This window comes from Adiantum capillus-veneris, chromosome 14 (genome assembly GCF_014529385.1).
Source record: "Adiantum capillus-veneris isolate H3 chromosome 14, ASM1452938v2, whole genome shotgun sequence".
Classification (NCBI taxonomy): Eukaryota; Viridiplantae; Streptophyta; class Polypodiopsida; order Polypodiales; family Pteridaceae; genus Adiantum; species Adiantum capillus-veneris.
In genome coordinates this window covers 147,483,284-147,555,372 of record NC_140944.1, presented here as the reverse complement: position 1 = coordinate 147,555,372, position 72,089 = coordinate 147,483,284, and positions in this window count along the sequence as shown.

The following is a 72,089-nucleotide window of genomic DNA, read 5'->3' as shown; positions in this document are numbered from 1 at the left end:
ACAATGGAGACTAGAACCAATACCACAAAGGGAAAGACCGACAAAGAAAACCGTAACATGGAACCAAATGAAAACCGAATAAGAGAAAACCATAAAGAGCCTCTGAAAACACCACAAGTGTTTCCAAATCCAATCCAAGACCCCCAAGATAAACCGCAGAGGCAAAAAGGGAAGAATTGTAACAAGAAGATTGGGACGTACCCAAACCCAGTAGACGAGATTGAGCAGGTGAAACATCTAAGAGGTTTAGTGGAGGAGACTCAAAGGAAACTAGAACCAAAACCCATGCATGTCAAAATTCATGACACAATGTTTCCCACGCAAGTTCATCCACCCCACATGAACCATAGACCGTTATCCATATCTAGTATCATCCAAGAAGGGAGTGAGGACGAGACATCAGAAAGTGAGCATACACCTTTCTTGTTGGAAAGGATGTTTAACGAAGGAATACCTGATCCCATTGAGGAATATGAGATTCCATCCTCACCAGTTCCTAGTCAAGGACCTACACCCTGCAAAATGCCAATGAATGTTGCCAAACTAGTGGACTTCATGTCTTCTGAGGTCCGAACCACGATCATAGCAAAGCTGTATGGAGATCCTGAGTTATTCCTTGCACTTCGAGCATTCCTTAACGGAGAGCTACGAACGGGATTACCGCAGTTTGCGCAACCAAATAGGCCTGACTCGATTATGATTGATGAGGAAAATCATGTGCAATCACTTGACTTAGATGGACACGAGTCTGTGATCGAGGTACCCATTAACGAATTAGGGCAGTATTTTGAAGGCGACGAGTCTAATGCGACCCTACCCATCACTACCAAGGGATTAACTATAAAGGGAATTCTTGATGGTGGTGCGGGAGTTAGCATCGTTACAAAAGATTGTTGGGAATCCATGGGAAAACCCCGCCTCAGTGTTACTAACATTGTGGTAAAGATGGCAAATGGTACCACAGCCAAACCTATGGGGATGCTCAAGGATCTTAAGATCAAAGTTCTAGGACACAAGGTACGACACACGTTCATTGTAATGGATTTCTCTAAACACCTTATGTCATATGAAATGATTTTAGGACGACCATTCATGAGGGAAGCACAAATGGTTCATGATTGGTCTAAAAATCATGTCTATTTGCAATTCCAAGACTCTGTCCTTAGAGTGGATTTGGTGACTGGTAAGGTACACCCCTTAGGGAGTAAAACCATTATTGATCATTGCTCTGACACCACAGTTCACTCGGCCCCACTACAATATTGTTACACTTGTAAGAAGGATACAGACATTGGCCAAGATTCTCCTTATATGGATATCCTACCTGGGATGACTGAGTCGGACAATGTGGATTGGGTCCACCTAGCAGCAACCATAGACACTTGGGGAAATAGGGGGACGACCTGGGTAACACCTGAGGGGGATGAAATGCCTATACCCTTAAATATGCTACAAGCAATGCATATCGCTTCCGACAAGACTCATCCTAATGTAACGAAGAAAACATACAAGTGGGTCCCTAAAGCTTCTTTAGTGACCATAACTAGTGCTAAAAAAATAGAAGCCTCGTAAGAAACGTACCACTCGCTCCAAGAAAAGTAAGAAAATGTTGGGATGGATCCCTAAACGACTATTGGAAGCCCAAGGCTACTATCAAGGAAATGATCAAATCTGGGTGCCAAAACGTAGATTGTGCTCTTACCTATCACCTGACCCAAGTGAGCCCAATCCCGTAGCTCCAAAACGAATCAATGATCGTGGAAAGAAAAAAATCACAGAATGCTACACACCCGCTCCCGAGCTAGTTTGGGTGCCAAAGAAAGAACGATTTGTTCCACCTAGCTCAGGAAGGGGGGAGTCCCATGAAGCTTCTAGCTCCTCATGTAATACATGCATAGAGGTAAAAGCTTCTACACAGCCTCCATCTATAGTAGTGGACCTCCATGAAGCTACAAAAGAATCCACACCTCCCAATGTTCAAGAATCACCTGATGAACCACTTCAAGTTCGATCCTGGGAGAGTACCTTACCACCCTTGCAACTTGACGAGGCACCTAGGGTAATAGAACACTACTGGCAAAAATCCTCACCTATTACCAACTGGAACAATTGGTTTCAAAGGGTGACAAGCTCATTTCAAACGGTATGATCTACCCAAGGAAGGGGGGAGTGTTTGTGGACATCCATCATTCACTTGCTTCCCTCTTAACCTTTCTCCCTGACCTCTATATCTCCCAATCTTAGGGAATGTACATATAAAGCTTTATACTCACAAAAAAAAAAAGAGCAAGAGCAATTAGCAAATGAGTATGCACATTAAAAGTCAAAACATTGACTCAGACCTACCCATGTCACATCTGGTACAGTGAAACAGAAACCTATGCCATAAAACACCTTTGATCCTCATCACTTGAGTGATGGAGGGTAGGTAAGATTAGTACGATAGGAGTGTTTCTGTTTTAGAGTTGAGTGATTAGCAAAGTTCTCTTTTCCCACTAATGTGCCTCCTGGAGGTATTCCTTTTGTTTCCTAGTGTGTACAGGAGCGTGTTGCTATTGATAGGATTTGGACCTTCATGGAACCTTTCTCTCGTTCACACTTCAAATCAAGCGCGACCATCAACACAAACAGGTGTTTTATGACCATTAGCATTGCCCTTATCTTTTTGCATCTATGATTGTCTACTTTGATTGTGATTGGTAGCATAATATTCAGCGCATTGGCTTAGTATCAAACATTTAATTCAATGTAATGTTTTGTCATAATCAGTTGTCTAGGTTTAAAAATCAAGCAGTCCGACTAAGCTAGTTTGACCAAGCTAGGTATTAGAAATTTTCTCTTAATACCATGGGGAATGCCTTCCTAATAAGCAATGGTTACTTAGGTTCTTAATCCGATTTAGGCAGCATTGTGTGAAATGTACTAGGGCTTTCTAGTGGGCTTGACCGTATTGACCTTTAGCTTAAGTATTATAAAGGGAGTTTACTAATGTGATGAGCCTGGGGAGGGTAACAGTGTTATATGACCCCCCAAAGTTACAAAATTAAAATGTTGAAAATGAACAAACAAAAAATTAAAGTGCCACAATGTAAAATTTTAAGCTAGAAGAGAAATCCCTGCTTAAATTGGTACTTCACTCACATGTATCGCCTATGGTACTAGAGCCCTAGAGGTTCCCAGTGTGGGCGCTTTTCCTTGAAAAGCAAAAAACCCAAGGCATACAAAATAAGCACACACATCATAATTGAATCAATGTGAAAAAACTTTGGGGGGTCAACGAAAAAGTAATCAGTCAGGCGATGATTTCATGAGAAATTCCTTTTATGGTAGCTTAACTACAAGGTCTTCTAGATATAGCCTCTAGTCAGCCCTCGAACATGAATACTTGGCTCTTGCGATTAAACAACTTAATCGACCACAGAAAATTAAGAAGCTTACCCATGGTATTAATATTCGATCTCTAGTGCCTTTCGACCGTCAAATTAGCGACCCCAGACTTGTTTAATTTTTTACCTTTACATCTGTTTATGCATTTGATTATATTGCAATTCAATGTTTATTGCTGACAAATTGTCTAAAATTCTGTTACCAATCACTTTGTCTGTCTAAAATTGCATATGATTTTTAATTGTATATGAGAATGCAATTACTGTGGCAATGTTGTTTGATTTTGCAGTGATTGAAGAAGACTACGCACATCCATGTCGACTGCTCTCCCATCTCGACGAACCAGCTTCAACTCAATAGCTTCCGAGGACGGAATCTACATCAGGAAGGGGGGCATGTTAACCCTCACGGCACACGAACACCCTATCGCCTACGACGGACACCGTAACCGTATTATTTATTTAAGTAGAGTCAGGCACCGGGCTTGTCGGTCCAATAGGGAAAGGTAGAGTGATCGCCGATGACAGGTGCACTCTAACTGGGACATTCAAGGGATTAGTTGGCTAAGCATGGGTGCCCAAGTGTGAATGGGGTGAGCTCATATAAAAGCCAACTAAACCTAAAATTCACTCATTCTCTCATTTGTGCAATAGAAGAGTGCTCTTGCTCCATCTCCATCTCCATCTTCTTCTTCTTCACCTCCTTGTGTGTGTGTGTGTGTGTGTGTGTGTGTGTGTGTGTGTGTGTGTGTGTGTGTGTGTGTGTGTGTGTGTGTGTGTGTGTGTGTGTGTGTGTGTGTGTGTGTGTGTGTGAGAGAGAGAGAGAGAGAGGGAGAGTGTGTGTGCGATCAAGCATTACGAAGGCACGACGGCGGCGAAGCGGTTGAGCGCGGCACGAGTGCAGCTTCTTCTTCATCGCGGCGAGGAATCCACCACGAAGGCGAGCGTAGAGCAGTGAGTGACACACCCTTTGCTCTCTTGAGCTTGCTAGTTTAGGCTTGTTGTGTGCTTGGAGCCATTTGTGGCTCGCACATGGTGTATTGGCAAGTCCCTTGCTTCGACAGTGCGGCAAGGAGCGCACAAAGATCCTGGGGATATTCTATGGTTTCATCATCAAAACTAGAAGGAGAGGAGGGTTCTCTTCTTGGTGGTAGCTGATAGGTTGATCTGGCTTTGATTTTGCTTGAGACCAGATTGCTGATAAAGTGATTATCAAAGAGGGGCTTATTCTCCTGAATTTGCTTACTCTCCTGAATTTGTTTCATTTTCTTCTTTTTTTTTGCTAAAGCTGGAATAAGCATTCTTTCTAAAGCTAGTTGCTTAGGTTTATCAGCTTCCTTTAGAGCAGCTTTTAGTTGCTTCTGAAATGTAGTTACCTCATTGTAACTTTTCTTTGAGAAGGCCTTTTTACTTGATTTTTTAGAGTCGAGGGAGAAATCTGAATTGTTAGACTCTGAATCTTCAGACATGTATTGTTGTTTTTCTTTAGAAAATTTTTTCCATTTTTAAGGATTAAAAAAAGGAATAGGCATAAAGTCTTCTAAGCTCATTACATTGAGAGCTATGGGAAAATCCTCAAAACTTGAGTCTGAATTGTAGTTGATGTTTGTTGATGAATAAGACTTGCTTGCAAACTAAGCAATGCTGAATTTGAACACTGAGATATCTAAAGAGGATAGCTCTGAGTAGCTAGACCAATCTTCTAGGATTATATTTTTGAACGCCATTGATTTTTTCTTCTTGGGACATTTAGAGGCCCAATGACCTGTTTTGCCGCAAATAAACCATTTATTATCATTCTTTAAAGATGTGGACTTATGTTTTTGAAAGAATGGATGCTTGGGTCTTCGTTTGAACTCTTCTCCTTTTAGCCCTTCTTGGGATGCTTGCACGAGCATTCCTTCTTTTTGTTGGTGCATCCAAAATCTCTAGAGTAGTAATTTTGCTTACAGAACTTATTCGAAGGTTTTGAGTCCTTCAATTCCTTTTGTGCCTGCTTTTGAATACATACTTCCAGTATTACTACTCGTAAGGCTTGGATTATATCTCCAAGTGTAGATGATTGGAGATTCAAATTTTGGTTGTGCAATTTCTCAATAAGTAGCTTTGTAATGGCTTTTGGCAGTTTATGCACAAATTTTGCTTTGATTTCTCAAGAATGGTATTTACCTGCTTTATATATTAATCTTTTGCAATAAATACAAAAATCCCAAATGGAGGAGAAATTACAGATTTGAGATTTCATAAAAAGCCTGTAATGCCAATGTTGCTTGATCTTCTCGCGATGTCCAATGAACTCTTTATATGTACTTTCAATAGGAGCTAGAGAGGAGAGGCATTTCCTTCAAGTCGCATAATAGAATTTTTTACTTCAGGGGGAAGCATGCCCCACCATCTTTTGAGGATGCCAGTAAAACCATTTATTGCAGCTTCTATTGCAGTCTGATGTCTCATGCACCCAAATAGCATTTGTTGATACATCTAGTTATGCATGTATTCTAGAACTAGGATGATATCATCATGCTCTAGATTATTGATGTTGTAGAAGGTAGCATCTCCTACCTTTTTTATACCTTGCACAAATTGGGGAGTTTTTTGAGTTTGGGCGGCACTTGTGGATGCTTCTTCCATTGGCTCAACCTTTTCCATTTTCAATGTAACCAGAGGGTTTTTTATTTGAAAATCATCTATTTCTTGCTCATCTTCGATGTTGACAGAACTTTCATATGTACTAGAAGTTTATCAGTCTGAAATCTAAGAGGGTATTCTGGATCTAAAATAAATTCTTCTTTTTTATAGGAGTAATGGATAGAGGAGTCTAACCTTTTTGCGTGAGTAAAAAATGGTAGATCGTCTGAAGGAATACCATCAATACTGATTGCTGGAGATTCCAAGATATCTTGTCTCTGTGCTTCACTAATTTCTGTTATTACAATATAGACATTATCTTTAGTTTGAGACTCTTTACCTTTATTTGATGAAGAGCTTGATCCTGACTTTCTAGTTGAAGAAGCTGGATGTGATTCTCCTATGAGAGGGGCTTTGCCAATTACCATGATGTCCGCTTTCGGTAGTAGGATATCTTTATTGCCAATTTGGCATCCGTTGGCCACCGTTAGTTTAAAAGACTCATGACAAGATGGTTGGACCTTTTATTGCTTGGACAGAGTTAATAATTCTTGAAAGCTCTGTATGTATTCTTTGGATAGTATATTATCTTTTGGTTTGGCTCCTTAGCTGTTTTTGGTGATTGTTCTTTTGGTAGCAAAATATCCCATGGAATTGGAGCTAGAGAGGTTGTAACTGTAACTGGTGAGGTTGGTGGATATGGTGGATATTTCTCATCACCCCGCCTAGAGAGAAGAGCTTTTTCTCTTTCTTGTAGATTGGTTTCCCATCAAAGTAGAGCTTGTTTCTTTTCAACAAGCAACTCTTCCCTTTTGTCATAATGTTGTTTCTTTTTGGAGAAACTCTTTGTATGATATACCAGGGATTTTATGTGATGTCGAGGGAAGATCTTGGGGATATTCTATGGTTTCATCATCAAAATTGGAAGGAGAGGAGGGTTCTCTTCCCGGTGGTAGCTGATGGGTTGATCTAGCTTTGATTTTTCCTGAGAATAGATTGTTGATAAAGTGATGATCAAAGAGGGGCTTATTCTCCTGAATTTGTTTCATTTTCATTTTCTTTGCTAAAGCTTGAATAAGCATTTTTTCTAAATCTTGTGGCTTAGGTTTATTAGCTTCCTTCAGAGCAGCTTTTAGTTGCTTTTGAAATGTAGTTACCGCATTGTAACTTTTCTTTGAGAAGGCCTTTTTACCTAATTTTTTAGAGTCAAGGGAGAGATTTGAATTGTTTGACTTTGAATCTTCAAACATGTATTGTTGTTTTCCTTTAGAAAACTTTTTCCATTGTTGAGGATTAAAAGGAATAGGCATGAAGTCTTCTAAGCTCATACATTAAGAGCTTTGGGACACTCCTCAAAACTCGAGTCTGAATTGTAGTTGATGTTTGCTGATAAAGAAGACTTGCTTGCAAATTGAGCAATGTTGAATTCAAACTCTAAGATATCTGAAGAGGATAGCTCTGAGTAGCTATACCCATCTTCTAGGATTATATTTTTAAAAGACACTAATTTTTTCTTCTTGGGACATTCAAAGACCCAATGACCCGGTTTGCCACAAACAAAGCCATTAGGAAGAGAATGGGGTATAGGAGGGCCTCTTTATTTGGCAGTTTAAGAAAATACTTAAAACTTAATCAAGCTTTGACCAAACGCTATAATGGTGGGGTAGATAGCCTAGGCATGCAAATATAAAAATACTTTTGCTTTTTTTTCTTGAAGAATATATGCAGATTATACTAGATTTGGCTGGAGTTACTCTCCCCCCAAAAAGTACTTTTTTAAATTTTAAATATTAAAAGTTTCCCTCTTTGTCTTATCTCTCTTCCTCTTTCTCTCCCTCCAAAAGTGGCCCAAGATCTCTTTCTCTCTCTTGCTGAAAAGTGCAGATTTGCAATATTATCCTCTCTCTCTCTCTCTCTCTCTCTCTCTCTCTCTCTCTCTCTCTCTCTCTCTCTCTCTCATGCTAGGGCACATTTTTGTAAAGTGGTCTACCACACATCATTTTAACTCTATAATATCTCCTTCTAGATTTGCAGCCTCCTCCTCCTCCATAGCTACAACATCTCCTTCTACATCTGCAACCTCTTTCTCCATAGCTACAACATCTCCATCTAGATTTTCAACCTATTTCTCAACAGATCCAACATCTCCTTCTACATCTGCAACCTCTTTCTCCATAGCTATAACATCCCCCTCTAGACTTTCAACCTATTTCTCCACAGGTCCAACATCTCCTTCTAGATCTGCAACCTCTTTCTCCATAGCTCCAACATCTTCTTCAAGATCTGCAACCCCTTCCTCCATAGCTCCAACATCTCCTTCTAGATTTACAACCTCTTTCTCCATAGCTCCAATATCTCCTTCATTCATCAAGGGCCCACTTTCATTCTCTTCCTAAGTTTGGATCTCTCTTTCAAGTTCCATAACCTGCACCACCAACTTTCTACTCTAGCTCCCTATCCCATTTGAGATCTCTTTCCACAATTGCTACAGTGTCTCCTTCCCTTGTGTGTGTGTGTGTGTGTGTGTGTGTGTGTGTGTGTGTGTGTGTGTGTGTGTGTGTGTGTGTGTGTGTGTGTGTGTGTGTGTGTGTGTGTGTGTGTGTGTGTGTGTGTGTGTGTGTGTGTGTGTGTGAACTAGGCACCAGAGGAGTGTACTTGCTCGTAGCTACCAAAGGATTATAATGGACTAGAGATCTATTGTACATGGTGCTAATGAAGTGAAATGCAAGGGGTGTATGTAAGGCTTATCAAGGGTCACACACTTTCAATGTTGGCAAAGGATCCTTAGGTAAGTGCTTATTCCTGCAAAGCATGTGTGGTTAGTTTATTTTTCCCATGAATGGCTTATTGAAGATTTCTCTTGAGATTAGAAGTATTATTTATTAATTATCTCTTCTTTATTAGATCTTATATATTCAAAAACATTGGAAACTAGTACTAATACCTCCAAAACAGTCATTTGTAAGCTGCTAGTCAATGCTTTTGGAAGAGGTACACTATTGTGGATTTAAGACACTCACATTGTATTTAGTTTTTGATATTGTCCAACTTTGTGTTCATGTTTGATTTGCAGAAGGCGTATTGCAAAAGAAGACAATGTGCAATTTCATGCATGGGGAGATATAACCAATCACTTAGTGGTCAATTTTGCAGATCAAGAACCAACCAAGTAAAATGGACATTGAAGTGTGGAACCAAACCTCAGCAACCAAGAATCAACTGAAGATTTTTGCTCAAGTTACAACAAAGAAAGGTGGCGCAAATGAAAGGCAAGACAAAGGGGCCAAAAAGGTGGAGCAATAGAACAAAAAGGGAGGACCCCTTCATCACAATGTTGGGAGAGAGACCTGAGAGTCTAGCTCTATTTCACATTTACAGAACACTTATGTAGACAACTCATATGCCAAGCCAGTGGACTCATGTACTTGATTAATACAATGTATTCTTGTCCATATTACAATGTCATCTATTTGCTTACACTGCTTTTTGTCATTTTTTTGAAGTAATTTATGTTGTCATTCATTTAGTGGTTAATTGTGTCCACTTGTCTATACTAAAGTTTCCCCCTTTTTCTAATCCCCACAAATATTTATTTCAAGGTGCAGGTCAACCGCCACGAAGTCTTGTAGTTCACATGTAAAAGGATGGTTACAAGGCACCATAAAACAAAGGAAAGCTCATTATTTCTATTTCTATATAAAGGACATCAATTGTGGGCATGAAACACGTAGTTTCTACTAATAGTGCAATCAACCTTTATAGAAATTAGAAAGACTATGGTATAGGAGGACCTATTTAACTGGCAATTTAAGGAAGTGCTTAAAACTTAATATATCTTTAGTAGCCAAAGGTTAGAATGGTGGGGTCTATTAGCATTAGTCTTAGGGTGTATGTATAAAGTTCCTTGGACCAAGTTAGTGGTAGACCTTAGGACATTTGTACAAAAATTGCCTTGGATCAAGCTTGTGGCTTAGGCCACATAGGTTATGATTGTTTTGGTAACTTGTCCATAACTCTTGTACATACAATATGAAATATACATGACAATATAGTTTAAATATCTGGAAAAAAGATAAGACTCGTATTTGATTTCAAAGGACCCAAAAGAAGGACTTTTTTCAAAAATAGAAGTTATGCACTAAGTTATAATTCAGGGTTGAGCTTAAATGAGTATTGAATTCCATCAATTGTTATTGAGACATTGTAGAAGCTTTACGACTCCACTACATACCTAAAAATGAATTCAGAGCCAATTTGAAAAATATATGACCTACATTCATGATTTAGTGAAAAGTCCTACGATTTGACACTTTGTCCCCTTAAAGATGGACATGGATGTATGTTAAATATGGAGAGTGATTTACCCTTGTAGTTCTTATTCTACAAACGCACAATTGTAAGACCCTTGTTATGAGGAAGAACCATCGTGCAGGAGAAAAATTACTCGCTGAAAAACCAAAATAACTAACCAAAAAACCAAAAATCAATATTCAATCTGAAACTTTGACAAAATCTAAGAAAAATCCTAGATCAATAGGCCTCTTCGAGATAGATGGGTGAAAAATTGAACATAGTGAATGGCTCAATACACCAAAATTGAACCAAAATTGGAAAGAGCCATAGCATAGACATATAGAACACTTCAACAAGCTCATATGACCATTTGACTTAGGGTCCAAGGGGGTCTATATATAATAATCATTTTTTTGGCAAAGTGCTAGAATTGAGTTTTGATTATTGCACATGAAGCTTCTAGATGGAGGTTATAGACAATGTACCTTATTTAGATCATCAAGAAACATCAATTGATGCCCATGGCATTAGAAAATGACATGGTGGTGCGCAAAGCATCAATTTTGACTTATGGCCATAAACTGACTCCAGATTGATCCAAAACTAACAAAGCAAAGTTCATAAAACCTATGGGACAAGCTCATAAACTTTGAATTGGAAAAAATGGCTGCCATCAAGAGTTGTTAAGTATGGAGCCTGATTTACTCTTATATATGTTATTCTAGAAAGGCACATTTTTAAGGCCCTCTCAAGACCGGGCTCGCCAGAATATTCCCTTTTACTGGAATATCTTGGATGGATGGTGGACGGAAAATGATTGGAAAGGGGAATTTTCCAAGCGAGGCCATGTTTTGGGGGAAAATTTGGCAAAATCAGGTGATAAATGTGTCCAAAAACCGTGCCATAGGCCACTTTTTGGGGTCCTTGAGACCCGCACACCCTCATGGCGTGGTTTTTGGATGCATTTATCGCCCAATTTTGCCAAATTTTCCCCGAAAACATGGCCTCGCTTGGAAAATTCCTCTTTTTGGTCCCAAAAATACATCCAATAGGCCAAACTTTTGCCATGGTACACTAACAATCCTAGGTTCTCCCCAATACTCAACAAACCCGTGGCACATGAATTTTTGGTACATATCTTGCCACCACTAGCCACCACCTATCTTTTTCTAATTGACCATATTTTTTCAGATAAGTGGACTTCTTGTAGAGAGGCCATGCAAGACTAGATCATTCGTGAACATGACAATGAAGCACCAAAAAAGCTGGAAACATGTCCTAATTAAGGAATTGGGTGCCTATACACCCCATGCCCAAGTCAATGAGGTCATCCTCATCTATCTTGTAGTCCCTCTTAGCAAGCCCTTTCAAAAAAATCAACAAAAAATATCAAAACTTCTTGTTAGATTTGTACATATGCCTTAGAAAATTAATCAACAACTACATGGTGTGAGTCCCTTAAAACAATTGCATATTTGGACATGTGTGTCTCCATGTACAAACTCTTTGAATGCATCAATGTGAATGGCTGATGTTTCTACTATGTCAATTGTGCCCTCAAACATAGGAACTGGTGTATCGATATGATCAATAAAGGCCCATCTTTGTCAAATACATGAGGAGTGCCTCATGGGGTGTTGCCATGGAGGTAGATGGGAGAAACTAGCATAGAAAGCAGGAGATCTAGTGTTTTATGCCAAGGAGAAATGAAATTTAAAACTTCGTAGATGACTTTCAAAGTTGACACATTCTCAACTCAAAAATTAATGAACTACCAAAAACACCACCTAAATAGAATTGAAAACTAAAAGAACTTAACTTAAACTTTACAATCCATAGTTATGCACATAGATGGGACGCAAAATAAATTTTTCATTAAGATAGGGCTTTGTGGTTGAGCTAGTACAATGATACATCATGGGAATGAGATGCCCTTACAAGTAAAAAACTTCTTTTCTCTAGATGATACAACTATGCTATTTACATAAAAGGATTATAAAAAACCATGTGTGGAGAAATAGGGTAGCTTTGTGTGACCCATAGGTAAACTTCAGTGTAGCATGCAGATCCATCTCCATCCTTCTTTTGGTTATTGGTCCCAAGTTGATGGTCCCAATGCATTGTTTGGTCTTGGCCATTGCAAACTATCCAAGCTTATTAAGTTAATGGGAGACATATTACTACATCTATTTTTCCTTGATGTGACATAAGGATGTCTATAGAAGAACTTCTTCTATGAGACAAGCTCTCAAGGTAACACTTCTCAATAACAGCTTGCCAAGGTCCACATGTGTAGATTAAAATTTTCCTGTAAAAGATTTCACCGACTCCCACTCGATAAAGTTAGATGGGAAAATATATAAAAGAAAAATACATCAAACCATGTACACATTTGAAACAACCTAAGAGGTAAAAGCGTAAATGGGACAATTCAAAACAAGTAAGCAAAAGTAGGGCATTGTACAGTTTGCAGAAAACTTAGGTTGAGGGAAGGATGTATCAAGCTTCAATTGAGAAGCTATATACACAGGTTCTACCTTTGCTAGCAACTTTCCATCTTGAGTTTTCTTCTTGAAATCCATGATTCTCCCCTTCCAATGGTGCACTTGAGAAGCCATATGTCTCCTTGACCCCTTCAGTATACCTCTCTTGAGTCTGGTTGTATTGTGAAGGCCTGCATAAATCATTTGCATTCAATAGCAATCCCCTATCATCTTGCACATTGTTGCATCTTAATGAATTAATAACGTTCTTGGGTTGACAAGCACCTAAAGAAGACATGAAAGAAATGCAGCATACCCTACAGAAAAAATCAAGATTTTTCCATATACATGATTATTCTTAGTGCAACGTAACCAACAAGGCTAAGATGTATACAATGTCAGACAAAGAAACCGCTACAAATCTCTACCTAGAAGATGGAAACAAAAACCAATATATTGCGCAAAGTTATGATAACATTAGAAATAGGTACAAATCTCACTGTTCTTACCAATATATATGGTGAAAGGAGCCTAATGATCTTACCAAACAATGTTCATGTGCCTAATCTTCAAAATAATGTTGATATACCATGGTATACCACTTTAGATTTAGATGATGACAAAGGACCAAGGAAGGTGTTTAGGAAGATACTCTAGAAAGCATCCAGTGCTTCAGATCTAGAGGTTTACGTAGAGGTGTGAAGGTGAGGCTGGGTCATCTATGGGAAAGGGAGGTTGGGTCATCTATGGAGAAGGGAGTTTTCAAATTTCTACTGCAACAGGTATTTGGAGGGAAAAGTAGACTTGAAGAAGGAGAAGCAGATTTCATAGCTAGATAGGAGAGAGGATAGGGGTTGCAACCTTGGAGAGAGTAAAGAGGAGAGAAGGCTTGAAGAAGGAGATACAGATCTCACAGTTGGAGGAGAGAGAGGAGAGAGATAGTAGCCTTGCAGATAGGTAAGAAGAGAGAGAGGCTTGAAGAAGGAGATGTAGACCTCATAGTTGGAGGGGAGAGAGGATACAGATAGCATACTTGAAAAGAGTAAAGAGGAGAGAGACAATGTCAACATGTTTTTTGAAAGATCCCCTTTTTGGGAGGGAGGGGGAAGGAGTTAGCAACCTTCAGAGAGAGAAAGAGTAGAGTTTTACCCCAAATTTTTGGAAAACATTTCATTTTTTCAATTTTCTTGTTTTATCAATAAAGAAAAGACCCCTCCACCTCTAGGCCTATAAGTTTGACCACTCACTTTTAGGACCTGCCACACCCACCATTTCAGCCCCTCCACATGGCAATCCCCCATTTGCTCATTCCTTAATCTCATTTTTAATCCCATGGCAAATAAAGAGGCCCTCCTATACCCCAATCCCTTCCTAATTTTTTAAAGATGTGGACTTACGTTTTTGAAAAAATTGATGCTTGGGTCTTTGTTTGAACGTCTTCTCCTTTTTTCCCTTATTGGGATGCTTGCACGAGCATTCTTTCTTTTTGTTGGCGCATCCAAAATCTCTAGAGTAGTGATTTTGCTTGAAGAACTTATTTAAAGGTTTTGAGTCCTTCAATTCCTTTTGTGCCTGGTTTTGAATACATAGTTCTTGTATTACTACCTGTAAGGCTTGGATTATATCTCCAATTGTAGTTGATTGGAGATTCACATTTTGGTTGTCCAATTTCTCAGTAAGCAACTTTGTAATGGCTTTTGCCAGTTTATGCACAAATTCTGTTTTGATTTCTCTAGAATGGTATTCTAACTATATATATTAAATTTTTGCAATAAATACAGAAATCCCAAATGGAGGAGAAATTACAAATTTGAGCTTCATGAAAAGCCTGTAATGCCAATGTTGCCTGATCTTCTTGATTCCCAATGAGCTCTTTATATATACTTTCAATTAGGAGCAAGAGAGGAGAGGCATTTCCTTCAGGTTGCATAATATAATTTTTGACTTTGGGATGAAGCATTTCTTACCATCTTTTGATGATTCCAGTGAAACCATTTACTATAGCTTCTACTGCAGTCTCATGTCTCATGCGCCTCAAATAGCATTTGTTGATAGATCCAATTATGCATGTATTCTAGAACTAGGATGATATCATCATGCTCTAGATTATCAATGTTGTACAAGGTAATATCTCCTACTTTTTTTATACCTTGCACAAATTGGGGAGTTTTCTGAGTTTGGGCGGCAATGCTTCTTCCATTGGCTCGTCCTTTTCCATTCGCAATGGAACCATAGGGTTTTCAATTTGAGAATCATATATTTATGATTCATCTTTGATGTTGAATGAACTTTTATATGTACTGGGAGGAGATGGCATACTAGGTTTGGAATGATTTCTGCGTGAAGACCATTGTAGATAATTTCCTCATAAAAGTAATAAAATTGGTCCCAATTACCTTGGCAGAATACATTGCCATAATTGTTGATTCCTAACCTGTGTTTCGCATTTGACATATCCCAAATTGGTTCTATCTGGTCTTCTTCCCAATTGTACTCAATTGATTCTGTGACAACTGCTTCAGGATTTTTTGATAGAGGTGTGCATGTGTTGTCATTAAATTTGTTGCAATTTTTGTGACAACAAACAATAGTGTAGAGATCTCTTTCATCCTCCGACAAGCTCCTTTGCAGCTTGTAGTAAAGGTGCTCTGCAGCTTCCCAATTTTCTCTCCCCGGTTCAATGTCTGAAGAATGACCCTGTTCTTCTTCAAATTTCAAGACATTAGACTCTTGTCTAAGTGACCCAGACGATGATGCACAAAAGGTTTAGTGAGTGATAAATATGGAAAATATTTAGAGGATGGTATCAGTATGCCATGAGGGAGAAGATGCTTGAAGCATGCTTTGAAGTTGTGTATGCAATTAAGTAAGGTTCTGGCTTGACTCACAAACAAGCCTATGTAAGTCCTGTAACGGTTTTTCAAGCATATGAAACTTCACACTCTGATAATTATTTTGAATCACTTGATGACGGGGTTTTGTGTGAGCAGTCATTATAACATAAGGTGTAATAAAGACTTTATCAATATCTGAGATAATAAAATATTTACCTTCGATCATATAAAACTGTATAGAGAATGTAGAGGATGATGAGGCATTTTGACTCATTAGTCTTAAGTAGTGTCTACAAAAGGTTTTGTCATCATTCTCAAAAGTTTCTGAATGTTGATACTCCTTTATTCACTTTGCTCTAAACTTGGTAGGGGCTTTATGCACAACAAGAGACAGTATATGTTTTTGACTTATAACATAATTAGATAAGTCTATATTCATAATATTCAATGATGTATTAACTATTTTTTACTTGAACTAGGCTATTCGTCTATCGCCCAATTCTCAAGTAATTTTACTTCTATCCATGCAATTTGGTCGCATCACAGCATTTGATAATGATCATCGGAACGCATAATTATGTTTTGCCCTTTATGATCTTTCTTCTCATTTGCTATCAATTTCCCTTCATAAATTACAAGAAGTCCTAAGTTTACTGCTCTTCCTAAAACAGAAAAAGAAATTTCTACATTGGGGGTCATGTGCTTTAGGTCATAGCCGACTATTTTAATTGCAAGAGTTAAAGCTTCAACAAAATAGGGGTCTTCTAGATAAGATGGTCCATCTGCTAAGTTCCTTTCAATTCCTCCAGGGAATTGATCTTGCAAATTTTTATATCAAGTATCTAAAATCATTACCAAACAAGATATTGATATTCCTGCTCTAAACAGAGGGTTACTCCTTTTTGTACACAACCAAGATGAAAAAAGTGATAGCCCTTTTTAATGGCTTCACCTTTATCATGCAGTAGGATCTCAGTGAGCTTTATGAAATGCATTTGATTATCATAGGGATAGATGCAACTGCTCTATTGTTTGAGTAAATTGTTGAGGCTTTAAGTTTAAATAATTTTTTATGCTTTTATACATGATCAAGTTTTAGGTCTAGTATCTGCCATGGGCAGAGGGCTCTGCTTCTTCTACAGCTATGGAGAGATGCGCAAGAGACTAGGTCACTTTTGACAATGATCTGTTCAAAAATGCCATTAAAATCTTACCGGATAGTGGGTCGAGAGGTAGGAATTTTTGTGAAAATTTTTGCGGGAATTTATCGAGGATTTGTTTCCTATGGCTATATCCCAAATGCCAACTTAAACCTTCAGACCACGCAACCTTGCCTTTCAACACAATACAAAAAAATGGAAATAGCTTCTTGGAGCAAACAATGTTAAAAGAGAACAGTTTTTGTTAATCACTCTTATAGGAGGAAATGAAGAGGTTATAGATGTTGAGCATTAAGATGAAAATCACAAGAGATGCTTTCAAAACAAGTGATACCTTAACAGGTGATACACACATGTGATACACACAGGCTCTAATACTAGGAAACGAACACATAATAATTACAAGCGAAAGGTGTGTATAATAAGGTAAAAGGATTACAAAGGAAATACACTAAGTGTGCAAGGGATCGATATGGAGATTGTATACAAAACTAGGCTTGACTTGAGATGCTCAACTTGAGATGATTTACAATGAAGGAGCACTTCCTTTATATAGAGAGGTGATGTGCCTTTTAAAGGAAAGTATCTTGCCGTGTGCACTAAGTTACTAGTGGAGAGGGAATCACTTTTCTAAAGTGACTTTACAAGTGGAGCGGGAATCCCTTTTCTAAAGTGGCTTTAGCTTTTAGGTAGAATCTTCAGGGGCACGCCACTATAGATTAGATGCTCAAGCTTTTTTCCAATCACTATGTGCTGGCAGAGCGTTGGCATATTTTATGACCTAAGTGCCAAGAAATGCACACACAATTATTACAAGCAGAAGGTGTCTATTATAAGGCAAAAGAATTACAACGATATACACTAAGTGTGCAAGGGATTGATATGGAGACTGTATAAAAGGATAGGATCAACTTAAGATGCTCAACTTGAGATGATTTACAATGAAGGAGCCCTCTCTTTATATAGAGAGGTGAGGTGCCTTTCAAAGGCAAGTATCCTATCATGCGCACTAAGTTACTAGTGGAGAGGGAATCACTTTTCTAAAGTGACTTTACAAGTTGACAGGGAATCCCTTTTCTAAAGTGGCTTTAGCTTTTAGGTAGAATCTTCAAGGGCACACCACTATAGATAGATGCTCACGCTTTTTTCCAATCACTATGTGCCAGCACAACCGTAGCATCTTTTATGACCTAAGTGATGATATCACTCCACCCGGCCTATAAAATGAGTCGACTTAAGATGTCAGTAAGGACATATTTGAATCCTTTGCTATGTTCTTACTTGTAGTCCCAGTGAGAAAACCAGGAGGCCCATCGGGGCAGTTGTTTGTCTTTCATGGCATTTTTTAAAAGAATGTGCCTCTTGTATCTAGATAGGGATCTTCTTGTGTTAGGGTTACAACTTCAGTTTGGGTGGCCGCTTGTTTTAGGTTAAACTCATTGAGATATACATTTGACCATTTATGTGAAGGAATGGTATATTGAATCTGATGCAAGATAGTTATATTATGAATCTTTTTCTTCCATTTGAATTTGAAATACTCGTTGTCAAATGTGATAGGCTGCAATCTGTCCAGAATATCATTGTCAATTGTTAATTGAGTCAACGTCAGTTAACAGAAGCTGCTAAAGACCAAAAACGAACGAATGCACATCGAAGATCAACATGAAGAAGCAATAAAGATGAGTTGCACATTTTTCACGTTTTCCCAAAATGGTCACGTATTGTAGATTCCCGAATTATTTCAAGCCATTGTAATATTTTTAATGTGTTACGGGCTCAATGGGAGCTCCAAGCTGTAAAGAACAGGTCAGTTAGTGTGCCTAGATATCAGATTCAGTAAGTGGTGGAGCCCTAAAGGCCTTGGGTGCTCAGACATTGCATATTTTTACCCTAGGCATATAAGGCAGTGTGTAAAAGAAATTAAGGTTCTCAAGCTCATTTGTTGAGAGCACTCTTTGGTGAAAGCTCTTGAGGTGTGTGGCTATGGAGTCCTTGAGGTTCTTCTTGCTCATGTGACTTAGTTAACACTAATCAATGCTTAATTCTCTTTCACTATGCCTCTCTCACGCTTCTTATGATTGCCTATGATACTTTGATTAGCTAGATCCTATCAATGATTAATCCCTCTCTAATCTTGTGTGATTGCCCTCTTTTTCTTGTGTGTGCATGTAGGTTTGATTGGAGTGTGGTGCTCGATAGATCTATGTGTGTGTGCTGGCGATTAGTGTGTTGCATGATAGGATTAGTGTTGTGTGCGTCTTGCAATCATTAGTGTGTGATTGGGTTGATTGGAGGTGAAGGGAAGTGGATGTGGATATTGCCCTTCATTGTGGCTTAGCTCCTCCATAGGCTCAGAAGCTCACCTGATAGAGTTAACCATTTGTGCTACCATGATTAGCTCACTAACCGTGTGATTGTTTCCATGTCCTAGCCGGGTAGCTCATCCCTCCGCATTGATAATTTTTTTGGTCATTGGAGCTATGCAATGATGGGACCCCCAACATTTGGCGCCTATGCTAGTGTAATTGTGGCATAATCGGATGTGTTTCCTCACTAATTTCACTACTAATTTCACTTGTGTGTTTATATTTTGTGGATTTTGGATGTGTAACATGAAGCAATGTGTTCATAATTCCCTAATTTGTTACTGTATCTTGCCAATGGTGTATTTACACACTCTAATTTCACACTAACCCCTTAACACCATATTAATGGAATCTCCCAATTCTCGCTTCCAAAATGAGCTTAAGATTTGACCACGTGGCCGAATTTTAGCCAAAGTTTTGAGAGCATGGCTTGGAAGATCTTTTCAAGTACTACCTCGTGGAAGTGTTTAGTCTTAAAAAATAGACTGAGATTTGTCCATATGGACAAATCTTCAATACATTTGATTCCCAAATTGGCTCTAAAGTCTCAAACTCTCTGATATGGTGCTCCTTGCTAATTTCACTAATTTTTGCTAACTTATTAATTTGCTATGAAGGGTTGGAGCATTCAACCATTCAATTGATCTTCAATGGAAAGGTAATCAAGGTGGTATTCTCAACCTCCTTAGAATCTAAGGATGTGTAGAATTGTGTAGAGAACCCAACATGATGCAATGTAATGTTGATGCTATGTTGATGCAATGCAATGTTGATGCTATGTTGGATTGAAAATTTTTGTTCGTTTTCATACCGTCGTAATGCCGAAATTTTTATGATTTGGTGGCGCATGAATTTGACAAGTTCCAATTGCTAATTGGTGAATCTGCATTGCTAATTGTGTGCCTAATTGAATTATTTGCATGCTTGGATGGTCAATTGCAAGTGTGTGTGCAGTAAAATCAAGTGTGTGTGCATTCTAATTGAGTGTGTGTATGCCTAATTTTAGGTGTGTGCACTATTTTGCCCATGTTTGTGCACCTAAAAATCAATGTGTGCTTCATGATTTTTCAATTGTGATGATTGATTTGTGTTGTGCTCATGCCCAACTAATGACTTGTGAAGTCACTTGAAAATTCGACAAGTTTAACCCTTTTGTATGCGCACCTAAAGATTGGTTAAAACTGCCAAGTATTAGTGTGTGTGTGTGTGTGTGTGTGTGTGTGTGTGTGTGTGTGTGTGTGTGTGTGTGTGTGTGTGTGTGTGTGTGTGTGTGTGTGTGTGCGCGCACGCGCGCGCGCCTAAAAAGTGTTTAACTTGCATGATTAATTCAAATTTTGATTGCTAATTGGATGTTTGTAATGGTTAATTTTTGCATTTTTGTGCTCAAAATAGAGATTTACACACTCCAATTGCGTCAATTTTTGACATAATTTTGTCGTTAATTTTGTCGGTTTAATTGCCTAGTCTTGATTTTATTGATGAAATTATTTGACAATTGAATTGATGTTATTTTTGCAATTTTAATTGGCTGAAACTATTTCCCTATGTGTGGAGAATTTTTAGAAATTTTTTAAGTATTTTTTGGATAATTTTTGTAATTTTTTGGCAATTTTTTGCTAATTTGTGCATTAATATTCGCTTAATTCTATAAAAATTTGATATTTTGTGACCTTTACAAGCTCTTTTGAATGTGTGATTTTGGCTTGATTTCAAGCGCATTTGGACTTTTGTTTGCCAAATTTTGAGTGTTTTACTATTTTCGAGGGTCGCGCTGACGCTTTTGTCGAATCTAGCGTTTTCGGTAAAATCTGCTACTTTGGTGTGCTTTTGCAAGTTGGAAATGTTTGGTTGTGAATGAAGATGATTTTCTAAGGTTTTTAGAATTTTTCAAGAATTTTTTGGATTTTTCTGGCAATTTTTGGGATGTTTTAGTGATTTTACGTTTCGTCTAATTATCGAACTAAATTTGGCTTTTTCGAGCATTAAGAAAATTAAAAATTAAAAAAAATGAGCCTCGGTGATTGATTTCGGGCTTGGATGCCCCGGAAAATTTTGACAGTTGTGTGGACTTGACAGTCAAATTTGGAATTTTGACCTATCTTTTCTCAAACACTGCCTTTCGGCACTTGAGTTTTGTAGACTTTCTCTCTGCTCGAAGCCGTCAAATAGATCTTTTACGATCTCTTGGGATAAATTCCGCCGACTTTAAGATTTCTCTTCTTCTTCTTCCCTCTCCGCGCGAACCTACCCCACACCCGCTCTCTCTGTCTCTCCTCTTACTCTCTCTCCTCCCTCTCTCCTTTTTTTCGATTATTGTCTCTCTCTCACTAACTCTCTCTTCCCACCCTCTCTCTCCCAACGTGACCTCTCTCTCTCTCTCTCCCTTTAGGTCATACTCACACATGCAGACACACACCCACTATCCCCCTACTCTCACTTTCTCTCTCTTTCCTCTGCACCCCATGCCAAGCAACCTTTGTCTCTCTCGTTTCTCCCTCTGTCTCCCACTGCCCACGAGCGCGCGCCATGCCGCCATCAAGGCCTTCATTCACGTTGTCATCACTGCTGCATGTACCTACTACACGGGTGCTCTACTCCTGCCGCCATCAGCGCATTGTCTCGAACCAGGCCAGTACGGTGTACCACACTAGCGATGATGAACGCGTTGTCAACGGTGTAGCTAATGTAATACAGGTAAAAAAACAATTTATTTTATTTTTTGTTTTTATTAATTTAGTTTATTTATTTTATAGAAAAACATTTTTTTAAAACCAACATCAAAATAATATAAAAATCAAAAACAAAAAATGAAAAAAATTGTTTTGAAAATAACAAAAAAGAATAAAAACAATGAAAAAAACAAAAATCTCATAAAAATTCAAAAAAGAGACTAAAATATTTTTATTAAAAAAATTAAAAAAACACAGAAAAGTTTACCCAAAAAAATCATAGAAAATTCATTAAAAAATAGAGAAAACTCACAAAAAATTAAAAACCACATTAAAATTTTGAAAAATAACACAGATAAATCAAAAAAATAAGTAAAAAAATCATTAAAAGTCACAAAAAATTAATTAAAAAATCAAAATTGACCCAAAAAAATTTCAACAAATTTAAAAAAATTCATAAAACCTTCAAAGAAATCATAAAAAATTTTAAAAATTACCAAAAAAATTGTAAAAAATAAAAAAATTTCCAAAAAAATCATAAAAATACTAAAAAATTTAAATATCACAAAAAATAAAGAAAAATAAAAGGAAACTCATCGGAAGTACCAGAAAGAGTAAGTAAAAGCCAGAACAAGGCCAAAAAGAAAAAAACAACACCGAGAAAAACACATCGTCGGAGAATCACACCGAGCAAAAGCGAGCAAAAATCGAGAGCACCAACCAAGAAAAAATCGAGCAAACAACACAAAAGCCAAAAATAGCAAAAGGATAGCTGGAAAAAGCTGAAACCGACCAACTCGAAGCTGTGAGCAGCAGAAACAAATTTCGTGCTAGTGTTTGGAAAGTGTAGCCATAATTCAGCCAAGAAGCTAAAAGTGAACGTGCACGCTATAAATTGGCTAGTATAAGTAATTGCATTGAAAATCGAGCTTCTAATTGTACGAACAAGGGCACAAATCACATGTGATAGCAGATAGGCTAGTACAAGCACTAGAAATTTTGTTAATCAACACCTAAAATCTGTTAGGATATAGTTTTTACAGAACAAGCCAGCATAGACTCAAATTGAGCCGAGAATTCAAGTACAGCAGAGCAAGAGTAGCAGTGGCAACACAAGTACAACTGCAACAAACCAGATTCTATAGCTATATGGCTACAATGGGGATAAATTTTTGTACACAGATACATAAGGCCATAGATACTTGATGGGTAACAAAAGGAACACAGGAGCCATGATCCTATTGATCATAGTAAAGCCAGATTTAGAGAACTTCTAGATGTTCACAGGCTTCAGTGGAGCCAGGTATTGCAAGCTCAAAGATGAGTGCAGATAGAAGTTCAGAAATTCAACCCAAGTGGTTATCCAGAAACTTGCACAAGCCAACAAAACATACAATTAGTGTATATACAATCAGGGTCATTGTACATGGATTACAGTGGTCAAATCTATAGTCAAGAGCCAGTAATGGAAGAGCCAACAGATCAACCAATAGAAGCCAGTCTAGTTGGAGAATCAAGCCAAAGACGGTACAAAGGTCAAGACGGAGCAATCTACAGCTTGATGCTTAGTGTGAAAGAAGATGCCAACAACTTGGCCATCACAAAAAAAAAAAGCTCCTCAACTAGAGCTTGAAATGACAGAACCAAATGAAATACCACCAGTAATGGCATATTGCTTAGATTGTGGACGAAAAGGTGGACATATTTTGAAGATTATCCAAGAAATCCAGACAACAGGGACACATCAACTGCCAAGCAAGGTATAGAGAAAATTGGAAATGAGAATCTCGATGTAAGTACATTTAACTTGTCACTTTTAATGCAATCAGATGATTCTACATTATCATTAGAAGCACCAGTAAAAACACTGCAAGTTCAAAATCAACATAAAGATACACAGACACCTGAAAAGCTTAGAATTGATTCTTTGAACAACAAATTCTTGCATGAATTTGGTCAAGATGTCCATATATCACAGAATGTTGAAAACACTGTTAGGTTTGCAAATGATTTTGCATCCACTACCACAAGTGTGCAATCATTCATGAGTCTAAGGGACACATCAAACAGAATGATGTTAGCATTGTATGGTACACATAATTCATATGCACACTATGTAGACCAAAAATGGAAACTATACAAAAAGGATCAATCAGTGTTTGAACGGTCCACATACCTACTCATAGAAGTGCGTCCAGTGATAGATCAAAAAAGATGGTTCATTTCAGAAGAAAGAATCTATTATAGCCAATCCTCTCTAGAGCTGAAGGATATTACCCGAGTAAACCCAGAAATTTGTTCAGAGCCAAACTCTTTTCCATCGAAAATCAAGCTTCGATGTTGTGACCAAACGAGCATATACTTTGATCAATACAATCATAGATATAGACAAGAGTCTAGCATCTAGGATGCCTTGAGTCCTGAAAACACAGAAGCGCATATCATAGGAGACCCATGGGATAGACAATATCAGGGCAAAGATAATGCTATCTACAGCTTGACTTGGGGAATAATTTGTCATGTTTCACGGAGATACATAGGAAACTATGTAGAAAGTTCACAGATGCCAAACATCAATAGTGCTACCCAAAGTGTACCTTCACAATCCCAAAAGGTGAGACTAAGCCAGAGCCAAACAATTTTGAACTCTTACAATGAAGCAGGCTATAGTGATCACCCTAGGAAGGGGGGAGCTGTAAATCCATCAAGCTCAGCTTATGTACCAGGATATGCTACACCAGTTAGAAGCCCTAGGGCTTCTAGCCAACAGACCCCTTCAAGGCAGAAACCATTGAAAGATCATATCATTAGGAAATTCATTTGGAGGGCCTTATTGAACAGAGAGAAAAGAAGGCGCAGCCAATGAGCAGCAACATTACGTAACGTAGAAATACATGGAAAACAACACAAAAATGAAAGAAAACATTTTAAAATATTGAGTTTTGTCCCATTTTTGTAAGGTAACTTCTTGGTGTCACAAATTAGGGCCCACTACTAGTAGCCGTCAAGTTCATGACACCTGACTATTGATTGATAGCTAACTCTCTCCCTTCATTAAAAGATATCCACTACCTTTATGAAAGGCTTTCAAACCTCATTCTCCCTCCATTTTACCTATGGCTTCGTCTTCTACCCACCCAAGAAGTTCTAGAGGTTTCTCTACACTATCCCCAACCAGCCTCACCATTAGTGTGCCAAGAAGACCATGCAGTAGCATAAGCACTATCTCAATCTCAAACTCTCTCATTACAGATAATAGGTGGCAAGAGAAGAGGATAAGCAAAGGTTCTTGGGTTCTTATGCAGCTAAGAAGGAGGAAAAGCTCGAAAGCAACAAACATATTTCGTGTTGCATGGAAAGCAAGAGTTCTGGATTTCAAAGTCGAGGTTGGTAAGAAGACTGTGAAAGAAGTCTTTGTTCAACATGTTTTTCACTCACTCTGATGTGATTGCTAATGGCGGCAATGTCTCCATGGTGCATAATCCACGGTGCAATTGTAAGTTAATTATTTAGCTCTGCTCTATAAATGTTACCTTAATTTCAAATGTGAATCTATTCTTTTATTCTCTTATCACAGGTATATAATTAGTTTATACAGATGTTTGTATTTATTTCTATTCTATTACATTCACAAATGTTTATCCTTCATCATATGAGGAATGGGAGCCACCGGAGTGCATTATTGGTCTCATCTCTGTGACCCATGCTCATATTGGAGTCTTGCAATATGCTGGCAGAATTAGCAAAAGCCTGGCAAACGAGGGTATTTTCTTCTATGAACATTTATACCAACTCAATCAAAGGAATCAGAGAGGAGTGTTGGTGAAGGTTCCACTACCAACCAATTGGAACTCCGTGGATTGGCCCGTTCCCGACACAATAATGAGTGAGGCATTGAGGAGCAGGCTCTATAGGGATGTTCAGAGGTCTCTCCAAAACTCTGTACCCACTAAATTGGTGAAACTTGCAAATTTTTTTCCTATTGGTCTCTTTGTTGAGTTATTTCATACCTGCAAAGTACATGTTGCTAAAACAATGCTGCTCTGCAAATCATTTGATTCCCTCTTGTGCGATAAGCTTCTTGATCGAGGGTGGTATGTGAAAGAAATAGATGGCATATGTTGCGAGATTTCTCTTGACACTTTCATTGTCATGTATATGCTTGCACCACAGACATTAATAATCTCCTTTTGGTACAAGCGTTCTCACATTGTTGAAGGTTGTTATGTGCCTATGGATCAAGAGGCAGTAAGTTTGGCAAACAATGTTGTCATAGACGTGGAAGTGGTGGACAAAGACCTAAATCTTATTACAGTAATTACAATAAGGCAGCAATGCAATCTTTTGCAACTTTGACATGACATAGTGGAGGAGACTGCCAACATTGACTCCATAAACTTTTCTTTCTTGCTGGATGGACGAAGAGTTATGCAATGAAGGGAGAAGCATTTTTTCTGTGGAGATCTTTCTGGCTATATTCAAATCATGCCCATGTAATCAGCCCTGAATGGCTTCAATATCAAGTGTTTGCTCAAGGCTCACTCTCTCTCTCTCTCTCTCTCTCTCTCTCTCTCTCTCTCTCTCTCTCTCTCTCTCTCTCTGAGTATTCGAAACACATAGACAGGTAGACAGTATCAATTTAAGGTATAATCAATGAATTACTAAGTACATTTGTAAGTACAAATTCCGATGTTCTCAATGGGCTTAAGTACATTGCTTGCAGGTATGGGACCAAAATGTCCTCTAGGTAAAAATCGTGAAGATGCCCTTCAAATGAAGGTGAGGATATAGTAGTGCCGGATGGATTAAGTAAACCCTTATGTGGTGTGTCATCAATCAACAAAGTGTTGAGAGCATCATAAGGCATATTGATCTGTTCAAAGGGCTTGTAGAAAAGTGGTACATTAGCTTTAGTTGGGTGGAAATGTCCCACAATGGTATTACAATTTCTTTGACTATACACAAAATAAAAATCCGATCTCTGAATTTCAGCCAAATTACAAACTATGGAAACAAGGGGATTTAGGTTATGGGCCTGCATTGAAGACCAGATGACAACCCTAAACCATGGAATCAAAAAATTCAAAAATTCCTTTGTGCCTGGTCGAATTAATACTCTGACATTTCCCAAGAGGAAACTACGTAAATCGGAGAACTCTATATGTACATTGTACGGCTGTTGTAGTAGTAATAATCCATTGAGATCCAAGATAATCAGTCTCTGCAATCATTGTGTGCATACATATAAGTAGTTAGAAACAAAAAAGCATATATTAATAAAGTACAATGGATATTACCGGAACAACCATATCTACTTGAAGCAAGAGTCCATACTGGTCATTTCTAATGTTGACATTTTGTTGTTGAGTGTCGATGTTTCCTTGTGTATTGCCAAGGGTATCCACCTCTTGTGGTTGTGTAGTACATGACTCTTGTGTTTCCATGGCCGAATGGTTAACCTGTTCTGTTGTCTATTCCTAGCCTTGATTTGCAATATTAGCCTCCTCCTCTATATTGGCCTCCTCCTCTGGTACTCCCTCATCCTCCTCTGCTTGGCCTAGAACCTCTGTTGCATTCTTTGTCTCTGAGGAGCATTTTACATCTGCATTTTCAGGGGCTTGGTCTACTTCACATTGCTCAACCCCAACTTTGGATTCAGCCGCTCCAACTGCAAAGCTTACCGGTGTCTTTTCCTCTAATATGGGGTCCGTTTGAGGGATTTGGTTTAGGGTGGGGGAAACTGGCCTGAGTTCCTCTTCACCGGTCATTGTTAAAGCTATAATATGGTTGTCGACAAAACTGTCTTCTGCATCTAAAATTCTTGGGGTTGAAAGAGATAGTAGATGTTGAATCATTGAAGCGCGGTACCTTTGTAAATATTCCAATGTATATCTGGTCTTCAATTAGGTTAACTTGTGGTCAATACTTTAATTAATAATAGCACCAATGTTGGTCCATACCATAGCAAGGAAATACCTTTGACATAAATGGATTCAGAGTAAAAACACTCTGGAGTATATACTCTGCATGGAGAAGACATCTCCAACCACAGGAATTTGGATCTGTCTGATTAGGCACTTTGACAGCTTTAAAGGTGGACTTGTAGAGTTCATGATTTCCACAGAGTTTTCCATAGACATGAAGTAATATTTTTACACATCTATGAATAGTGAAGGTTATTTATTATTAACAATATTCAGGTCATTAACCATGCCCCAAATAAACACTAAAGGTTTTATCAACACTTACACTCTTATCTCTGAATGTGTTGCTTGTATGGAGTTGATAGTCCATACCACTTGTTTGTCCAATTCTATGCATACAAGGATCCAATTATTATTTGATTCGTATGGCAACACTAGTGTTGTCACCTGGAGCATTGGACAGTGGACAAACCATCTCTCCAATGTGCCATGAGGGGGTGTTCTTTATTCGGAGTGGCACAAACATTTGTGGATCTAAAATATAAATTTCATTATGGGTTTCTTGAGGGAGCTGGCTCTTTATTAAGCTACAATCAAAAACAAGGATTTCATTAGAGGCCAAGTACCAACAAAGAAAGATCTTAAAGGTAGAGATGAGCACTTACTTTAGGCATACATAAACAATAGAGTCGGTAATTTGTGCATTTGGATCTTTCAATATCCCAATATCAATAGAGTCCAGTGCTAATTGACTACTACCATCAACAAGGGGAATTCTTGCTAACAGTCCTTCTGTCATGGAATGTAAAACATCATTGTTTCTTTCATTTAGCTATGTGGTAACTTGCCCATAATTTCTCCTCTCGGTCTCTTCATCAGCAGCAGCAGACTATATCCTCTTTAACTTCTCTGCTTCAGAGTGACACCTTTCTTCTTGCTTAGCTCTAGCTCTGGTGTTCACCTCATGAGTAACCTCATGAATCTTAACCCCTTGAACTCGGCAGCCTGGTGGTATTAGCAGTATATCTTTCATTTTGGGATCAATAAACTCATTAGGGATAAGGAGCTTATCGCATCTCCAACGAACTCTCTTGAGAGTCTCATTGTCCTTGTATATTATTGTCACCCGGTGAGCATGAGCAGCAACAATGGAAATATCATTAAAATACTCCAAAAGAAAATCTTCTACTGCTTCTTGAAGACACAGCAGGGCAATTTCCTGCCACCTCATTGTACCAGCACATGCTTCCTAACAGATTTGTCTTACTACTCTTTGAAAAGGAAGTTTAGGGACATAAAGCTCAATACATTTCTAAGCTTTCCTGATCTCCCTAAATAAACCCATGTTTTCTTTGAATATTCTTCATTCTTGGGCCCTTCAATATCTTCATTGCTTTACCTGAAGTTTTCTTCTTACTAGCAGACCTTCCACATGCTTTCTTTGCACGCCTTGGTCCTTTCCCTGCCTTCCTTGTGTTGCCTTGGTTCTTGCCATTCCACTGGAAGAGAAAAATGCTGAGGATCGCTCTCTCTCTCTCTCTCTCTCTCTCTCTCTCTCTCTCTCTCTCTCTCTCTCTCTCTCTCTCTCTCTCTCTCTCTCTCTCTCTCTCTGTGGGATCACCGCACGCGGGCTCAGATTTGACATGGGCTAATAGCCTATTGCGCGTCGTGATCCACAACTGGAAGGAGGAAAATTAGAATTTACTTCAAGCCTTTTAGGCAATAAGCCCCTATTTTATTGATTATTAAATTGAGTCTAAAGTAGTAATCTTGAGATGTAGAATACTATCTCTATCTCTCTCTCTCTCTCTCTCTCTCTCTCTCTCTCTCTCTCTCTCTCTCTCTCTCTCCCCCCCTCTCTCTCTCCCCCTCTCCCCACCCCATTTTCTATGGATCACGGTGCGCTGGCTCATCTTTAAGCCATGCTAGTTGTTGTCCGCGCGTCGCGATCCAAAGAGGATCGAGAAAAGTTTCAACAAGCCTCAACAATTTCGTAGGAAACTTTCTCTCTCTCTCTCTCTCTCTCTCTCTCTCTCTCTCTCTCTCTCTCTCTCTCTCTCAGTGCAGCCGTTTTTTGACCTAGTAGACAGCAGTCCACTCTTTTGATCATAACTTCTTCATCCGAACTCCGATTTGGGTGATCTATAGCCTCAATCGAAGAGCACGAAGTCCTCTATGCATTGATGTAAAGACATAAATTCTCAGAGTTATGGAAGGCGTTTCTATAGCAGCATTTCCGAAGTGAACAGGTTCAACAAAATTGATTCTCATCTCCTATTTTACATACAATGTCTTCCGGCACTCGCAAGGGTTCTTCTTCTTCAACAAGGTCCACAACCATTGTGGAAAATGATCCAAAATCTCCTAAGTGTGGAGATAGCAACACAACCACCCAACCAACGACATCGGAAACCATGATCATGGCGTACTTGGTATCATTGCAAGAGACCGTAAACAAACAAGGCGAAGACTTACGAGCACTTGCAATGGAGAATGGCACACTAAGGGTACTTGTGGTTGAGAATGAGAATCTCAAGAGGACACTTGAGATGCAAACAACACGTTTGATGCAACTTGAAGAGGAAGTCAAGGAATGTAAACGCTCTCTTGTGGACTTGAATGCTTTGAAGGAGCGGATGAGCAAAGTGGAGCATGACCATGTATTGAAAGAGGAGAAATTTGACACTATGAGCCGGGATGTATGCGACATGAAAAATGTATGCACAAACAAGTCTTGGGCTGATGTATGTGGTAGCAATGTGGTTTCTAATTCCTCACTCATGCAAGCTATGGTTCAAACAAAGAATGTTGAGAATGTAGATGTGGAGGAGTTGAAGGAACGGGAGCGACGTTCCAAGAACATTGTTATTCGTGGAATTTCCGAAGAGAAGTTAGAGACACCTCCTTCTCTTGCCATTGTTATTGAAGATTTCTTCAAAACCCACTTTGGCATGTCCGGAGTTATGGTCTATGGAGCACATAGAGTGGGGAAGCAAGGAGCTCCTCGCTCGGGAGAACGGCCAATTGTATGCACCATGCCGGATGACACCAAGCGAAAGATTATCCTTGATAATAGTTGGATCTATTTGAGGAATACAAAATGTTTTGTATGTGAAGATCTCACTATTAAGCAACAAAATATGCGTCGCAAGGCATATGAGGAAAAGAATAATAAAAACAAGGAAATCTCTCATGAAGAAAATGTGCCCAAGGAGGAGGCAAGTCTCTCAAGCAAATAGGGATGCGTGACCTATGAGACCGAGTTACAATTGAAAATATGCTTTTGGAATTGTAATGGATACCCATGGAATGCGGGGGTTGGCATTGATGAACTAACAAGCAAAGCCGATGTTGTACTTCTTGTTGAAACTTGGGAGCATGATACACAAAGAATTAACGGCTTGGAGAATTACAATGTACATTCATTGATGTGGTCAAAGAATCTCAAACAACGAAGAGGACAAGGAGGGTTAGCATGTATAGTTAAGAAAGGATTGGAAGATTTTGTATCAATTGTGAAAGATGACAAGTACAATCGTTATGTATGGCTGAAAATTATGACACCAAAAAGAGCACCCATTTTTGTAGCCGGTTGCTACATTCCTCATCATGATTCTCCCTTTTATGCTTGCATGGATAAAGATCAACCATTTTCTGATTTGGAAGAGGACATTGCTTATTTCAAAGGTGAAGGTGATGTTATTATATTTGGGGATATGAATGCTCGCACAAAAACATTGCAACATGATACTCAACAATTTGATATGCCATACATTTCAAGGGAGTTGGAGGAAGTTCACTTGTATGATCGTACTTCAATGGATGAGAAAGAGCCGGATCACTATGGAAAGTTACTTTTACACATGTGTAATAGCACGGGTATGCTCATTGCCAATGGTGTATCTTTGTGGAGTGGAACCAATGGATTTACATGTAGAAGACATAATGGGGATAGTGTGATTGACTATATGCTACTCTCTGAAGCCATCATGTATCGCATAAAGAGTTTTATGTTTGGTCAATGGACCCCGGAATCCGACCATCGCACCTTATGTATTGACCTTTCATGTGGAGAAGCAACTAAGCATGATAATCTCAGCCAAAGGAAAGAGAAGTTATCACTATGTATGGATTTCAAACGGGCACCAATGTACATTGAAATGGTTGAGCAAAAATTATGGATGACAAAGCTTCAATGTGATGCACCATTGGAAACTAAATGGGAAGCTTTCAAGAAAGCTATTTGTTCTTGTGCGGAAGAATGCTTTGCCATAAAGCATCTCCATGGTATCAACAAAGATAGATCACGCAAAAGGTGGTTTGATAAAGAATGTCAAGATGCTCGAAAGTCCTTGATAAAGCTTGATGCAACTATGGACAAAGACAACTATCAAAGTCATTTGCATACATACAAGGCATTGATTCAAAAGAAGAGAAGAAGATGGGAAGTAAAGCAACAAGAATTTCAAGTCCAAGAAAAGGCACATGCATGTGGAAGATTTTGGAGGAACTTGAGACGCAAGCGGGTTGAGAATTTTGGTAACTTGAGTCTAGTGGATATGTACACACATTGTAGGCAATTATATGAGCAAGAAAATACTGAAAAAATGCCATTTTATGGTTCACTCCCATGTATGCCGTCTTTTTTTACTATTGAGGATGTATGCGGTGGGCTTGAAAAGTTGGCCACTCGCAAAGCGGGAGATCTTCAAGGTATCAAGCCGGAGATGATCAAATGGACGGGAGATTTTACCCATGAGTGGATGTGTGATATGTTCAACCTTGCACTTCAACATGGCATGCCTTATGATTGGAGTACTAATTGGGTTAAGCCTTTGCATAAAGGAGGGGATGTAAAGAATGTAAGCAACTACCGGACTATAATGATTGGGTATCTTATGGCAAAGTTATTTGGGTGCATAATGGAGATGAAAGTGAGTGATTGGACTGAAGAGAATGACAAGCGTGCAAAGGGACAAGCGGGTTTTCGTCGATGCCATAGCACCATTGATCATCTTGTCACTCTTCGTGTTCTCATGGAGGAAAGTCGGTTGAAAGGCAAGCGATTGTATTGTTGTTTTGTGGACTTTAAGAAAGCCTTTGATATGATTCCACGTAACAATTTGTGGAGAAGGATGGAAGAACTCCAAGTGCCAAGTGAGTTTATGCTTGCGGTTTCTCGAATCTATGAGAAGGTGATTTGTCAATTGCGCATGGGAAGAGAAATTTCAGAAATTTTTGTAAGCACTATTGGGGTTAAACAAGGATGTCCATTGTCACCAACTCTCTTTGGTCTATACATCGATCAATTGGAACAAATGGTACTTGACTTTATGCAAGAAGAAGGCATTGAAGAGGTCACTATTTGCAATGCGGTAATCATGCTTTTGTTGTATGCGGATGATGTAGTGCTTCTAGCACACACTTTAGAAGATGCACAAAAGCTTATGGTTGTCCTTGAGAACTTTTGCTTGCATAGTGGGCTGATTGTAAATGAATCCAAAACGAAGGTTATGCTTGTGAAAACCAACCATAAGGAGAAGCCATGCATTGTGTACAACAATGAGACACTTGAAGTTGTTGAGAGCTTTAAGTACCTTGGCCTTGAGGTTCCATCCAATCACAAGTGGCATGAATGTGCTATGCGTCGTTTGGAAGCGGGAAAGAGAGCATATTATGCATTTGAGAACATGTGTAATGCGGGAAACATCAAGTGTTGGGTTCTCAAGAAGTATCTTTTTGATGCATTGGTGACACCGGTTCTTCTTTATGGAGTTGAAGTGTGGGGTGGGAGCATCTCAAAGTCTACTTGGAAAGAGTTTGAGAATGTCCAAAAGCGTTTTCTTACAAACTTTCTCCAAGTTAAGACACAAACACCATATATGCTCCTACTTCTTGAGTCGGGATCTCTTCCAATTGAGGTTATGGGCATGGAAAGGGTTGTGGAGTACATGATAAAGATGCGTCAAAACCCCTCACATCGACTTCCTACAATTGCATGGGAAGCAAGCAAAAAAGTTCAAAAGACGCATAAAAGCAAGATCTTGAGCACGGGATGGATGCAAGACATAAAGAAGTGGTTTGGGAGATGGGATGCATTACACTTGCTACATGATGCTTCAATTGACTCTCAAGTGAATGAAGCTTTTCTACAACGCCAATGTATTACGGCTTGGGAGAAATCCGATGGGTCACGCTTCATACATTACACCACCTATATTGCCCCCAACTACAAAACCATGTTCTTCGCTGAGAGAGGAAACCGTACTCACACTTACATGCTTGAGCCTATTCCCTTGTCTGCGATACGCACTATCGCAGCAATTCGGCTTAGCTCCCATTTCCTTCGATGCGAGATAGGGCGTTGGGGCAATGGAGAAGAGTCAAATCGATTGTGCACATTATGCTCACTGCAAGTTCGAGAGTCTAAGTACCACACACTACTAGAGTGCTCAGCTTTTGATCACATCCGAACTTGCTTCTCTCACATTTTCAGCCATAACTTAGACCTACACACTTTCCTCTCCCAGCCAAAGTGTGGGCTCTCCATTGCGACTCTCATCACTACAATTTTGGAGCATCGAGAGTCACTCATCAGCCGTACACATACTACATCACATGTAACTTTGGTCCCATAGGTCATATTTGACCTCCGAGGACGATAATAAAATCTATCTATCTATCTATCCCTCTCTCTATGTGTGTGTGTGTGTGTGTGTGTGTGTGTGTGTGTGTGTGTGTGTGTGTGTGTGTGTGTGTGTGTGTGTATGGATCACGACGTGCAGACACAAAAACAAGCAAAGAGAACACTCTATCGTGCGTCGTGATCCATTTTGTGACATCCGTCTCTTTCTCTTTCTCTCTCTCTCTCTCTCTCTCTCTCTCTCTCTCTCTCTCTCTCTCTCTCTCTCTCTCTCTCTCTCTCTCTCCAGGTATCTTCTTCTTTCAAACCAAGCAAGGCTTCAAAAATACTATCTCTCACACTCTCTCTCTCTCGATCTCTCTCTATCTTTATCTTCCAAACCTAACAGACAATCGGCAACTCTCTCTCTCTCTCTCTCTCTCTCTCTCTCTCTCTCTCTCTCTTTTCTCTCTTTTCACCCTTTTTTCACTCTTCATCTTTAAAAATCACTATGGCAATACCTCTCTAGGTGGAATTCAAATGGAAGAAAATGTGTGTAGGAGCCTTGCGTCTTGATTGTAGAGGATGTCTCGGTTGTAGGTGTCTCTCTGTCTCTCTCTATCTCTTGCAGAGGTCGTCCTTTTCGTTAGCTATCTCCCTCTCCTTCTCACAGAGGTCGTCTATGCAGGTTTTTTCTCTCTCTCTCTTTCTCCCTCTCTCTCTCTCTCTCTCTCTCTCTCTCTCTCTCTCTCTCTCTCTCTCTCTCTCTCTCTCTCTCTCTCTCTCTCTCTCTCTCTTTCTATGGTTCTCTCTTTCTCAGTCGTTTTTTGACCTAGTAGACAGCAGTCACTCTTTTGATCATAACTTCTTCATCCGAACTCCGATTTGGGTGATCTATAGCCTCAATCGAAGAGCACAAAGTCCTCTACGCATTGATGTAAAAAAAAAAAATCAGAGTTATGGAAGGCGTTTCTGTAGCAGCATTTCCAAAGTGAACAGGTTCAACAACATTGATTCTCATCTCCTATTTTACATACAATGTCTTCCGGCACTCGCAAGGGTTCTTCTTCTTCAACAAGGTCCACAACCATTGTGGAAAATGATCCAAAATCTCCTAAGTGTGGAGATAGCAACACAACCACCCAACCAACAACATCGGAAACCATGATCATGGCGTACTTGGTATCATTGCAAGAGACCGTAAACAAACAAGGCGAAGACTTACGAGCACTTGCAATGGAGAATGGCACACTAAGGGTACTTGTGGTTGAGAATGAGAATCTCAAGAGGACACTTGAGATGCAAACAACACGTTTGATGCAACTTGAAGAGGAAGTCAAGGAATGTAAATGCTCTCTTGTGGACTTAAATGCTTTGAAGGAGCGGATGAGCAAAGTAGAGCATGACCATGTATTGAAAGAGGAGGAATTCAAGGAATGTAAACGCTCTCTTGTGGACTTAAATGCTTTGAAGGAGCGGATGAGCAAAGTAGAGCATGACCATGTATTGAAAGAGGAGAAATTTGACACTATGAGCCGGGATGTATGTGACATGAGAAATGTATGCACAAACAAGTCTTGGGCTGATGTATGTGGTAGCAATGTGGTTTCTAATTCCCCACTCATGCAAGCTATGGTCCAAACAAAGAATGTTGAGAATGTGGATGTGGAGGAGTTGAAGGAACGGGAGCGACGTTCCAAGAACATTGTTATTCGTGGAATTTCCGAAGAGAAGTTAGAGACACCTCCATCTCTTGCCATTGTTATTGAAGATTTCTTCAAAACCCACTTTGGCATGTCCAGAGTTATGGTCTATGGAGCACATAGAGTGGAGAAGCAAGGAGCTCCTCGCTCGGGAGAACGGCCAATTGTATGCACCATGCCGAACGAGACCAAGCGAAAGATTATCCTTGATAATAGTTGGATCTATTTGAGGGATACAAAATGTTTTGTATGTGAAGATCGCACTATTAAGCAACAAAATATGCGTCGCAAGGCATATGAGGAAAAGAATACTAAAAACAAGGAGATCTCTCATGAAGAAAATGTGCCCAAGGAGGAGGCAAGTCTCTCAAGCAAATAGGGATGCGTGACCTATGAGACCGAGTTACAATTGAAAATATGCTTTTGGAATTGTAACGGATACCCATGGAATGCGGGGGTTGGCATTAATGAACTAACAAGCAAAGCCGATGATGTACTTCTTGTTGAAACTTGGGAGCATGATACACAAAGGATTAACGGCTTGGAGGATTACAATGTACATTCATTGATGTGGTCAAAGAATCTCAAGCAACGAAGAGGACAAGGAGGGGTAGCATGTATGGTTAAGAAAGGATTGGAAGATTTTGTATCAATTGTGAAAGATGACAAGTACAAACGTTATGTATGGCTAAAAATTATGACACCAAAAAGAGCACCCATTTTTGTAGCCGGTTACTACATTCCTCATCATGATTCTCCCTTTTATGCTTGCATGGATAGAGATCAACCATTTTCTGATTTGGAAGAGGACATTGCTTATTTCAAAGGTGAGGGTGATGCTATTGTATTTGGGGATATGAATGCTCGCACAAAAACATTGCAACATCATACTCAACAATTTGATATGCCATACATTTCAAGGGAGTTGGAGGAAGTTCACTTGTATGATCGTACTTCAATGGATGAGAAAGAGCCGGATCACTATGGAAAGTTACTTTTACACATGTGTAATAGCACGGGTATGCTCATTGCCAATGGTGTATCTTTGTGGAGTGGAACCAATGGATTTACATGTAGGAGACATAATGGGGATAGTGTGATTGACTATATGCTACTCTCCGAAGCCATCATGTATCGCATAAAGAGTTTTATGTTTGGTCAATGGACCCCGGAATCCGACCATCGCACCTTATGTATTGACCTTTCATGTGGAGAAGCAACTAAGCATGATAATCTCAGCCAAAGGAAAGAGAAGTTATCACTATGTATGGATTTCAAACGGGCACCAATGTACATTGAAATGGTTGAGCAAAAACTATGGATGACAAAGCTTTAATGTGATGCACCATTGGAAACTAAATGGGAAGCTTTCAAGAAAGCTATTTGTTCTTGTGCAGAAGAATGCTTTGCCATAAAGCATCTCCATGGTATCAACAAAGATAGATCACGCAAAAGGTGGTTTGATAAAGAATGTCAAGATGCTCGAAAGTCCTTGATAAAGCTTGATGCAACTATGGACAAAGACAACTATCAAAGTCATTTGCATACATACAAGGCATTGATTCAAAAGAAGAGAAGAAGATGGGAAGTAAAGCAACAAGAATTTCAAGTCCAAGAAAAGGCACATGCATGTGGAAGATTTTGGAGAAACTTGAGGGGCAAGCGGGTTGATAATTTTGGTAACTTGAGTTTAGTGGATATGTACACACATTGTAGGCAATTATATGAGCAAGCAAATGCTGAAAAAATGTCATTTTATGGTTCACTCCCATGTATGCCCTCTTTTTTTACTATTGAGGATGTATGCGATGGGCTTGAAAAGTTGGCCACTCGCTAAGCGGGAGATCTTCAAGGTATCAAGCCGGAGATGATCAAATGGACGGGAGATTTTACCCATGAGTGGATGTGTGATATGTTCAACCTTGCACTTCAACATGGCATGCCTTATGATTGGAGTACTAATTGGGTTAAGCCTTTGCATAAAGGAGGGGATGTAAAGAATGTAAGCAACTACCGGACTATAATGATTGGGTCTCTTATGGCAAAGTTGTTTGGGTGCATAATGGAGATGAAACTGAGTGATTGGGCTGAAGAGAATGACAAGCGTGCAAAGGGACAAGCGGGTTTTCGTCGATGCCACAGCACCATTGATCATCTTGTCACTCTTCGTGTTCTCATGGAGGAAAGTCGGTTGAAAGGCAAGCGATTGTATTGTTGTTTTGTGGACTTTAAGAAAGCCTTTGATATGATTCCACGTAACAATTTGTGGAGAAGGATGGAAGAACTCCAAGTGCCAAGTGAGTTTATGCTTGCGGTTTCTCGAATCTATGAGAAGGTGATTTGTCAATTGCGCATGGGAAGAGAAATTTCAGAAATTTTTGTAAGCACTATTGGGGTTAAACAAGGATGTCCATTGTCACCAACTCTCTTTGGTCTATGCATCGATCAATTGGAACAAATGGTACTTGACTTTATGCAAGAAGAAGGCATTGAAGAGGTTACTATTTGCAATGCGGTAATCATGCTTTTGTTGTATGCGGATGATGTAGTGCTTCTAGCACACACTTTAGAAGATGCACAAAAGCTTATGGTTGTCCTTGAGAACTTTTGCTTGCATAGTGGGCTGATTGTAAATGAATCCAAAACGAAGGTTATGCTTGTGAAAACCAACCATAAGGAGAAGCCATGCATTGTGTACAACAATGAGACACTTGAAGTTGTTGAGAGCTTTAAGTACCTTGGCCTTGAGGTTCCATCCAATCACAAGTGGCATGAATGTGCTATGCGTCGTTTGGAAGCAGGAAAGAGATCATATTATGCATTTGAGAACATGTGTAATGCGGGAAACATCAAGTGTTGGGTTCTCAAGAAGTATCTTTTTGATGCATTGGTGACACCGGTTCTTCTTTATGGAGTTGAAGTGTGGGGCGAGAGCATCTCAAAGTCTACTTGAAAAGAGTTTGAGAACGTCCAAAAGCGTTTTCTTACAAACTTTCTCCAAGTTAAGACACAAACACCATATATGCTCCTACTTCTTGAGTCGGGATCTCTTCCAATTGAGGTTATGGGCATGGAAAGGGTTGTGGAGTACATGATAAAGATGCGTCAAAACCCCTCACATCGACTTCCTACAATTGCATGGGAAGCAAGCAAAAAAGTTCAAAAGACGCATAAAAGCAAGATCTTGAGCACGGGATGGATGCAAGACATAAAGAAGTGGTTTGGGAGATGGGATGCATTACACTTGCTACATGATGCTTCAATTGACTCTCAAGTGAATGAAGCTTTTCTACAACGCCAATGTATTACGGCTTGGGAGAAATCCGGTGGGTCACGCTTCATACATTACACCACCTATATTGCCCCCAACTACAAAACCATGTTCTTCGCTGAGAGAGGAAACCGTACTCACACTTACATGCTTGAGCCTATTCCCTTGTCTGCGATACGCACTATTGCAGCGATTCGGCTTAGCTCCCATTTCCTTCGATGCGAGATAGGGCGTTGGGGCAATGGAGAAGAGTCAAATCGATTGTGCACATTATGCTCACTGCAAGTTCGAGAGTCTAAGTACCACACACTACTAGAGTGCTCAGCTTTTGGTCACATCCGAACTTGCTTCTCTCACATTTTCAGCCATAACTTAGACCTACACACTTTCCTCTCCCAGCCAAAGTGTGGGCTCTCCATTGCGACTCTCATCACTACAATTTTGGAGCATCGAGAGTCACTCATCAGCCATACACATACTACATCACATGTAAATTTGGTCCCATAGGTCATATTTGACCTCCGAGGACGATAATAAAATCTATCTCTCTCTCTCTCTCTCTCTCTCTCTCTCTCTCTCTCTCTCTCTCTCTCTCTCTCTCTCTCTCTCTCTCTCTCTCTCTTATCATGAAATCAAGTGTGCATTTGTTACTATAAATGTACACGTATTTTTGGGTTGTTAAAAAACACTTTTTTGGTCGTACCGCCCATTAAATGCATGTCCTTGTAACACTCGTTCAATATATGCGGCTCGCATCATAAAAAATGACAACGGTAATATCTATTATTGCATGAAAAGGGGAGAGAGAGAGAGAGAGAGAGAGAGAGAGAGAGAGAGAGAGAGAGAGGCTAGAGAGAGAGAGAGAGGGAGAGAGAGAGAGAGAGAAAGAGAGAGAGAGAGAGAGAGAGAGAGAGAGAGAGATTAACTGGTGTGGTCAAGCTAATTACAGACCTCAAGAGAGACGAAGATAAAGGCTTGAGAGACAGAGAGAGAAAGTGAGGGAGTGGGAAAGAGACACCTAAGAAGGCCTCTGCCTCCTTCAAGGTGCAGGAATTGGAAGCTTGAAGACTCAAAACTACATTTCCAGTCCTGAACCTCTACTCCAACAACAATGTTTAGTCCTGGCAAAGGTAAAGTCAATCTCTTGAGTTTCACTATGTCCTTAGTTTATTTGTGTTTTGTGATTGTACTTCAAAATGTAAAAGATCATTTCAGCATTCAAATACCATCATTGGATCACGGCGCAACAGTTATGTTATGGAGATTCATTTACATACTCCACGCGTTGTGATCCTCTTCTAATATTTACAAAGGGATTTTTTGTATAATAATATTGTAGGTATTTCAATGCATGAAAGCCTGTTAAGTGGATCACGGCATGCCAGTAGAGTTTTTAACGTTAGTTTGCATACTCCACGCGCCGTGATCCTCTTTTGGTTTTGTACAAACGTTTTTTTTGAAAGTACAATTGCTTTGATGTATTGAAAGCCCATTAAATGGATCATGGCGCGCCTATAGCTATGTGGATTTTTGTTTATGTATTCTTCGCGCCATGATCCACTTGTATGGATTTTACTCCTCACAAATATAACCCAGTTTTGCATTTAATCCATAGTAATCATCTTATTTTATTGTCTATATGATTAGTTGGTAACAATTGTGAGAGACCTAGTTATAATTTTTTCAAAACTTATATGATCATTTGGTGCTCTTCTTTTAATATATACTCATTGAAACTTATATTTGTGAGTATGAAATAAATGGCAGGTTTAAGATCACATAGGAGGAAGAGGCAGAAAATAGATCCCGAGCGCATTGTTGGCCAAGGAAACCTTCTAAGAAGACTGCAAGAGCTGTTAAAAACATCAATGAAGAGGAATGTAGACTTCACAGAACCCATTGATATAACTGCTACAGAGCCTTCCATTAGTTTGGAGAAGCCTGCTCTAGGTTTGGAGGAGCTTGATACTGACCCATCTGTAGAAATGGAGTCCACTTCTACTCCAAAATTTATTGTACCCAACTCACTTAAGGGAGAAGTGGATTTTTCAACACCTACTTTGCAGAGTGCCCAATGTGTTGCAACAATCCAAAAGAAAAAAGAGACATTTATTTATGAAGACCCTACAGTGATTGATGAAAGCCTTTTAGATTTTGCAGTTCCTTCTGGGGCTGGTGATAAGTTTGATTTGGTCTCCTGCATTTTTAATGCTCCATTTAATCTTGATGTGTTTATAGCTGAACAGAGTGAACACTTGAAGCTGGAATGAGAAAAGTTTGACCTTCACACTCAAGAGGGCAGGGTTAATGTTGGTGAAATGGAGGTAGTCCATTTAAAAGACTGTGATCGTAAAAGACAATCTTACAAGAAGTATAATCAGCTGCCTCTTATGTACAGGCTCCATTGGTGCAGCTTACATGATCGGGAGTGCAAGTTGATTCAAGAATCCTTTGGATTTCTAATATTTTTAAATGGATTATTTACAAGTCTTATGAAAGATCCTAAGGAGGTCATGGAGGAACAAGATTTACCAACAGATGAAAAAGAGGAAAAGAATGAGGAATATATTGAAGTGACAGAGATAGAGGAGTCCATTGATCTTGAAGGAGAAGCAAAAGAGGTGAAACAAAGCAATCTTCTCTCAGTGAAAACCTCATATATCAAGCTACATCTAGATGTGTCAGGGTTCAATGAGCGGCAAGACACCTTAATGCTACCAGGAGTGCCAGAGTTTAAATTTGGAGATAGGTTGTAGATTTTCCTTCATGATATACAAAGTATTTTTTGTTTGCGAGAGGACTTTGCACTGGCCACTACCTCCAAGTATTAGGAGGAGACGAATGGATTTGTTTCAGATGATAGTAGTGATGACAAGACAATGGAGATCTCCAGTAACCCATTGGACTGCCTTAAACTCTGCTTTGAAAAGGCAGAAAAGTATAAAGAAATCCTTCCTGATGAAGCCACATTTCAAGCTATTCGAAATAATCTTAAGTCATCAACTAGTAAACAGGATATGGAGGATTGGTTTAAGCGACCAGCGCAGGAGTCAATCGGATTAGTCAACCTATGGAAGGATGAGCTTTTTTTGCAGCAGAGGATCACACCCGCATTTTTGCTCACACCCATCATTTTGTAACCATTGATTGTAATAAATGTCTTTCCGACATTAATTTTGATTTGAGCCATTCATTAAGTAACGGGACTCAATTGAGTTTCCAGCTTGTAATCCCGATGTAATTTCACCTGCTGATGTAAATAATTAGAGATGTTCTCACCTCCAAGGCTGAGGTATATAAGCCAAAGTTTTGTAACCTAAAAGGAAGATTCAATTATTAATCAAAGTGAGTTTTTGAGCGCCGTGACTGTGTCTGAGAGAGAGAGAGAGAGAGTCTTATCTCCTTGCTACGCGAGCTACGGGGCCGCCATTGGAGAAGTGACACCGCCATTGTGTTAGCAACGGTGAGAGCTACGCACAGATACCAAGAGTGCGCGCTATCGGCTTCTACGTGTGGTAAGTTCCTACGAGCTTCGGTGTGAGTTTTCTTCCAACTCGTGTGTCGGAATAGAGCGTGCAGCATATCTATAGAACCACAACGAGTAGAGCTACACATTAGTACCATCGGGGTCAAGTTTCAGTCACCTGTATTTTTCGGCCTGTCTTCATACGCGTTTGCCGCACGGAGTGGTTATAGGTTGATTTTGCAGTTCAAGTCTTTAGGGTGTTGTTCTTACCTAGTGTATAGACTTCCCCTTGAGTTTGAGATCGATTCAATGATTCTAGATCCTGTTTCGTATAGCATTCGTTCGTAGTACGGATTTCAGTCACTTGCGTGTTTTAGAACTTAGATTTGATTTCCTTAGTAGTGATTGTCATTAGAAGGTCGAGTAGGTGATTTGACACCCACCTAGTTGTTTCCATGCGCCTGCGGGTCAAGCTCCGTCCTCGTCTGACAAATTCTGTTGTTGGTTGAGTTCTCGCTATTTAGCTTCCGCTAGCGGCGTAACCGCCTTAACATTTGGCGCCGCTGCCGGGGACGAGAGCCCTAAGTAGGTGACCTTAGACTAATCCTACGAGGTGAGTCGTATAAACTACTTTGTATACTTTAGTTAGAAAAGATCTAGGAGTGGTGGACTCCGAAGGTCTCAAGAGATACTAGGAAGTGGGGTATTCCTGGGTCTTCCGTGTTGACAGTATTTTTAGTTTAGCTTAGGTTAGATTGTTTTTGATGGTGTTTAAGTGGTTGTTGACATAAAAAGCATTTGCTACTCCTTGTGTGGTAGTAAATCTCTTTATATTTTCAATTGCAAAAAATCCATTTTATGATTAGAAGTAGCTTAGGTAGGGCCTGATTTGATCCTGATCTAGAGCTATCAATTGGTGTTCTATTTGCTTGATGTGCTTGATTGCATGTTAGATCACTAAAAAAGTCGCTTTGGTAGTGAAATATGCAATAAACAAAGTTCAGAAAAATTTTCTGTGTAACTGATTGTTGCTGAGCACTTAAAAGAGCTATTGGAAGAGTTCTGTGCTGAAAAACTGGAAATCTACAACTTTAGACATCATACGCGTATGATGTCTTAGGTCCTAAACAGAGACTAAAATTGAAAATTTGACATTGCCAGAGTGTTTAGAAGGGGGGTTTTACCCTAAGATCAACCTAAAACAAGAGCATTAACACTCAAAGAAACCCAAAAAGACAAGTCGGAGTCCAAGAAACGCAAAGAATAGGAAATTTTGGATTCAAATCTTGTTTTTACATTCAAACCTGACAAAAACACTTGAAACTCAATCATAAACATTGGAGAAGGCTTAAAACCAAAAATAGTCAAAATCTGGGACAAAAGACATCATACGCGTATAATGTCTTTTGGCACATCCACTGCTTATTTTTGATATCTGACCTGACAAGATTGTTACAAACACTGTGGGAAGCATAAATATCAAGTTTGGACCCAAATTGATGAAAAAGACATCATACGCGTATGATGTCTTTGACCTTATTTTGGACATATTTTGATACTTTGCTAACACAGATCCATTGTAATAGTTGTCTAGAGGTTATATTTCAAGTTTCATCCCATTTGGATCACAATTGACCCAAAAAACAAGTCAAAAGCGGAAAATTGCCAAGAAAAGCCTGAACTAGCCATAACTTGCTCAAACAGAGTTTAAACTGAATTTTGTGAGTGGACAGAGCATAAGGGGACTACTGAGAGTGAGTATAACCAAAATTGTCCAAATCTGTGAAAAAAGACATTATACGCGTATAATGTCTTTTTCAGCATAACAGTAACAAAATTCTCACTTGATGAAACAGAAGTTGTCCAACTGACAAGATTAAACAATTGACCAAGTATCAGTCAGTTTGGATCAATTCTGACCACAAAAACTTGGGGAAAACAAATTGCCGAGACGGAAAAGTTACAGTCCTTTAGGGGAATTGATGAATTTGAGATCGGGCAGGAATCTCCGGAATAATCAACCAAAACAAGGGGAACCAGCAAGTGTCATATCAACCGAGGGAAGTGTAAACCAAAGTTGGGTGCAACCATTAGAGCCAATCTTTGAAGGAAGTGTTTCTGATACTTCTTCGGAGAGGTCTTACGAGATTTTCACCGAACACTTGAACCTGAACAACAGAGAAAATATGGCAGCAGGATCATCAAACCCTTCCGCCACCATGAAGCTATTGTTCATAAAATACCAGTACGACAATGAGCAAGGTGCCAAGATCTACAAAGATGGAATGGACCGCTATTGTGTAAAGATAGAAGATAGACCTAGTGAGTTCAAGGACTTAGTGCCTGTGAGCTATAGCGGAGATAGATATCTAGATGACGAGGGTACCATGTACTTGGTAGTCCTAAACCCTAACATTGTGGACAAGTGGGGATTGATGGGCACCAAAGCCAAAATAGATGAAGAACTCGAGGAGAAAGCACCAATAATGAACTTCCCTAATGCGAGGTTAAGAAGAGAGAATGAAACTACAAGGATCAACACTGATAACATCTATGTGGGGCTATACAAATATAATAATGGGGAGCAAGATCTCTATTATAGATGTGAAGAACCCTACACCGGAGAGTTGACAGACCAAAAAAGACTCTATGTCTTTACCTACACAGAGGGATCGGAAGTGAAAATTGCCGCTTACGATAAGTATGGCAGGCAATACTCAACAATGGGCAAGAAAGAATTAGAAGGATATACATACTTTGGGGGACCACTACATCAGTATTATGTTACTTCTAGCTCACATAGACTAGCACCAACAACTGGAGTGCAAAACTCAATGACAACAGGAGGACAAAGAACTCAGGTTGCTGACTCTTTCAGTCAACCTTGGGACTCGAAGCTCGGACCAACGGGATCATTACATTCCAGAGAGTCAATGGAGACGAATCGAGGTAGTGCAGTTCCAATCCCCACCTATACCACGCCAGGTCCAAGGTTTGAAGCGGAACCATCGCATTTACCTCCTAGTAGTAGATTCAGGGCGGAGGAACCGACAAGGGTAACCCATGAAGTCCATGATGCTAGAGAAAGCTTTAGCCGAGACACAGGAGCAATGAGATTGGTAGCAGATCATAGACGTATGAGACCATCTCAAGTAGCCAAGTGTATGCCAAAGAAGTATGGTGGTTCAGGAGATCCGTATGCACATGTGTCACTCTTTAAGCAAGTCTTAAGAGCTGAGCAGATAACAGATTTCCATACACAATACAAGGGATTTGGTCTTACTCTAGAAGGTACTGCATTGACATGGTTTCAACCAATGAACATAGGGGGATTCCATGACATTGACCATTTGCTAAGAGAGTTTGCTGAGGAATTCTCAAAACGAGGGATTAAGCACAATACGGTCTCACAAATATATGCTTTTAAACAGAGAGAACACGAAAAGGTGAAGGAAGCTTCACTTCGCTTCAAACAATACATTGAGAGATGTCCAGTACGTGAACGACCACAAGATGACAGACTATCTGTTCTCTTTATTGAGGGACTGAGGAAAGACACTCTCAAGAAGGACTTGCACTTGAAAGCTTGTACAAGTTTCGAGCAAGTAACGAGAGAGGCATTGTACTTAGTGGATAACTGTACGGTTTATGGAGAGGTGTCAGCGAATACAGATTTTGCATCCAGTAGCTCCTCCTCCGTAGCGAGCGAGACTACCACTAAAAAGAATGTTCAAACAACAACCATGCCAAATGTAGAGCAAATGATAGAAGATGCTCTAAAAAGGATGGCACCATACCAAAAACCATTGCCAAAAACACTGAAATGGTGTGCTATTGAACAAAAATGGACAAATCATCCAACAGAGGAGTGCTATTACAACAAAGGGTATGTAAGGGAGCGCCAGTATGCACCTCCTGCTCAATTAGCACCACCTCAGATACATCCAGTACCTCGATACCCAACGGGAAATGTACCAGGACCTATGGGGATAGAAAGACCGCAACCGGTATTGGGACAACAACCACCTTTACTAGGAGCAAGACCAGTGGGCATTAGATATGCACCCACCTTAGAGAATCAGGAAGAACAAGCCTTAGTGCCTGTTCAAGCCTATTACGAAGAATCGGGTGCACACATGTCTCCGACAGTGTATTACCCACCAGAAGAACCAAAACAACCAGAACCATGGGGCATGATGGGGAATGTTGGAATACCAACAGTTACAAGTGCTTCTGATGAAGAGAGATACAATATGGACGCAAGAACCTTGATGTTCATAGCTCATGGAGGGAAAGCAGGACAAAGACCATCCTATCCACAAAGGACGAATCAAATGGGACCAAGGCCAACACTAGGACCCTGTTACAAGTGTGGAGGTGACCATCTGATGAATGTTTGCCCACATACGGAAATCATTAGAATTAACGCTTATTGCACTGAGTGTGGGGTTACTCACTTCATTGAGGATTGTTCAAAGAATCCAAACAAAGTGCAAAAGACGACATTGAATATGTTAGAAACTATTCCTACCAGCAGTGGGTCTGAAAATGAAACTCTGATACCAACGCAAGTTGTTACTAGAGCTCAAGCTAAGAAAACCACTAGAGAACCTGAGAATGGAAAGTTGGCGACTGAAGTGGTTAGTCAAGGACCACGGAGTCAGAAAAACACATGGAAAGCTAGAAAAGCACGCATGAAGTTGAGAAAAGAACGTGAAGACGCTATTCTAGTTGAGGAACTAAAGCAAACTAAAGCTAGATTAGAAAAACTTGAGAGTCAAAACGGGAAACGAGAGATGAGCCCGGAAAGAACGAAACAAAAGAGTATCAAAGAAACAACGAGCTTAATCTCAGGGGGATCAGTGCTAGTCGACAAAGTACACGAACCATTGGACGCACTGATGAGAGCTTACGAAGCTAGGTTAAAGAACAACCAAACACAAGAACAGAGGTGGATGACATACCCAAACGCGGAATTGGAAAAGCAGAGACTTGAAATGTGCCAGAGAATGATCGAGACTGCACAAGCCTTATTAGAACCACCAAAAGAAACAATGAATTGTGGAAAGGAAAACCCAATTCAGCAAGAGACTATCGTTTCACGGGTAGCTGAAAAGACTCCCAGTGCACAAAAGCCTGAAAATACACAAAAGGATGACCGCATAGTATTGAACACAACCGATCAGGAGATAGAGAGTTTTCATCCAGTCATACAGAGGATTTACGGAAAAGATGAGGATTACAATGAATTTTGGAAACAAGTGAGAGAGGCAAACTTTGCAAACGAGCTAAGTTGCCAAGCTAATCAGACAAATTGGGAAAAGGACATCAGGAATCCTCCCATAGTGGAATTTGAGGCAGGATCTCAAGTGGACTTGGATCTGCAATCTTACTGGGGAGATGGGGGCTCTGTTAGAACAATGGAGAGCAAACCTCATTCACTGAAAACCTTACCTTCATACTTAGGAGAGTATGAAGCAAAATCCGAGATTAGAGCACTTCCCTCACAAAAAATCTCATCAGAAAAATTCATGGACTCGCAAGGATTGATAGAGATTTTGTCAACACCAGTGACATGTACTATCACTCTAGCTGAGCTTTTGAGGCTAAGACCAAATATGTGGACCACTGTAGGAAAATGCTTGGAGAAATTCGGGATAAAAGATCCAACATCGAGATTGCAAGAGAGCATAGAGGAGCTGAGCAAGCCACAAAAGAACGCTAAGCCTGTACCCTTAAACAAGGTCGGAGAGTATTGCGAAGGTGAAGAGGGGAATACAACCTTACTAGTTGATTTCCAAGGAGTGAAGACGATGGCAATACTAGACAGCGAAGCTGGGGTAGCCATTGCTACAAAAGAAACCTGGAAAAAATGGGGGAAACCAGCAATAAGGAAGACTAGGTTGAAACTCCAATTAGCAGATGGACACATGGAGAAACCTATGGGGTTGTTAGAGAAAGTTGTAGTGACTTCTTGCGGCATTGAATACGAACATACTTTTGCTATTGTCGATTTTGGCAAGGATAATAACTATGATATCATACTGGGAAGACCATTCATGAGACAGTTGAAAATGGTCCAGGATTGATCACATATACCTGAGAAATATGGAAACCACTACACGTGTGAACCTGAAAGACCATAGCTACAAAGATGTGAACCGAACACCGGTAGAGGAGTTTGATTCAGCTACTTTGGCGGGATCCGAATTTCCAGCTTGGTTAGGTAAACCCAAGGAGTTATGGATATGTGGAGCTTCGAAATGTGGAAGTCTGAAACGAGAAGAATGTGTTTTAGAAAGGGCTATCGAAGACGAAACTTATGTAGGAGAACCCTTTCCAGAGGACACGTTTGAACCATTAGAATGGACACACATTCTAGCAACCCTAGATGTTTGTGCAATTCCGGATGGTCCCACAACGAAATTTTGTGACAAGGACGGGTACGACGTGGTTCCGTATTTCATGTTGAAAACTGTACTCGAAAATGAAACTGAAAAGAACGATACACTGGAAAAAGAAGATGAAGAGGAGGTGTTTCACGACATTCCCAATCATCCAGAGTGGGGAAATGAAGCAGACAACGAGTCAACGGACAATTCAAGCGGAAACGAAGAAACTATAACGGATGTCCGATTTTATGATTTTCCGAACCAAACTAAACAACGCCAGAAACACTATAGAGCAAAGAAAAAAACAAAAGGGGTTAGAACCAATCCGATGCGTAGAAGAAGAGGAAAAAATCAATTCCTAATGCTAGTAAAGGCTGAAGATTGTGTTAAGGATAAGATTTCTAGAAGAATGAGAGGCAGTGATCAAAAGAGCTTACAAAAAGACAAAAGAGGCTCAAGAAATCAAGTTCAAAATAATGGAACGAAAACTGAAACAGAAAAATCAGAAAAGAACAAGCGCAACAGAGAATACACGGAGTCCAAGTTAGAACGTAGAAACAAGTACCGAGAGCTCAAGAAAACTCTGAAGGAAGTTTGGACGACAGAAATTGAGAGTGGAGAGGACGAAAACGTCAAAATCAAGGAAAACATGGATGTTCCCTCTCACTATAGGAAATTCACAATAGAGGATAGGAAGGTGATATTAACCCCACCTATTCGAGAGAGGAAGAGAACGAATCTTATGACGGACCGGAGGATGCAAAAAAAGTTGATTTAGCAGCTCCAGGTGAGACGCCTAGACCGGTGTACATAGCCACAGATTTGTCTCCAGCGAGGAAGAGAGACTTTTGAGTCTTCTCAGAGAGTATAGGGATGTGTTTGCATGGTCTTATAAGGACTTAAAGGGAGTTGACCCATCGATATGCCAACACTCAATCCCACTGAAACAAGACGCAAAGCCTAGCAGACAGAGACCATACACATATAATGATACTTTTGCTAAGCGAATCAAGGAAGAGATAGATAAGCTAATGGAAGCTGAATTCATATACGAGATTGAACACACTGATTGGGTATCTCCGATTGTGGTAGTACCTAAGAAGAACGGAAAACTCCGAGTGTGTGTCAACTTAAAGAAAGTGAATGCTGCAACAATCAGGGACAATTATCCCCTGCCGATAACTGATCATGTTCTAGAGCGTGTATCAGGGAAAACAGCATACTCCTTTCTTGATGTTTTTCAGGATATAACCAGCTAGCCATAGCACTGGAAGATCAACATAAAACAGCTTTTGCAACGGAGTGGGGAATTTATGCTTATCGGGTTATGCCTTTTGGTCTAACCAATGCTCCCGCAACCTTCCAGAGGCTGATGACGCATGCTTTCAAAGAATACTTAAGGCTGTTTCTAGAAATATACATGGATGACTTATGTGTACATTCTCTACTGAGAGATGAGCATCTAGAACACCTAAGAAAAGTATTTGAGAAATGTAGGACATATCGCATTTGTCTCAATCCTGAGAAATGTGTGTTTATGGTCCGACAGGGCAGAATTCTGGGACATATTGTCTCACAAAACGGAATATCCACGGATTTAGAGAAGATAAAAGTTATAGTGGATATGCCTAGACCAACCAATGCGAAACAAGTACAGAGCTTTATGGGACATTGTGGATATTATAGACGATTCATTTACATGTACGCTATAATAGGCCAACCACTTTACAGGCTAATAGTGAACTTTGAATGGACAGAGGAGTGTGAGGAATCGTTCAAGAAATTGAAAGAGGCACTCATTACTGCTCCAGTCTTGAAATCACCAGATTGGGAGAAGATATTCCATGTGCATATAGATGCTTCTGCATATGCAATAGGATGCATTCTGGCTCAGCCAAAGAAGGAAACATGGATTTTCCTATCTGTTACGCCAGTCGACAGCTCAACCATGCAGAGAAGAATTACACCACAACAGAGCGAGAGGATTAGGAATGATATATGCTGTGAAGAAATTTCGGCATTATCTTCTAGCCAACAAGTTTGTGTTTTTTACGGATCACCAAGCCTTGCTCTACCTAGTGAATAAACCATGCAATACCGGGAGAATAGTGAGATGGTTCATTATCTTACTGGAATTCGACTTCACGGTAGTAGTGAAGAAAGGAAAAACACATCTTAGAGCTGATCATCTTTCGCGATTAACGAATGGAGAAGACCCTATAGGAGTAGATGACGACATGCCAGACGCGTACTTGTTCAACATAGAAATGATACCTAAGTGGTCTCAAAATGTCGTTGACCTATTAACCTATGGAGGAGAGTTCGATAGAAGAGAATACAACCTGAAACATATTGCTATTCAGCAATCTAAGAATCTTCAATTGATTGCAGGAAGGTTGTATCAATTGGGAAATGATCATGTTTTACGACTATGCATCAATATAGTATATATCTGCGCGAAGCACATGTTCAGGAATGTGCATTTCATTGTTCAAGAAGGAACACATATAGGAATTTGTTACAATTGGGAGTCTATTGGCCAGGAATGAAAGAAAGCGTACATGAATATGTCACAGTATGTATTGTATGTTCATCAAAACCGCCAGCCGAGTATTCAACATTATATCAGATAATGATCGCTCCAGAATGGAGTCAGTATATTGTTGAATATCTCACAAATAGAACTTTCCCAGAAGGAACGTCAAAAGCTCGTCAGAAATCTGTAGAGACAGAAGCTAGAGATTACGCTTTAATAGGAGATCAACTCTATAAGAGAGGTAAAGACAACCAGCTTAGGATTTGCGCATCAGAGTCTAAGTATGTGATAATCCTAGAGCAAGCTCATGGAGGAGTAGGTGGAGGCCATTTCTCAGGTGATAAGACAGCAAAACTTGTCTTAGCCGCAGGAATATGGTGGCCAACATTACATATGGACGCTGAGGAATACGTTAAACGGTGTGATGACTGTCAGCGGACCAAAGTACCACTTAAAAGAGATGATATGCCGCTTAGACCAATGATGGGGGCAAGAGCTTTTGCAAAATGGGGGATTGATTATGTCGGACCCATTTCACCTCCTGCATATAAGACTCATGCACAATACATCATTGTGGCTACAGACTATCTAACAAAGTGGGTCGAAGCAAAGGCAACTCAAAAAGCAGATGCCAGGACCACGGCACAATTTCTATATGAATACGTCTTTGTACGATATGGATTGCCAATAGAAATTGTGAGTGATCGAGGCACACATTTCATAAATGAAGTGATAGAGATCCTTCTAGATGAATTCATGGTAATCCATAGGAAATCAGCCCCGTATCATCCACAAGCAAACGGACAAGCTGAAGCAACAAACAAAACCATATGCACGGTCCTTACGAAGATTGTATCTGAGTCGAGAACTGACTGGGACCAGAAGTTGCATTCAACATTATGGGCATATAGGGTAGCATATAAAACATCAATAGGAACGACCCCATATAACATGGTTTTTGGGCTAAATGCTATCTTACCAATAGAATTCTTGATTTCAACCTTAAGGGTGGCTAAGGATCTAGAGTGGACAGGGCACGAGCTCTCTGATAGAATAGATGACCTGGAAAAGCTAGATGAGCTTCGCCTAAAAGCAGTAGCTTCCATCTACGCTCAAAAAAGGCGACAAAAGGAATTTTTTGATAAGCATGTGCGGACTAAAGAGTTTAAAGTTGGGGACTATGTCCTAGTTTACACTCTGAAACAGCATGCTAAGAAGCTTAAAAAGCGAGGGATGGGACCTCTGGTGATTAAAGATCTATCACCAAGTGGAGCCGTCAAGCTTGCTACATTAGACGGAGAAGAAATGCCCAATTGGATTAGTGGATGCAGAGTGAAAAAGTATCTGTTGCCGCTAACACAAGACATGCTTCTCAAAATACATCAAGAAAAGCTGCGTGTCCAGAAAAAGAAAAAAATTGAGGAGGAAGCGCAAGCCGAGGCGAAGGAAAGAATGGAGAAAAGAAGACTACTGCGTCAGAAACAGCGCAATGAAGGAGCAATACGAATAAACGCAGTTAGTATAACAGAAATGGATAATGACAAAGAAGAACCCATCATTGAATGCAAAGTAGGACCAACCAAATCAAAGCCAGAGCACTATTGGATTCAGGAGCTCAAGCTAACCTACTTTCACTCAGTTTGTATAGACAATTGACAAATGACACTAAATTACAAACTGCCAAGCAAGAGTTAAAAAGTTACTCTGAGAATTCAATCAAAACTGTCGGATGCACAGTTTTACATATACAGATTAACCAATATGTGTATCCTCATATGTTTTACGTGGTTGAAGACCAAGCTACACAACATCCATTATTGCTAGGACAACCATGGCAGAAGCAATACAATGCAATGATTGACTGGAGTTCTAAATCAGTGCTTATCAAATACGAAGGTGAAAGTCAATCAGTTAAGTTCACCAAAGGAGCAGAGCCAACTCCAAAGGAAGAATCCACGACAAGGGCAAACAACAAACAGAGAAAAAGAAGAAGCAATGGCAACCAAAAGTTTCTATACAACTGGATTGCTCTTCGACGAGGAACTCTCAACATTGGATAAGGAAGACAAGCAATAATATAACAGCTCAACCTTGGGAAAAAACGGAGTCAAAGTTGGTATGGAGACCAAAAAAGGCTGTGCCAGAAAACACAAACAGAGTCTTCAATACCAGACAACAGAGTGATCCCCGACAATCAAGGACAGTGAAACAGATCTGGATTCCAAAGAAGTTCATGACGGCACAAAGCTACAGCAAGCAAATTTGGATCCCAAAGATTTGTAAACAGGAACTCCCTTCAATACAATCAACGGAAACTCCTAGGTATTTCAAGGCGAGGAATCAACACACAGAACAAAGCAGGTTTGGGTCGCAAAGAGTTTGTGGCAAGCACAAGCAAAGCGGAAGCAGATTTGGATTGTGAAAAAAGACAACAAGGTAACGAAGAATCCATCTACTGATTCTACTACCGAAGTGCCAAAACCAACCCAAAACCCGACCACCAATCCTTCAATCAAACAAAGAGCAGCTTTATTGGAAAGACTGTTGTATCATCGCTCTACAATTGCATTGGGAACTTATGACCAAAACAACTACAATGCTTCACCCACAGACACTTCATAGTCGTCCGGGAGGACTCAGACTAGGAGGGGGGGAGGTATACAGGAGCTACAAAGCAGCTACAAGCGGAAAAAACAAAGAAAAACAAAAATTATATTACAAGGGCAGTGTCTTACATGATTTTGCAATTTTTTATGTTTGATTGCGGATATTGATAATATTTATGCCCTTATATACCTTGTTTTGCAACAAGAAGAGATCAAATGATGAATTTGGGTCTCTAGATGTGTAAATATCACTAAATAAGAGTGTTTTTGGAGCTAAAAAGTGGAAAAAAGTGGTAATCCAAGTCCAGAAATCACAAAGAAGTGTATATTCATATACACAGGGTTACCAGCTATTTATCGTGTATGTTTGGAATTTTTTGGCTTCAATTTGCTATTTTCCTTTATTTTTTATGATTTTCTTAATAAAAGTAAAAGAAAAATAAAAAAGCAGGTGAAATGAGATCGGAAAAAAGAAAAGAATAGACGGTGATGATCCTAATGACAAGGGCAACCCATGGTAAAAATGGGGTACAATTCTGAAAAAGTTGCGAAAAGCCCGAAATGACAGAATTTTGGCAAAGTGGACAGATTTCTCAGAAACAGGTCAAACGGAGTCCAAATTGAGAAATTTCAAATCCTAAAGTGCATTTCACGACGAGATAGGAGCACATGTCAAATTTGGTAACAAGTGATCCGGGAAGCCCGAAGTTAAGTATTTTTCACTTCACTATCAAGCTCATTTCCACTATTACCTTCTTGGAGAGAGCAAAGAGCACACAGGAGCATCCGACCTTCTACCGCCTTCTACGACTGCTACGAGAGCTCAGAGGACACCAGACATGAGAGGTAGACTCGTTGCCATAAGCTTTTGATGCTTATCGTTAACTTTTGTCGCGAAAACTCACCAAAACCAAGAAACAAGAGCAGACGGGGAATGGGGAAGAACGCTAGGTAGGGGCACAACCGCCTAACCAAACTTTGCAAGAACTTAGAGGTGGGTTACCCTAGTATAGGAGATGAGTTTCTAGCACTCAAAGCTCGAGAAAGAACGACTGGAAAAACCCTAGGTCAACAGAGCCTGCACGAGGCAAACAGAAAAAAGTTGTCGGAACGACACAAAACTTCTCAGGAAGCTTAACAACATCGAGGGCAATGCAACCATGGAGTATCTCCAGGTTTGGACCACCAAAAGTAGGTCAGAACAACCGATTCGGCTGTGGACACACAAAGCGTCATTTTGGCATAACGGTTAAAATTGACGACCAAATGACATGAAACTTCACAAGCAGCTTCAAATATACATGGATGACTTATGTTTGCAAGCAAAACCCAAAAGAAAGCTGATTCACTTATCGATGGTGAAAAAGACGCTTTCGGGCAACCAAATGGAGAAAGATGGAGAACGGGGAGCCAAAGTCAAGTTCAACCGAATAGGTGGCTTCACAACATATCCAATGAGCTGGAAATGCAACTCTCAAGAAAAAAAGTTGAAGAAATTCAACTCCAAGGCAAAAAGATGACTTCGGAGACTGAAATGCCTATAAGGGGGCTTTTTAGCTAAACTGATGACTTTTTAAGTTGAAAACTAGTTAGCAGGGCTTAGGGCACTAGCACAAAGCATTCTTTGCACAAAAAGACCAACATTTCAAGAAAAGACATCATACGCGTATGATGTCTCACAGCATGATTTTCACATCCATTTCAACATTTGAGTGCATAGCCTCATTCCACATGTTAATCACATCCTATGAACCAAGTATCATGAGAATTGGAGTTAGAAAACCCAAGGAAAGCCAAAAAGACGCAAAGTAGGCCATAAAATTGATTTTTGGTCCTAATTTTGTCAAAATAACTCCAAACTCAATGAAACTTTGTAGGATTGTTGATTAACACATCTACAAGCTATCTGGAACCAAAAAGCACCATTTTGACACAAAAGACATCATACGCGTATGATGTCTATTTGCACTTACAGAGCCAAAAATGCTCGTTTGTCATCATACATCCATTATATATATCTAATACATGCTACATATGAAGTTTGGAACCATTTGGTCAGGAGGATCACCCCATTAGCCCAATTAAGAGAAAATCCTTCATACAAAGCCTATTTTTGTCCCAAATCCAACATATTCAAGTCCAAACCAAGATTTGAGTATAAACAGTCCTTCACTAGCACATGGAGAGTCCACAGAACCAATCCCATGAAAAATTAATGAAAAAGACATCATACGCGTATGATGTCTCCAGAGCCATTTTTAGCCCAAATTCTATCCAAACTTGATACATCCACTGAATAAGCCTATCTAAAGCCAAAACCAAGCTTATAGAGAAAATTGGTCAAAAAATGCACTAAAAGACATCATACGCGTATGATGTCTCACTATGTGATTTTGGCATCTAAGGGCTTCAACCACCAAACAGAAGTGTTCTACATGCCATTTGAAAGTAATCCACCAAGTTTTACCCAATTTGGATCATAAAATCCATTTCCCTTTCAAAATTTTGCCAAGAGCCTGAACCGGACTAAACTGGCCAAAACTTGACCAAATGGGATCCAAACTCAAATCCAAGCATATGATACTCATGTATACACTATCAGCTACAAGCACAACCAATATGAAGTCATTCTGACACAAAAGACATCATACGCGTATGATGTCTCCAGCATGATTTTGAGCCCAGTTTGCATATTTTTTCACCTACATTGCATCCTTAGGCCCTGAATAGCTCATGTTTCAATTTTCAAGTCATTTGAATAGTTAAAAGCTTCATTTCGGCTTTCAGTACTACTAAAAAGACGCTAACTTCTGAAATTGGAGTTACAGGATCCATGGATTCAGCTAAGTCATCGGCAACTAAGAGAAAAAGACCAACCATCAAGGATGCTCTTGCAGAAGCAGAACCTTTTGATATTCCAACAGAAACCCTCAAGCCAACCAAGACTTGGGTGGAGGAAGCAGTACTAGAAAAAGAGGGAATAAAGATCTACCAGGGGACTTTCAGAGATCCTCAAGGGCAATCGGTCGATGTACCTATGATCCCACGAGAATTAGTGGATTATAGTAGATCAGAGAACATAAGCAGATACCTGGAAAAGGCTGACTTACACAGGTTCTTCACCTCGAGACTATCAGGTGTAGACACAAGAAGAGTGTATGAGTTGGCAACATCCATTCAGAAGGATGGGAAAGCCACGTTGACAGCCATGGATGGAGAAACAGTTGAAGTACAGATCACTCCACAGCTCATTGCAGATGCATTGAAGCTGCACAACAAAGGGAGTTCTGTCAGAGAAAGAAGGGAGGCCATAGAGGTCTATGGATTAAAGAAACAAAATACAACCTACGGAGATATGGCAGATCAACGAGCGACAACCCTTTGCCGATTATACAACCAGTTTTTCCATGTGTGCAGTAAAAGACCGCAGAAGTATACTACACCACCCCATGCCATTGCGACAACCATCACATGGGCACTGAAGAGCAACATGCCAAAAGAGGTGAATTATGCTCAATACATCCACGAGCAAGTAATCGCCATGCACAACCAGAAGCCAAAGTACATAGGAGGAGGAGAAATCCTAATAAGAATAGCTTATGAAGCTATTGGAGCTAGGGATCAAGGGCCACGGGTTCCCTCCCAGAATGAGTGGCTTAGAGAAGCCGATGAGGAGAAAGAACAGCAAGAAGTATCCAAGAGGGCGTCCACAAGAGCACACCAAAAACTAGAAATAGTTTCAGAACCTGAAGAGGCTGTGGACGAGCCGCTCAAGAAGAAAGTGAAGAAAAACGCCGATCCCAAGCAAACCAAAAGTCAAAAAGCCGCAAGAATGGAAAGGCTGGTAGAGCAGTTTAGAGCGGAAAGAGCTCTAAAGGGGGACTTCGAAGAAATGTGGGTGCCAGACCCCACTAAAGTCGGAACCAGCTCTGCCAGGCCACATGTTGATCAATATGATCAATATATTAGAGCTTATGAGGAGTCGGAGGCCATACTGGAGCAGCAACCTGTCGAGCCTTATACTGAAGAGGAAGTACAGCTTTTAAAAGCTGAGCTTCAAAAGGACGACAAGGGGAAGAAGAAAGTAGATGAGTCTACTGAACCTCAAGAGAAAGACGGGCAAGCAAACAAAGGGAAAGCCAAGATGACTGAGGACAATCAGCCCTCTTTTACTATTGTACCAAGCCCGAAGAAGATGGAAATTATTGTGGAGGAAACCACAATAGAAATAGAAACAGAAATTATGGAAAAGCCGGAGGCCGGGACCAAGGAAACGGAGATAGATCCAGTTCAGCAAAAGAAAGATGATTATGGGATCTGGTAGCGATCGTATACAGTGAAGAAGAGGCCCTGGAGGCAGTTTATGGGATATCCCTACGGAAACAAGATGATCGGAAAGGGACGAAGGAAAAGACAAAGGGTACAATGGAGAGTAAAGAGAAAATGGACGAGCCAAAGCCATTGGAGGTGGTGGCAGAAAGAGCTGTCAAGTTAACAGATGAAGATGAAAAAGACATGCACATGGTGCATGAACTGCTCAGCAAGATTAAAGAAAGATCCAGAGCAAAGGAAGTAGCACTTGAGACAGCAAAACAAAAGGAAGCAGAGTTGCAGAAGAAGTTAGAGAATGCTATGAGTGAATCTGAAAGTCATAAAGCATCACTCTACGACGCAGAAAACGAGAGAGACGGCTTGATACTCCAACTAGCCGAAGCTTCAAGAGAGGTAACAAGTTCACAGGAAGCAAAGGAGCGAATAGAAGATGAGCTGGAGGCAGCCAAGGATGAGCTCATTGAGCTAAGGGAAAGAGTCGAACTTCAAGAAAGGACAATCGTGAGACTCAGGACCACCCCTAGAGCTAGCAGAGCAGGAACAGAACAAGAGGGAGCCCTCGTACCAGCTCTGGAAGATCAGGTCAGAAGTCTGCAAAGAGAGCTGAGGTTAGAGCAAGTGCAAAGATTGCACATGGCGGAGGGATCATTGGCTGCAGAGGAGAGGCTCACATCAGAAAACCAAACACTAAGGACAGAAAATGAGGCCCTCCGCAAACAGCCCTAAGACCTCCAAGAGCAACAAAGAAGAGAAACAGAGACACCACAAGAAGAAGCAGGGGGAGCAGCCATAGAGCTACCAGAAACTGGAGAGGCAACCACAATTGAAGATCCAGCCCCAGTTCAAGAAGTGGCCTCGACTTCAGGAATCTCTGAAGAAGAAGAACAAAGGCTCCAGGACCAAATAGAAAAGTCAACAGAGGAAAGTGCCAAGGCGGAAATGGAATGGGAAAGGAGACTCTTCATCTCCATTAGACTTCAAGGTTTAGACACAAAAGTGCTCCATGAAGAGTGGATGCAACCCAGCCTGACTTTCCCTCTGATGAAATTTGAAGTGATAAAGACGAAAAAGAGAATAGAGGAGGAGCAGTATGTCGCTCTTTACGAAGGCGACATCACAAAGGATGAACAATCAAAGAAGATTGTAGATTCTCAACCTAGATGGAGGAAAGGTTGGCTGAACAAATACCCAGCCTACCTCATCTACTTGGTAGAGGCTCCAAAGGAGATTCGGGAGGATGCAACCTTCTGCCCGGTGCCAAGAGTCAGAAGCTGGAAAGAGCATGTCAGGATTGCAGAAAAGAAGTCAAATTGGCTTAATTACCCAAGGATGCCAGGACCAAAGGAAGGAGAGAGAATAGGTAAAGCCTACATGGTGAAAACCCTAACGGGCACCATCAAACTCTTTACTAGCTCTCCTGACCTTTCGTGTCAGATGCTAAAGAAAATCTGCAGGACTCTCTTAGCATGCATTGAAGTGTTCGCGCCAGATAAAGCCACGACCTCGAGTCTACTATCGACGGCCGACACAGTGACGGATATGATGTATGATCTTTCATTGCAGCCATCACCAAAGGTGTTACATCTCTTATACCAAAGAATTATGTTTTTGCCTAGCTTCCACATGCAAACATTCGAAGAAGCTTTCTACACCGGCTTTTTCACTCACGAAAGCAAAATATTCGGCCCAACCTTGACCATCGGCAACCTACGCTACGAATCACATTTGCAGATGCTCAAGACGACAGGACTCTATTGATCAAGCCTAAAAGTCATGTCAGGGACGACATGAACGCGGAGGGGGGGAGTGTTGAGCCAGCAGAGGATCACACCCGCATTTTTGCTCACACCCATCATTTTGTAACCATTGATTGTAATAAATGTCTTTCCGACATTAATTTTGATTTGAGCCATTCATTAAGTAACGGGACTCAATTGAGTTTCCAGCTTGTAATCCCGACGTAATTTCACCTGCTGATGTAAATAATTAGAGATGTTCTCACCTCCAAGGCTGAGGTATATAAGCCAAAGTTTTGTAACCTAAAAGGAAGATTCAATTATTAATCAAAGTGAGTTTTTGAGCGCCGTGACTGTGTCTGAGAGAGAGAGAGAGAGAGAGTCTTATCTCCTTGCTACGCGAGCTACGGGGCCGCCATTGGAGAAGCGACACCGCCATTGTGTTAGCAACGGTGAGAGCTACGCACAGATACCAAGAGTGCGCGTTATCGGCTTCTACGTGTGGTAAGTTCCTACGAGCTTCGGTGTGAGTTTTCTTCCAACTCGTGTGTCGGAATAGAGCGTGCAGCATATCTATAGAACCACAACGAGTAGAGCTACACATTAGTACCATCGGGGTCAAGTTTCGGTCACCTGTATTTTTCGGCCTGTCTTCATACGCGTTTGCCGCACGGAGTGGTTATAGGTTGATTTTGCAGTTCAAGTCTTTAGGGTGTTGTTCTTACCTAGTGTATAGACTTCCCCTTGAGTTTGAGATCGATTCAATGATTCTAGATCCTGTTTCGTATAGCATTCGTTCGTAGTACGGATTTCAGTCACTTGCGTGTTTTAGAACTTAGATTTGATTTCCTTAGTAGTGATTGTCATTAGAAGGTCGAGTAGGTGATTTGACACCCACCTAGTTGTTTCCATGCGCCTGCGGGTCAAGCTCCGTCCTCGTCTGACAAATTCTGTTGTTGGTTGAGTTCTCGCTATTTAGCTTCCGCTAGCGGCGTAACCGCCTTAACAAGAGTTTCATGGTATAAATTCTTGCCCCCCCCCCCCCCCCCCCCCCCCCCCCCCCCAATCTCTCTCTCTCTCTCTCTCTCTCTCTCTCTCTCTCTCTCTCTCTCTCTCTCTCTCTCTCTCTCTCTCTCATACACAAACACTTCTTTTGTTTACAGTCATGGATTGCTGAAAAGGACGACTTTCTTCATCGTTGAAGAAGACAGTTCCGTGGTAGGGATGCAGCTCTATGACAATATCTTCCTAGTTTATGCGAGGCACCCATCCTAATCTTCCACAACAGAATGTCACAAGAGGGGAATACTACAACCTATGCTTTCAAGACATTATCTCGCTTCTTAGGTGGTCCAATGCTACCACAAAATGCTGACAAAGTAATCCTCGTCGACAAGTTTTTTGGGAGAGAATGTTTTGGTTACTCGCCAGGATATACTGGGGGCCGTACAGCATATTACTACACATACACAGCAATGGCATTATCTTTAGGGAAAGAAAACCCTACTGAACTCTTAGAGTATGGCAAACATTTAATGATCAGATACAAGGGCGAGGTTCCAAATGATATTTGCGAATTATCAAAATGTTGAAATAGTTGTGGTACATATTGAATTTAATTCTACAGGCATTTATGGTACATCCGATCATCTAAACTCTAACTCTCTTGTTCCACCAATGATTGGCATATTGCATTGTCTCTCTCCACCTGATTTGACTTTCAAGAGCACTTGAGTTTTTGAATGCGTATGCTCGCTTTCTTTTCTAAAGTTGCAAATGTTTGATTGCCTGTACGGTTGCTGAAGAGTCCAATACTTGTTTTTGTTGCATGCGATGAATGATTCTGCGATAAAACCACTGAAATAAATCCTTTAGACTATTTTCCTTATTTCGAGAGTCTCCATGTTGTGTGTGTCTGAAGTAGGCATTTCTAGCCATGTAATGAGACTTCTCCACGCCCTGGGTGTTCCATATACCTGGATTCCCATACTTTTGGATGAAGTATGGCAAATGATTAAAAATAATGTGCTGCAAAAGAAGAAATTTATTTAGAAATTTAAACACAAACTTAGTACTAAGACTATATGAGGCACTTTGAATTTACCATGTAATGGGTGATTTGAGTGTCAGTCCATGTTGTCTTGAAGGATTTTTTCAGTAGCTAAAGGTTCTGTTTAAACTTGCTAAGATTATCGTGCGACCAATCATCATTCTCACACATTTGAAATAATGTGTCAATGGAACGCCACACATCACCCTCTGCATTGCGAGTTGTTGGCTCTTGGTCTTTCACTGCTAAATGAATTTTTTTCCAATGCATATACTCAACTTTGCTAATGTAGGTAGAGTGATATACTCTCCCTTGCTTTGTTAGCTTCACATCTTTCATACCTTGAGGTTTAGATAGAAAACGGCGTGCCTTGACCCCACCTATGGATGGTCTGTAGGGTACATCTTTCTCATTGGTTAACCTTTTTCTGTCCCGTTGTATTTTCACATTGCCCCTATGTAGACCAATATCTGACAAAACTAGTTCCAAAGCCTCTAGAGTGACTTGTCGTTCAGATGACTTTTTGATTTTCCAAGCAAACCCAATGTACGGATATACCAACTTCTCTACAATTCGGCAGAGATCATGCATTGTATAAATATGGACATTAACAAGTGGTATATTCAGAACTGGTCAGAAATTAGAGTCTTGATTGTGACCAATAGGAGCCTTTTGCCACCACTTTGGGTCCATCACTTTTGCAGGCTCCATGCAATACAAGCATGGAGACTTTTCCATGGCACCCATTCCACAATTATACATACACTTTAGTGTTTTGAGGTCACCTGCAAGATGCCATTGAACTTGAAAGCCTCCTCTCCCATCTACAGCCAATACCTCTCCTCGATTCATTTGCATATGAATGATATTTGGAATAGGGTTTTGATGGAACACCCAAAATAAAATGTCATGGTCTTCTTTCTTTACCTGCAAAATCAATCCTTATGAGGTACAAAAATTAAATCTAAAATTTAGGTACAATAGAGGGCTTGCTAGAGCTGCAAAATTGGAGATAACTGGATTACCTGAAATGCACCAAGCCACCATATGTTTTTTTTTTATTGAACAGTGAAGTATGAAGGGTCATCAGTGGGACATTTGGAAAGGGCCCTATTCATTAATGTGATTGTAACTCGCTCTAGCTTCTTATCTTTAAGAATCTCACACTCATCTAGCTTCAAAACAAAATGTAGAACGCCACCTGTCTCTTTGAATGTGATATTGTAAAACTCTACCATTCTAGTTTGCAACAAATTGAGGTCCATGAAGATATTGTTGTACTCATCATAACTGATAGTAGTTCCCTGTGAGCTATAAATATCTTGAATATGAAATAGACATCCAATGAAGTCTATCTATTCATTATTGAGTTGTAGTCTTTCCTTCCAAACACTTGCAGCTATTGGTAAAAGCTTAGACTTTATTCCCTTCTTCACAAACATGGAAGAGATAGACTGTTCAATAGCTGAGTAACCTCTTTTACTAACTCCAAGGGAGTCCAATGTACCCTGTTATTCTTGGCAAGCACTACATTCTTTGAATGAATCTGTCAAAAACATCTTGTTGCAAAACCTTAAACTTTTTTTCATGCATGATATCCTTTGCAAGACCACTAGTTATCAATGGCTTTAATTGCTTTCCTACATTGCCCTTCGGGTCTATGTTTTCTTTGTCTGGATAGATGGATTCTCTACAAAGAAATCATAACTAACATACACAAGCACTTAGATTAATTTAAATTAATTAGACAATTTACAATACTCACCTCAATGCTTGGATTCTTTTCTGAAGGCCGCCACAGCCTACCTTCAACGTTTCAAGATTCGGTACATTTGTTCGCAAGACCTGTGATTCTTGTGTGCGCTGCATTACAGTCTTTTGGTCCTCATGATGCAAGTTTGAAAGTCTTTGAATCTCATTTTCTTGGTGCTTCACCATGTCTTTATAAGTTTTTGATTTGTTGTTTAGAGCTTTACAGTAGCCAAGCAATCCATTCTCTCCATTACCTGCAAAGGTCAATAAGTTAGTGGGATTTGAAAATGTTGGGAAATCATTTGTCATGGGATTCGATGGATAGAGTGAGCCTTTTGTCCAAATATCTAAGTGTTTTGCTCCCTCTGCTCTGAGTCTCTCTGTCATGATCGGTGTCACTTTGATATTAGTTTTGCCTCGCTTACACAGTGGCGTATATTGGAGATCCACGTCAATGTGTAGATGATAGAAGGGTCTTTTAAGGAGGACATTTGTGGGGGTGGAAGAAGAAGCCATGTGTGCAACAGGGCAAGAAAGGGAGGATTTCTTTAAGGTCAGCACACAAACAGTGAAAGAGTAAGGAGAGAGCAGGTTTGGAAGGATACATCCTATTTCCTTTAGTCATACATTCCATGTACACGAAACTCCCTCCAATTCTAGGACGTTCACTAAATGCAACTAAAAACGATTTATTCTTCAATCATCACGGCCGTTATGACACTGTGCCAAGAATCTACTTGTAAGTACACTTTTTGAATGGTTATTCCAACTTTACATTTGCTTTTACCACACCTATTTTCTAGAGAGAGAAATTCAAAATTCTATTTTTCTTAGAAGGCCCTCCAAATGACCTCCGAAATTTCCTAATGGGTTGTTGGAAGTTTCCTTTGACCCAGATTCCATCAGAATCTGTAGACAAATGCCTCTATGAAGATCATCAAGGACAAAAGTTTCAGTTGATCCACAAGTCAGAGTCAAAAGCCAACAAATCCAATAGTGTTTAAATAGTTACATGTGATCAAGCTCACACATGCATATCAAGATGTACATGGTAACGAATATCAGAAGATCAGGATCTTGTACAAACCCATACGGCTGGCATGACTAAAGTCAAAGACTATATGAAGATGATGCAAACCCTCAAGCTGCCAGAACAAGTAATAAAAAAGTCAAAGTCAATGAAAGCTAAAGTTCAGAAGGCTACACAAAGGTCACCACCAAAATCTCCTCCGGAAGAGACACATTTTGCTAGAGAGCACAATGGATCTTTTAAGGTCAAAAGTTACTCAAATGCAAGTAGATCATGCTCAACAATTGCAAAAAGGTGCAATATTACAGCCAATGGAGTCAACATCAATTGAAGCAAGTGATTCAAGCAAAGAAAATGCAGATAAAGCTCAATCAAAGGACACTGCGAGAGCAGAATCAATCACCACAGAAAGAAATCCTGAGATTATCAAGTGCAACATTGTTGGTGAAAACAAAGAAAAGCTGTCAAGAGAAATAAAGCTAGATTTTCAGTTAGACAAGAACCTCATGTCCTTTCGCACTTGGAAAAGATGTGGCCAATCACAGCTGGAAGATGCTCCTAAATTTGTGAGCATATCAAGAGACAAAGGAGCAGAATGCTGGGGAATCATCTCCACCACCATTGAAGTAAGTTCACAGATCATCATAGCTCAATTACGTTATCACAGTAAAAGATATGCCAGACAACATCATCATGGGAATGCCAATGACTAAGAAGATGTCAGAGATACAGAATGTAAACATGATGCAGTCTTCAGAGACAACAAAGAATGAAGACCAAGACTGGTCATCTGCAGACGACGGCACAAAGTCCTCAAGCACAATTAGAATGGAGAGATATAGAATGTAACCATGATGCAGTCTTCAGATACAACAAAGAATGAAGACCAAGATTGGTCACCCGCACTAGACAACAACACAAAGTCCTCAAGCACAGTTAGAATCGAGACTGATATCAAAGCAGATCTTATTGAAGATGATTCATCTCCATTGAACAGAACTTTTAGAAGAGCTTAAAACAAATCAGGCAATAGCAAGTGCAGATCAAACAAAACAAAGAGCAACCACGATAGATATTGAGCAAAGAACGCCACCAAATCCAAAAGTAAAGAAGAAAAAAGTTGTTGACAACCAGGAAGAAATAGAAAGTCCAAAGATCAATCACTCATTGCTAGCTAAATCAGCTGATGAAAGTCAAATTGGGAAACAAAGTCTCAAGTCACCCTACATAGAGACACAGTTAGATCAAGATAAGGCCATGACAAAAGCAGGACAGGATCTTCAATAGAACCTTTAATGAGAATAGCTATAGTTCTCAACAGTACAAAAGGAGCAAGTGTCAGATGCAATGCTCTACTAGATAACAAAGCAAAGTACAATATGGTTGCAGACAACATCCAGAGCATTCTAGAGATTAATCAGGGCAAACCAGATAATAGCAAAATCATGGGTAAGGCTACAAGTCAAGAAGAAATGGTTGCTACCCTTAGCATCCAAAATCATGAAGACCAGGTAAAGTTTCAGGTAAAGTCTTCAAAAGACATACATGCAGATGTCATCCTTGGACATCAGTGGTTAGATTAACACAAGGCCTACAAAGAAGATACGATGCTCATACTCTCTTTTCCAAGAGATATCAAGTAGCAGATACAGGTACCGTTAATGCTAGATTCAAAGTTGCAAAAGTCACAAGAATCAAAGACAAATCTTGCAGACAAAGGTAAAGCTAAAGTGGAACTTCCACCGACTAGCAAAGAAGGTGTGACATCATATGCCTCTACATCAAAGAACCCTCATGGATCAGCTTCTTCAAGCAAGTCAAGCTTTCAAAACTTCAAGTCAATTGCTGACGAAACTGAAACCTCTAAGGAGACACCCAAGAAAGCAAAGAGATATCAGCCAAAATATTCAAGGAAGCAAAGGAAAGTCAAGCAAGTGTTTGTTTCAAGAAGTTTAGTCAAAGTCAATGATCTAGTTTGGATTAAATACAAGAAGTCAACACAAAAAGACAAACACATGGGATGGATAGCATCACAATGGAGCTTAAAAGAACAGGAGTACTATGGAGGTAACAAATAGATATGGGTGCCAAAACCGTAGGTTAGAGCATATGAAGTAACGTCAAGTCCCTCCCAAGAAAGAAGGCCCACAAGGTATCAACTTCGACAATATCCTAGGATACCTAAGAAGCAAGTATACAACATAACAACATTAAAAGATGCTAAAGTCAACCACAACTCTCAAGAGGATCAAAAAAAGATGGATCTCAAAGAATCTTCCTCTTAGACAAGGATTCTACACAGGTTATACAAAGATTTGGCTACCAGTCAACCACAAGTCAACTGCAACCACACCAGACCTGCATGTAGATCTCAAGAACTCAACAAGACCTAGAGCGAAGCAAAGTCACAATGGAGATACAAAGGTCATCAAGAGATTTGGATTCCTAAGTCTTCCAATGCTCCTAGTCAAAAGCCAAATGTCGACAGTGAACAAAGGCCTACAACAACATCAAAGACTCCTATCAACAGGCCCAATTGGACAATCAAACAGATAATGGAGTCTTCAAAGTCAAAGAAGGACAACCCAACCAATGGAATGCAAATTCAAAGAGGATAAAACAGGTATGGCAAAACAAACCTTCAATACCAACTTGGTCCTTCACTAATCCTCTTTTTGAGGATTCAAGCTTACTTTTACTTGAAGAAATATTTGTAGTAAGCACAAGACTATAAAAAGTCAAGTCGCCAAGGTGCAAAAAACACTCTTTGGTATAGTCAGAGTCGGGCAACTGAGCCATAAAATGAGCAAAGCATTAGACCCAAAGCGTCAAGTCATATTAAACTTTGTGCTAAGAGTCGTAGTTATTAGGCTTACGCTCAAGCTGGAAGAGTTGAGCATATTTATTTCATGTCGCTCATGCTGGATGAGATAAGCATAAGAGTCAAAGTCTATTAACTTACAATTGGTGGAGTGTCATAGAGTCCAACACTCACACACAATGCACAATAAGATGAGAGCACATATCCTCGTCAACAAAAACCATTCTTAAAGGGGTGCTAGCTTGCAAAGCCATGTCATATGCTTATATAGCTACACCATCTTTCTGAAGAACCCCTCAAAATCTTTCTTGCACAGCATATTGTTTCCCATGCATTTCTATGTATGCATAATTAGGATGTCCCATCATTGGACATATGCATTAGACACTCTTTTTTGCTTCCACCTATGCACCTTGAGTGGACTACAACAGGAAAATCAATGTCCATCATACCACCCTTTCATATTTGCTGCCTTTTTAATTCCATATCTATCAACAAATAATCCCTTTAGTACTTTATTAATATTTCCCATGCTAATAAGTACTCCAATAATGCGCGTAACCCAAAGGCACTTCTTTCCCACTGGGTTTTTTCCCTTTGGTCATCCAGGTATTAGACCCTAATTTAGAACCTTATCATTCTACTTCCCTTGTACATACTTTTCACAAATAAACAGCAGCCTCATCATAATTCTATTACAACGAACAAATGCAACATCATCTCTCACAACAGACATATTCGGACCAATGAAGATACTGCAACAAATTGAACCTTGTCAACAAATTCAACAACAAATGAAGATGATCAGCCCATCAACAACCAATCAAAAACCTTCCACAAGACACTTGTCAACAGTGCCCGAGGACGGGCACTAAAATCGGAAGGGGGGAATGTTAACTGAGTCAACGTTAATTAACAGAAGCTGCTAAAGACCGAAGATGTACGAATGCACATTGAAGATCAACATGAAGAAGCAATAAAGATTGGAGTTACACATTTTCCACGTTTTTTCAAAATGGTCACGTATTGTAAATTTCCGACTTATTTCAAGCCATTGTAATATTTTTAATGTGTTACGGGCTCAATGGGGGTTCCAAGCTGTAAAGAACAGGTCAGTTAGTGTGCTTAGGTAGCAGATTCAGTAAGTAGTGGAGCTCTAAAGGCCTTGGGCACCAGGACATTGCATATTTTTACCCTAAGTATATCCCGGGGGATTCACTCTATATACAAAACGGGACGCCACCTGCGAGCGAACAACTTTGATAAAACCCCTATATACAACTCATATCGGAGAGTATGACCCCCCTTTCTATGCTTATATGACAATCAATGAAGAAAACTCTCATACCCCTATCTTATATATAAAATTTAGGTCTCACATGATCTAAATGAGTAAAGCTAATCAAAGAGTGATTGGCAACGTACCTTCCCCAAAATTCATCCGAATTCTAGTGCACACGGTGACCAATGGTTATAAGTAAATCAACACAAGGCAGTCCCCCCCCCCTCACCCCACCCCTCCCCCTTCCCCATAAATATGATACCCCCCTACCTTATTTTTGAGCTTGGGATATAAATTATTGGGGGCCTACCCCTAACTTATACGCTTATGTTACTTGTACAAAAAAAACCCTCCCTTGCACTTACATGGTGCGGTAAGTTTTCCATGGTGAATCCCCCGGGAAGTATATAAAGCAGGGTGTAAAAGAAATTAGGGTTCTCAAGCTCATTTGTTGAGAGCACTATTTGGTGAGAGCTCTTGAGGTGTGTGGCTTTGGAGTCCTTGAGCTTCTCCTTGCTCATGTGACTTGGTTAACACTAATCAATGCTTAATTCTCTTTCACTATGCCTCTCTCATGCTTCTTATGATTGCCTATGATACTTTGATTAGCTAGATCCTAACTAATCAATGGTTAATCCCTCTCTAATCTTGTGTGATTGTCCTCTTTTTCTTGTGTGTGCATGTAGGTTTGATTGGAGTGTGGTGCTCGATAGATCTATTTGTGTGTGCTGGCGATTAGTGTGCTGCATGATAGGATTAGTGTTGTGTGCGTCTTGCAATCGTTAGTGTGTGATTGGGTTGATTGGAGGTGAAGGGAAGTGGATATGGAGATTGCCCTTCATTATGGCTTAGCTCCTCCATAGGCCAAGAAGCTCACCTCATAGAGTTAACCATTCGTGTTGCCATGATTAGCTCACTAACCGTGTGAGTGTTTCCATGTCCTAACCGGGTAGCTCATCCCTCCGGATTGATAATTTTGTTGATCATTGGAGCTATGCAACTATGGGACCCCCAACACCAATGATCATATCATAACTTGGCTGACAACAAAGATAAGTGAAGATAGGTATTCTTGCTTTTCCAAGCAATAACCATAATTAGACCCGATTTTTAATCGGCTCTTTGGATTTGTTAGCATATTTCATCAGAAATGGTTCGTTTAGTTTCTCCCCGTAGTTTTTAAGAACAAACCTTTCGTTAAGGAGATTCAAGCTAACTCCCATATCTAGTATAGCATTGAGAAAATTCTGAAATTTAGTATTCAGAATTATAGTAATGGAGACTCCTTTTAGTGGTGAGAGATTGTTATCTCCATTTAGTGGTTCTTGAACTTCTTTCTGCTATGAGGAGATGACTTCTTTTACTTGTATGGAAATCATTGCAAGGCTTTGATATTTAATGATAATTAAGTTTTTGTTGTGACATGTGCTAGTTCAGATGTCATCAATGTCTTCTAGAAGTTTATCAAGTTTAGAGAGAACCAGACTTGTGTTGTTGGAGGTCTTTGATTGGGAAATTGTTGGGTAGAACCTTTCTTCTTGTGGTTGCTTATCTTTTCCACTGCTCTGTATAGATAATCCTTCTGAGATTTTCTCATGGGATTGCTTATCATCTATTATTTGAGCAACGACTTGAAGCTCTGTAGGATCATCAATCCATTGTTGAATGTGTCTATCAATTGGATTGATCCATGCTTTCTTTATGGCTTCAAGATTAATTGGCTTGATTTGTTCAGCATTCAATTGCTTAGGAGGGTCAGCTTCTTCAGAGATTTCTGCTTCTAAATTAAAGTCCGTATAATTAACATAAAACTTTCTCCAGTCTCTGTACCATGATGTTCTAAGTACCGCCACATTGGTATTAATCCATTGGCTTTATCTTCATCAGTCTGAAATCTAAGAGGGTATTCTGGATCTAAAATAAATTCTTCTTTTTTATAAAAGTAATGGATAGAGGAGTCTACCCTTTCTGCATGAGTAAGAAATGGTAGATCTTCTGTAGGAATACCATCAATATCGATTGCTAGAGATTTCAAGATATCTTGTCTCAGTGCTTCACTAATTTCTTTTATTTCAATAGAGACATTATCTTTAGTTTGAGATGCTTTACCTTTATTTGAGGAAGAGCTTGATCCTGACTTTCTAATTGAAGAAGTTGGATGTGATTCTCCTATGAGAGGGGCTTTGCCAATTACCATGATGTACGCTTTTGGTGGTAGGGTATCTTTATTTCCAATTTGGCATTCGTTGCCCACCGTTAGTTTTGAAGACTCTTTACAAGATGGTTGGATGTTTTGTTTCTTGGATAGAGTTAATGATTCTTTAAAGCTCTGTATGTCATCTTTGGATAGTATATTATCTTTTGGTGTTGGCTCTTCAGCTGTTTCTAGCTTTCTGGTGATTGTTCTTTTTGTAGCAAAATATCCCATGGAACTGGAGCTGGAGAGGTTGTAACTAGAACTAGTGAGGCTGGTGGATATGGTGGATATTTCTCATCACCCCGCCTAGAGAGAAGAGATTTTTCTCTTTCTTGTAGATTGGTTTCCCATCAAAGTAGAGCTTGTTGCTTTTCAAGAAACTCTTCCCTTTGTCGTAATACTGTTTCTTTTTGGAGAAACTCTTTGTATGATAGACCATGGATTTTATGTGATGTGGAGGGAAGATCGTGGGGAGATTCTATGGTTTCAATATTAGAACTAGAAGGAGAGGATGGTTATCTTCCTAGTGGTAGTTGATGGGTTGATT